Here is a 71,294-nt window from a genome sequence, read left to right as displayed (position 1 = left end):
CTTTTCCAACTTTACTTTCCTCTTTAACAGGTACCTTTTCAAATTCATGAGCTGGATCTAAAACATCTCTAGTCATATTCCACAGAGGAAAGGTGTAAGTAGGGATTTTTTCAAACCTTGCTGAGCACAATAAGCTCTTAGCTGTTTTCCTAGTTTTTTCAAGATATCTAGGTTAACAGTGCCTTGTTGTAGAAACCAAGGGCAGTGGTCTTGTACAAATGTAAAAAATGATTGAATGGAAGATTTTTCAACCTTGATTCTTCTTTTACTTAATAACTGTAAAATTACTCCTATAAAGAGCTGTCTTTCATTTGATTCAGTGTTGCCCATGTCAGAAACTTAAGGATAGTAAAAGATTTTGCTTTTAGCTATCTAAAGATTAGACCTTTTTTGTCAGCCTTTTTAGAAACCGTTTTTTCTCTCTAACTCTTCAACACTTCCCACTCCTCTCGCCCTGTCTATTCTACAGGGGGATCTGCAGCCCCCTAAGTGGGATCCTATCTGTCCCCAAAACTGAACACTGGGGGAATGGGGTTGGGGATTTACCTTCAAAATGCCTGTCTCGGGCGCCACCTGCAGAGGTCCAGCCCCAGCTGATCCAGGGTATTCGAAGGGAAGATGGAGTAGGCGACCTATTTATATATTTATTTATTCATCAAAGATATAAAGAGTAATAGAATGAGGATAGCTCAGTAGGAAAATTCAGTGGAGAAAAGCAGCTGAGTAGCTTGGTTTACGCGGAAAATCAATATAACCCGTGACACCAGGTTAGCTCTGACCACGGAGGCTGCAAGCGCCCTCTAGAATAGAGGAAGGTGCCCCACCTTAGACACCTTATCGAGTGGGTCTTTGAAGCCCAGGCAAATAAATGGTCGCAGAGGATATCCGCGCTCCAGATGGACACTCATCTGAAAATTGAGGGGAATAATGACATGGGGAGACCAAGCGTTGGCGAGCAAGGCCCGTAGCTTTATTTTCAACACAGGTTTTAATACCCTAAGTTACACATAGAGGATAATAGGGGATGCAAAGTCAGCAGTCTTTAATCCTTATCAAAAACCAGGGTTTCTTTTCTGCAGATTTATCGTATAAAAATGGTTTAGATGATTTACATCATCTTCTGGCCAGAAGACCTATTAACATTTTATGACTCTTGACAAAGACTTATCAACCATAAGAGTTATTTTCTCTAAGAGTAATTGTTTAAGGTTTGGCGCCATCTTGCGAAGATAAAATTGCATTCCTATAGGGAGGATGTGTAATGGGTTTACAACAAAGAAAAGAATTTATTACCTTAAGGGTCTAAAGTTACCAACATCAAGGCCACTACTTATTTTTTCTACATACCAACTATATTAATTAGCACACATTCAAGGATACAATTCAGGGGATGTGGAAACTTGGCAAAAAGCATTGGTTCATCAATGAAATCTTTTACTAGTTTTATTCTGACAGTTTCTAACTCTCTGAGAGGCTCTAAGCTATTTGAATATCTTAAACTTCCCGTGCGTCTCGAGGCTGGGAGACTATACACAATCGTATGCATAGCTGTAGGAGACCGGGTAAACTTGTCAGGCGAGTTAGAAAACCATCTGAGGGGTTTGGATTTAAACACTACTAATTGCCCAGGAACATTATTAGTTGGAGCTGTAAGTTAGCTCTTTGACAGAGAGAGTGAGATGGTGGTGGGGAACATCCCCAGTAATGTCAGAGGTGAGAGAACAAAGCAATAAAGAAGGCAGACTTTGGTTTTTGGGGGTAGATGCTGAAGAATATACGGGGGAACTCCCGGAGGCTCGATCCTGCCTGTGCGTATGCCGAGACTCTTTCCTCATGACATTTGTCACGAGTGGAATGTCTCTCGCTGGCTCCCGGCAATCTTCCATTGCACCAAACGCAGTGGAGTCCCGAGAGGCCCCTCCCAACACCACAGTATCAGTGTCTTCTCAGAGGCTCCCTGAGAAGCTACCTGAGGTCACTGGCACAAGTCGAGGGAACCCAGAGTTTCCTGAAGTAACCCGAGAAAGACTTCGAGAGTCCTTTTTCAACGTCTCTTGATACCCGATTCCCCTACCATGACTCCAGAGCAAGGACGCGCTCCCCTCGCCACAAGCAGGAAAACTGACTTCCCTAGTACCACACAAGAGGCTCCCTGAGTACCCCATCGTACCTCGTGAGAAAACCCACACTGGCGCCGCAGTTCGAGAAAAACCACAAGATGCCCCCGTCAAGGAGAGATGGGGGCCTTCTTTTCCTGCCTGACCTGGAGAGCAATTCCTGGTCTTCTCTCCAAACTTCACAGGAGGATTGACTCCCTTTAGGCCACTCAGTTGGGTCCAAGAAATACCCGGTGCAACTCGAGAGGAGAGCGGAGTCCTTTGCTTCCCTGGAGACGAGGCCTGACTCCCCGGGTGAGTTTGGAATTCAACCCCGAGATCCCTGTCGCCCCTGGAGTGGAACATTATGTCCTAGACACAAGCCTAGATGAGGTCTATTTTGCCCTACAGTGATCGAGAGCAACCTCCATCTCTCCCTCACAATTTGAATGGAAGATTGGGCTTCCCACGGTCAACACATGAGGAAGTCTGAATTTCCCATCGTAATTCGAGAATTCAGCCTCAAGTCTTAAAAACCATGTGGTTCCCCCTTCATCGCAATATGAGGGCCTTGCCAGCTAGAGTCTCAAGAGAAGTCCCACGTTCCATCTTAAAGTTCGAAATGCTACTTGGCACCCTTGATGCGACCCCAAAGTTCCCCAACATACCGGTCTCACTCCAGGGGAAGACCGAAATTCCCGGCGTCTCCAGGGAAGTCCCATGTTCTGTCCTTAAGTGCGAAACGGTACTTGACACCCTTGATGCGACCGCAAAAGTTCCCCGACACGCTGGGTTCCCTCGAGGGGAACACCAAGGGTCCCGGCACCACTTCATCTGAGCCCCTTCTCCCCTCCTGATCGCGACAGGAGAGTCGATTCCCCTGCTTTCTCTGGAAGGGGTTCCTGGCCTTCCTGGTGCACCTCAGGATGAGGCCGGTCTCAGGAGGAAATTCGAGACTAGCCATGTGTGAGGTGCCACGTGCCGAACGACACCGATTTTCCGGTCCGCTCTTGATAAGAACCCGATGGCCGGACACCTCTTCGAAGGCAACCCTGTGAGTGAAGGCACAACACGAAGGGGCACTGACACCCCCGTGCATCATCTGGAAAAACCCGCAGGGTCTACAAACAGCTCGACAAGGGGTCTGAGACTCCCGGAACAACTCGAGAGGCAACCAGAATTCCATTCCTCAGACAAGACGAGGCATAACTCTCCTGTCCCAACACTGCAGGGACCGTGCAGTCGGAGTCAGAATCGGAGAGGAAGCCTGAGGTTCCTGCCTCCCCTCGAGATGAGGCCCTCTGCCATTGCGCCGAACCCAGCAGAGTCCCGAGAGGCCCTGCCAACTCCACAGCATTCCTCACCTCTCAGAGGCACCCTGCTAAGTTCCCTATAGTCCCCTGCAGAAGTCGAGGGAAATGAGGGTTTCCCGCCGCCATCCGAGAAAGACCTCGAGAGTCCTTCTTCAACGCGTCTTGAGGCCCTAGTCACTTCCCATGACTCGAGAGTGATGACCAGCTCCTCCTCGCCATGCACATGGAGACATGAGTTCCCTGGCGCCGCACGAGAGGCTCCCTGAGGTCCTCGTTGTGCCTCGTGAGAAAACCCCCACGGGCGCCGCAGCCTGAGGAAACCCATGAGATGCCCCCGTCATCGCGAGATGAGGGCCTTCTTTTCCTGCCTGGCCTGGAGAGCAATCCCGAGTCCTCTCTCCAAACTGAAGAGGAGGCTCGACACCCTTGAGTCCACTCATTGGGCTCCAAGAGATCCGTGTCGCGACTTGAGAGGAAAATGGAGTCCTCTGCTTCCCCTCGAGGCGACGCCTGACTCCCCGGGGGAGTCTGGAATGGAAACCCGAGATCTCTGTCTTCCCTTGAGAGGAATATTAGGTCCTGGACACACGCCTCGATGAGGTCTCTTTGGCCCTGTAGTGACTCGAGCAGAACACCCAGCTTTCCCTCGCAACTCCAGGGGAAGATTGGGCTTCCCAGGGCCAACCCAAGAGGAAGCCTGAAATCCCCGTCGTTTTCGAGAATCCAGACGCAACTCGAGAAAAACGAAGTGGTTCCAACGTCTTCACAGGATGAGGCCCTTGCCTGCTACAGCGTCTCCAGGGAAGTCCCATGTTCCGTCCTGAAGTGGGAAACGGTACTTGGCTCCCTTGATGCGACCCCTAAAGTTCCCTGAAACGCCGGGTTCCCTCGAGTGGAACACCTAGAGTCCCGGCCCCACTTCATCTGAGCCCCATCTCCCCTCCTGATCGCGACAGGAGAGTCGATTCCCCTTCTTTGTGTGGAAGGGGTTCCCGGCCTTCCCGGCGCACCTCAGGATGATGCTGGTCTCACGAGGAAATTCGAGATGAGCCACGTGGGTGGTGCCACATGCCGAATGACCCCGATTTCCCGGTCCGCTCTTGAAATGAACCTGATGCCCGGACACCTCTTTGAAGGCAACCCTGTGGGGGAAGGCACCAAATGAAGGGGCAATGACACCCCCGAGCATCTTCTGGAAACACCTGCAGGTTCCAAACACAGCTCGACAAGGGGCCTGAGACCCACTGAACGACTCGAGAGGCAAGCAGAGTTCCATTACTCAGACAAGACGAGGCCTGACTCTCCTGTCCCAATCCTGCAGGGACCCTGCGGTCGGAGTCAGAAATGGAGAGGAAGCCTGAGGTTCCTGCCTCCAATCGAGATGAGGCCCTCTTTCATTTCGTCAAACCTAGTGGAGACCCGAGAGGCCCCTCTAACTCCTCAGTATCCCTCACCTCTCAGAGGCACCTGGGAAGTTCCCTAAGGTCCCCGGTAGAGGTCGAGGGAAACGAGTGTTTCCCGCCCCAACCCAAGAAAGACCTCGAGAGTCCTTCTTAAATGCGTCTTGAGGCCCTAGTCCCTCCCATGACTCCAGAGCAATGACGGGATCTGCCTGGCCACACGCATGGAGGCCTGACTTCTCTGGCGCCGCACGAGAGGCTCCCTGAGCTCCCCATCATATCTCGTGAGAAACCCCACACTGGCGCCGCAGCTCGAGAAAACCCATGAGACGCTCCCGTCATCACGAGAGGAGGGCCATCTTTAACTGAATGGTATGCAGATCAAGCGTGAACCTTCTGTCCAAGCTACACAGGACGCTTGACTCCCTTTAGGCCACTCATTGGGCTCCAAGAGTTACACGTCGCGACTCGAGAGGATAGTGGAGTCCTTTGCTTCCACTCAAGACGAGGCGTGACCCACCGGGTGAGACTGGAATGCGACCCCGATATCCCTGTTGCCCCTGGAGAGGAACACTACGTCCTGGACCCAAGCCTAGATGAGGACTCTTTGCCCTGAAGTGACTCGAGAGCAACCCCCAGCTCTCTCTGACAAGTTGAATGGAAGATTGGACTTCCTGGGCCAACACATGAGTAAGACTGTATTCCCCGTCGAAACTCGAGAATCCCGCCACAACTCGAGAAACGCTACGTGGTTCCCCCGTCATCGCAAGATGAGGCCCTTGCCCCCTACAGCGTCTCAAGAGAAGTCCCACGTTCCGTCTTGAAGTGCAAAACGGTATTGGCACCCTTGATGCGACCTCAAAAGTTCCTCGACACACCAGTCTGACTCGAGGAGAACACCGAGGTTCCCGGCACCACTACATCTGGGCCCCTTCTCCCCTCCTGATCGCGACAGGAGGGTCGATTCCCCTGTTTTGTCTTGAAGGGGTTCCCGCCTTTCCCGGTGCATCTCAGGATGAGGCCGGTCTCACGAGGATATTCGAGACATAGCCTCGTGGATGGTGACACATGCCGAAAGACCCCGATTTCCCGGTTCACTCTTGATAAGATCCCGATGCCCGGACACCTCTTTGAAGATAACCCTTTTGATGAAGGCACAACACGAAGGGGCACTGACACCCCCGGGTATCCGGAGAAACCCGCAGGTACCACACACAGCTCGAGAAGTGACCTGTCACCCCGTGAACAACTGGAGAGGCAAGCAGAGTTCCATTCCTCCACACAAGACGAGGCCTGACTCTCCTGTTCGAACTCTGCAGCGAAACTGCGATCCGAGTCAGATCTGGCCCAGGGGAAGTCAGGAGAGGAAACATGAGTTTCCTGCCTCCACTCGAGATGAGGCCCTCTTCCATTGCACCGAACCCAGTGGAGTCCCGAGAGACCCCTCCCAACTGCACAGTATCCCTGACTTCTCAGAGGCACCCTTAGACCTTCCTGAGATCACCGGCACAAGTCGAGGGAACCAAGGGTTTCCTGCCCCAACCCGTAAAAGACCTCGAGAGTCCTTTTTCAACGCGTCTTGAGGTGCGATTCCCCTACCATGACTCGAGAGCAATGACGCGCTCCCCCTAGCCACGCGCATAGAAACCTGACTTCCCTGGCGCCACAGGAGAGGCTCCCTGAGCTCCCCATTATAACTCGTGAGCAACACCACACTGGAGCCGCAGCTCGAGAATACCCACAAGACGCCCCAGTCCTCACGAGATGAGGGCCTTCTTTTGCTGTATGGCCTGGAGAGCAATCCTGAGTCCTCTCTCCAAACTCCACAGGAGGCTTGACTCATTTTAGGCCACACAGTGAGCTCCAAGATATACCCGTCGCGACTTGACAGGAGAGCGGTGTCCTTGGCTTCCCCTCGAGACGAGGCCTGATTCCCCGGGTGAGTCGAGAATGCAATTCCGAGATCGCTGTCGCCCCAGCAGAGGAACATTAGGTCCTGGACACAAGCCTAGATGAGGTCTATTTGGCCCTGCAGTGTCTCGAGAGCAATCCCCAGTTCTAACTCCCAATTCGAATGAAAACTGGACTTCCCTGGGCCAGTTGAACAGGAAGCCTGAATTCCCGGTTGTAACTCGAGAATCCCGCCCCAACTCAAGAAAAACCACGTGGTTCCCCCGTCATCGAAAGATGAGGCCCTTGCCCGCTACAGCGTCTCAAGAGAAGTCCCACGTTCCGTATTGAAGAGCGAAAAGTTACTTGGAACCCTTGATGCGACCACAAAAGTTCCCCGACATACCAGTCTCACTTGAGGAGAACACCGAGGTTCCCGGCACCACTTCATCTGAGACTCTTCTCCCCTCTTGATCGCGACAGGAGGTTCGATTCCCCTGCTTTGTCTGGAAGGCGTTCCCGACCTTCCTGGTGCACATCAAGATGAGGCCAGTCTCACGAGGAAATTTGAGACATAGCCTCGTGGGTGGTGCGGCATGCCAAAAGACCCCGATTCCCTGGTCTGCTCTTGATAAGAACCCGATGGCAGAACCCAATTCGAAGGCAATCCTGTGGATCAAGGCACAACACGAAGGGGCAGTGACACCCCGGTGCATCGTCCAGAAAAACCCGCAAGTTCCACATACAAATCGACAAGTGGCCTTTCACCCCATGAACAACGCGAGAGTCAAGCGGAGTTCCATTCCTCCACACAAGACGAGGCCTGACTCTCCTGTCCCAACTCTGCAGGGACTCTGGGATCTGAGTCAGATCCGGCGCATTCGAAGCCAGGAGAGGAACCCTGAGGTTCCTGCCTCAACTTGTCATGAGGCCCTCTTCCATTGCACCAAACCCAGTGGAGTTCCGAGAGGCCCCTCCCAACTCCACAGTGACCCTGACTTCTCAGAGGCACGCTGAGAAGCTTCCTGAGGTCACTGGCACAAGTCGATGGAACCCAGGGTTTCCTGTTGCAACCCAGGAAAGACCTCGAGAGTCCTTCTTTAACACGTCTTCAGGCCCAATTCCCCTACCATGACTCGAGAACAATGACGGGCTCCCTCTCACCACGTGCATAGAGACCTGACTGCCCTGGCACCACATGAGAGGCTCACTGAGCTCCCAGTCTTACTTCGTGAGAAACCCCACACTAGCGCCACAGCTCGAGAAAACCTACGAGACGCCCCAGTCATTGGGAGATGAGGGCCTTCATTTCATGCATTCCCTGGAGAGCAATCCCGTGTCCTCCCTCCAAACATCAGAGGAGGTTTGACTCCCTTTAAGCCACTCAGTGGGCTCCAAGACATACCCGTCCGACTCGAGAGGAGAGCAGAGTCCTTTGCTTCCCCTCGAGACGAGGCCTGACTCCAGGGTGAGTCTGGAATGCAACCCCGAGATTTCTGTCGAGCCTTGACATGAACATTAGGTCCTGCACACAAGCCTTGGTGGGGTCTCTTTTGCCTTCAGTGACTAGAGCACACCTCCAGCTCTTCCTCGAATCTCGAATGGAAGATAAGACTTTTGTGGGCCAACACAAGAGGAAGCATGAATTCCCTGTGGTAACTCAAATATCCCACCGCAACTCGAGAAAAACCAAGTGGTTCCGCAGTCATTCCAAGATGAGGCCCATGCCCGCTGGAGCACCCCAAGAGAAGTCCAACGTTCCATTTTGAAGTGCGAAACGGTACTTGGAACGCTTTATGCGACCCCAAAAGTTACCCGACATACCTGTCTCACTTGAGGGAAACACCGAGGTTCCCAGCAGCACTTCATCTGAGCCACTTCTCCCCTCCTGATCGCCACAGGAGGGTCGATTCCTCTGCTTTGTCTGGAAGAGTTTCATGACCTTCGCGGCACACTTCAGGATGAGGCCGGTTTCATGAGGAAATTCGAGACAACCCACGTGGGTGGTGCCAAATGCTGAAGGACCCCGATATCCCGGTCCGCTCTTCATAAGAACCCGATGCCCGGACACCTCTTCGAAGGCAACCCTGTGGATGAAGACACAAAACGAAGGGTCACTGACACCCCCGTGCATCGTCTGGAAAAACCTGCAGATTCCACACACAGTTTGACAAGGGGCCTGAAACCCCATGAACAACTCGAGAGGCAAGCGGAGTTCCATTCCTCAGAAAAGATGTAGCCTGACTCTCCTGTCCCAACTCTGCAGGGACCCTGATGTCGGAGTCCGAAACAGAGAGGAAGTCTGAGGTTCCTGCCTCCCCTCGAGATGAGCCCCTCTTCCATTGCGACAAACCCAGCGGAGTCCCGAGAGGCACCGCCAACTCCACAGTATCCCTCAACTCTCAGAGACACCCTGGGAAGTTCCCTAAGGTCCCCAGCAGAAGTCGAGGGAAACGACTTTTTCCCACCACAACCCGAGAAAGACCTCGAGAGTCCCTCTTCAACGCGTCTTGAGGCCCTAGTCCCCTCCCATTACTCGAGAGCCACAACGCGCTCCTCCTCGCTACGCGCAGGGAGACCTGACTTCCCTGGCGCCGCACGAGAGGCTCCCTGAGATCCTCGCCGTGCCTCGCGAGAAAACCCCCACGGGCGCCGCAGCTCGAGGAAACCCCTGAGACGCCCCCGTCCTCGCGAGGTGAAGGGCCTTCTTTTCCTGCATGGCCTGGAGAACAATCCCGAGCCCTCTCTCCAAAATGAAGAGGAGGCTTGACTCCATTGACGCCACTAGGGGGCTCCAAGAGATCCGCGTCGCGACTCGGGAGGACAGCGGAGTCCTTTTCTTCCCCTCGAGACGAGGCCTGACACCCAGGGGGATCCTGGAATGCAACCCCGAGATCCCTGCCTTCCCTGGAGAGGAATATTAGTTCCTGGACACAAGCCTAGATGAGGTCTCTTTGGCCCTGCAGTGACTCTAGCGCAACCCCCAGCTTTCCCTCGCCAATCGAATGGAAGACTGGGCTTCCCAGGGCCAACAGAGGAGGAAGCCTGTAATCCCCATCGTCACACGAGAATCCCGCTGCAACTCGAGAAAAAACACGTGGTTCCAACGTCTTCGCAAGATGAGGCCCTTGCCCATTACAGCGTCTCAGGGGAAGTCCCATGTTCCGCCCTGAAGTACGAAACATTACCTGACACCCTTCGTGCGACCTCCAAAATTTCCCAGACACGCCGGGTTCCCTCGAGGGGAACACCGAGGGTCCTGGCACCCCTTCATCTGAGCCCCTTCTCCCCTCCTCATCACGACAGGAGAGTCGATTCCCCTGCGTATTCTGGAAGGGGTTCCCGGCTTTCCCGGCACACCTCAGGATGAGGCCGGCCTCCCGAGGAAATTCGAGACGAGCCCCGTGGGTTGTGCCACATGCCGAACGACCCCGATTTCCCAGTCCGCTCTGGATAAGAACCCGATGCCCGGACACCTCTTCGAAGGCAACCCTGTGGGTGAAGTTACCATTCGAAGGGGCACTGACACCCCCGTGCGTCGTCCGGAAAAACCCGCGGTTTCCACACACAGCTCGACGAGGTGCGTGAGACACCCTGAGCAATTCGAGAGGCAAGCGGAGTTCCCTTCCTCAGACAAGATGAGGCCTGACTCTCCTGTCCCAACTCTGCAGGGACCCTGTGGTTGGAGTCCAAAAAGGAGAGTAAGCCTAAGTTTCCTGTCTCCCCTCGAGATGAGGCCCTCTTCCATTGTGCCAAGCCCAGCGGAGTCCCGAGAGGCCCCGCCAACTCCACAGCATCCCTCACCTATCAGAGGCACCATGGGAAGTTCCCTCAGGTCCCCGGCAGAAGGCGAGGGAAACGAGGCTTTCCCGCCGCAACCCCAGAGAGACCTCGAGTGTCCTTCTTCAACGCGTCTGGAGGCCCTAGTCCTCTCCCATGACTGGAGAGCCATGACGCGCTCCCCCTCGCCACGCACACAGAGACCTGACTTCCCTGGCACCGCACAAGAGGCTCCCTGAGATCCTCGTCTTGCCTCGTGAGAAAACCCCCACGGGCGCCGCAGCTTGAGGAAACCCCTGAGAAGCCCCCATCCTCGCGAGGTGAGGGCCTTCTTTTCCTGCCTGACCCAGAGCACAATCCCGAGTCCTCTCTCCAAACTGAAGAGAAGGCCTGACTCCCTTGAGGCCACTCAGTGGGCTCCAAGAGATCTGCGTCGCGACTTGAGAGGAGAGCGGCATCCTTGGCTTGCCCTCGAGGCGAGGCCTGACTCCCCGGGGGAGTCTGGAACGCCACCCTGAGACCCCTGTCTTCCCTTGAGAGGAACGTTAAGTCCCGGACACAGGCCTAGATGAGGTCTCTTTGGCCCTGCAGTGACTCGACTGCAAGCCTCAGCTTTCCCTCGCAACTCGAATGGAAGATTAGGCTTCCCGGGGCCAACACAAGAGGAAGCCTGAAATCCCCGTCGTAACTCTAGAATCCCGCCGCAACTCGAGAAAATCCACATGGTCCCAACGTCTTCGCAAGATGAGGCCCTTGCCCGCTACAGCGTCTCAAGGGAAGTCCCAGGTTCTGTCCTGAAGTGCGAAACGGTACCTGACTCCTTTCATGCAACCCCCAAAAGTCCCGCACACGCCGGTTTCCCTCGAGGGTAACACCGAGGGTTCCGTCCCCACTTCATCTGAGCCCCTTCTCCCCTCCTGATGGCGACAGGAGAGTCGATCCCCCTGCGTTGTCTGGAAGGGTCCCCGGCCTTCCCAGCACACCTCAGGATGAAGCCGGCCTCACTAGGAAATTTGAGACTAGCCCCGTGGGTGGTCCCACATGCCGAAAGACCCCGATTTCCCTGTCCGCTCTTGAAAAGAACCCGAGGCCCGGACACCTCTTCGAAGGCAACCCAGTGGGTGAAGGCACAACACGAAGGGGCACTGTCACCGTCGTGCATCATCCGGAAACACCCGCAGGATCCACACACAGCTCAAAAAGGGGCCTGAGACCCCCTGAGCACCTCGAGAGGCAAGCGGAGTTCCCTTCCTCAGACAAGACGATTCCTGACTCTCCTGTCCCAACTCTGCAGGGACCCTGTGGTCGGAGTCCGAAACGGAGAGGAAGCCTGAGGTTCCTGCCTTCCCTGGAGATGAGGCCCTCTTCTATTGCGCCAAACCCAGCGGAGTCCTGAGAGGCCCCGCCAACTCCACAACATCCCTCATCTGTCAGAAGCACATTGGAAAGTTCCCTAAAGTCACCGGTAAACTTTTATTGCACAAGGTCCCCATGAAAAGGCCCAAGCAGCAGGACAGCCACAGATTCTGTCTGCCATTAAAGGGCAGTAAGGTGCCCTCCCCCCTTCTTTGCTGCCTCGGCGGCCACCAGGGTGCAATTCGCGTACCCTTCCCTTTCCCATCCTAGCAGGTGCTCCAGGGCCCACTGGCCTACAAAGTGCCAGAAGCAGGGCTGGGCCAGCAGGCCAGAATTCAGGGTTCTGTCCCTTGGACTTCCAGCGGACACTAGGCTGCTTGGGAAAACCGCACAGACTCTGAGGTTTTTCAGCAGAGGGGTGGAGCGGTAAAGGCCTTGACCCCAAAGACGAGGCCTTTCTGCGACAGCCAGGTTGGGGAGCTCTGAGACTGTGCCAACACAGGGCGGAATACATGGTTCCCTGCTCCAGGCAGTCCCCGTTCCCTTACCTGTGTTCCGCACCCCTCCGCTGTGGCCAATGGATGCCGATCCTTGGGGATCCAGGAGTTCACGTAATGGGCATTCCCAGCCACAATGGCGACCCCCAACAGCACATCTGGAAAGCCCTCCCCCACCCCCCCCAGGAGCCGACCCCCACTGCGAACGGAACCCCACCCCGCCCCGCAACGCCAGGTTTCGCCCCGGCCCTGCCGGGCTCCCGGCAGGTTCCCAGCCACATTGGCGACCCCCGGGAGCACAACAGGGACCGACCCCCCACCCACAGCGAGCGGAATCTCGACCTGTGCAGCCCAGGTTTACCCCACCCTGGCTGCGCTCCCGGCGCGTTTCCAGCTGCAGTGGCCATCTCCGAGAGCACAACTGGGAAGCCCTCCCCTACCCCCGCCAGGAGCCGACACCCGCACTGCGCCGCCCGGGTTCGCCCCGCCCCTGCCGCGCTCCAGGGGCGCTGCCCACCTTCATCAGTGGCTCTCGGTGAGCCCCGTCCCCACACCCGGTTCCAGGAGAGGGTCTCGGACCTCGCTGCTGCCGCCAGGTCAAACATGAGGACAATACATACACCCCACAGAGACAATCCAAGCTGTCTATGATTTAGGGATAAAACGAGGACTACAGAAAGGCAAGATGACCTGACCTAGGAGGGCCATGATATTCTATAGAACCAGACAAAGTTGGTTACCAAGGAAACTTTTTTCCTTGGAACCCGGAAAGCTGGTTCTTTGCATATTCAATGACCAACAATTAGCTTGTTACCCAAGCCTGCCTTACTGCCACCCCTATCCCCCCACTCCCCAGAAGACTGGCTCAAAGAAATATTTTAAATCTCAGGCGGAAACCTGGAAGATGTCTTGTCTGTCTGTTTGGATTAAGGTATGTGTCAGTGTGAGCCCTGTGTTTTTTGATAATATTGCTCAAGTTCTGTGTTCTGATTTCAATGGTCTCAAGACAAGGCAGCCCTTCCAAATCAAACTGCTGGAAATACAAGAAAACATTGACCTAAATGAATGTCAGAGTCCCGTGAACTGGGAACTAGTCTATATTAAATATCTAGTATTTTTGGTTTTGCTCCTCCATTATAGACATGTCTAAGAGTCAACAACATTAAGCACAACATGTTCATAGTGCCTAGGTTTCTTTTGAGGTAAAAATTGCTCTATTGTTATATCTGTCACAAGCTTGTCAGCAAGAAACTACCTGGAAACGACAACAACAAAAGTAAAAAATGTAAATGTGATATGAGCTTTTAGACAAACTCTTTACAATAATTATACTCTAAAATATCTGCCTCTCATAGTCTTGATTGAAGGCAGAGGAGAAGGGGATGACAGAGGATAAGATGGTTGGATGGCATCACTGACTCGATGGACATGAATTTGAGCAAGCCCCTGGAGCTGGTGACGGACACGGAAGCCTGGCGTCCTTCAGGCCACGGGGTCCCAAAGAGTCAGACACGACTGAGCAACTGAACTGAACTGAACTAACAAACGTTTCTCCAGGAGTTTTGGTTACCCGAGTTTCTATCCTTGTGACGACAGTGTATTGAATAGCTAGGTCATTTCCAAATAAATGAAAGTTCTGAAACATTCACGACTTGAAAGGACCTCCCTTTTACACAGAAACAAAAGAGATTTTTGACTCTCCATGAATAGTGTCTGGCACCATCCTGACATGTTAAATGTAAGAAAGCAATTGTTTTGTTTTGTTTTGTTCTGTTCTTGGGGGTGGGGGGAGGGGGGCGGGCTATAGCGAATGCCAATATAAAAGTCAATTCTTGGTTGCTGAAGGGAAATGTATGACTTGTTATTACAAGAAAGTATGTGGAATGCAATGGCACTTGAGGAAGGAAAACAAAGTAGTTCTGTCTTACAGGTGGCCGTTTCAGGATGGGAGAAGCAAAGAAATGGGAACAGAATGGGATAAGGAGGTTGTAGGGAAAGTGGACCCCCAGAAAAGAGTTCTGTGCCTAGCACAAGTTTTCTTGAGATGTCGAACTGCCTTTGCTAATGGAGTTTAAGTTTCTTTACCTCTTAAGTGATCTCTTCTAGGTTGACCTAGAACAGAAATCTTTTGTTAGCTTTGGCTAAGTGGAGAAGTAGTGTTTCACGGTGACATATGTGATCCTTCCTGACTGTTTGCAGCCCTTTTGATATCGATGCACTGCTTCTGCTGCTGCTGCCGCCGCTGCTGCTGCTAAGTCGTTTCAGTCGTGTCCGACTCTGTGCGACCCCATAGACAGCAGCCCACGAGGCCCCGCAGTCCCTGGGGTTCTCTAGGCAAGAACACTGGAGTGGGTTGCCATTTCCTCCTCCCATGCATGAAAGTGAAAAGTGAACGTGAAGTCGCTCAGTGGTGTCCGACTCTTAGCGACCCCATGGACTGCAGCCTACCAGGCTCCTCCATCCATGGGATTTTCCACGCAAGAGTACTGGAGTGGGGTGCCATTGCCTTCTCCCATATCTATGCACAAGCCTGCCTAAATCATTGACTTCTAGCTAGCTTTGGGATGCCAATGACCATCCACCCTTACAAGGCAACAGAGAAGAGAAAAACACTTACCACAGGAGGTCCTGGTAAGGAACGAGGAACTAACAAGCTCCCGCCAACCAGGATTCTGCAGAGGTCAACAAGAGGTCAGTAAGAGATGGAAGACTGCAGTCCAGAGGTCCTAGCAACTTCCAGCTTGCAGCAGAGACCCAGCATAGTCAAAACGAATTCAATGTTGCAAAAAATAAGTAAACAAATAAAGGACAGAAGTTCTTTGAACACATGACTGAGATTAGGGGTGAGGCAGTACATGTACGGTGCCCGGAAAATCTTAAAGTATGAGAAAGGAAAGAAATTAAAGACAACTATCAAGCTGTCCAAACTGATAAAAACGAAAGATTACACAGTTTTTTCTGTATATATTACCAGATAATAATCTGAAAAGGAATTAAAAAAAATTCCCTTTCAATAATGTCAACATGAATACAACACTTTGCCATGGATGTAACGAGGATGACAAGACTGGCACACTGGAACTTATACACCCTGGCTGAAAACTATCCTGAATACATGGACAGGTATTCCATAACAATGGAAAGACTTAAGATGGCAATACCATGGAATGCATCTTCAATCTGAAATGAAGATTTGATATGATTTGATCGCTCAGAGCTTTTGTGTCATCAATTGTTATTAAAGTATAAATGAGATAGAGAAAGCTGCTGACTTAGACTTGAGGCGGGGTGTACGCCCTGCTGGTCTCTAGCCAGATATTCTACAGGCACTAGCAGTCAGCTCAGGAAAGAAAGGCACTGTTTCAGGGAATGGCACCAGGCCCCTCCCCCACGACATGCCTTGAGGTCACATTGGCAGCAGGTGAGTCATCCGGGGCCAAAAACTGATTGACATGAATCTTGAAGAAAGGCAGTATTCCAGGCAAATATATCATTTCCTTAACATAGATTAGGAGAACAAGGTACGAGGAAAACATACTGTTTTGTTCAAGTCGCTTCTGAGCCTATTGGGGGAACCGACCTGAAGCCAGAGTCCAGCAGATATACATAGGATATTTACATCGCTTAAGACAAACATTTCCTCAGGAACAAATGCATTGCTTAGCTCAAGGTTTGTCTGCGAAATTCTTACACATCAGGAGATGGCTCCGAGCTGGGTTTCTACACACAAGAACATGAATGCAAAGGACAAGCCTGCACAGCCCATCTGCCCCCCTCCCCCACAGCCAGCAGCATTTCCAAGTGACCTCCTAAGGCCTTCCCCAAAATACAGGGGCACCTCTGGGTTTCCTGTTTCCCTCACTTCGAACACTTTTCTTAAAAAAAAAAAAATCCTGCACACTTCTTGATAGAATGCCACAGTGCAAGGAAAACAGGCCTTCAATACTTAAACCTCCCTGTGCCAAACACTTGGGGCTTGGTTTTGTTTTGTTTTGTTTTTTAATTACACCACCACATAATTTAAACTTTTTACAGTTTCTAATTATTCAGTACCAAAACACCAAACTTTTATTGCACAAGGTCCCCATGAAAAGGCCCACGCATCAGGACAGCCACAGATTCTGCCATGAAAGGGCAGCAAGGTGCCCTCCCCACTTCTTTGCTGCCTGGGCGGCCACCAGGGTTTGAAATCCATGCACCCTACTAAGTTTCTAGGGTGCAATCCGTGGACCCTTCCCTTTCCCATCCCAGCAGGTGCTCCAGGGCCCGCTGGCTTACAAAGTGCCAGAAGCAGGGCTGGGCCAGCCGGCCAGAGTTCAGTGTTCTGTCCCTTGGACTTCCAGGGGACACTAGGCTGCTTGGGAAAACCGTGCAGACTGAGATTTTTCAGCAAAGGGGTGGAGCGGTAAAGGCCTTGACACCAAGGGCGAGGCCTTTCTGCAACCGCCAGGTTGGGGAGCTCCGAGAATGTGCCAACAGAGGGTGGAATACTTGGTTCCCTGCTCCAAGCAGTCCCAGTTCCCTGACCTGTGGCCCGCAGCCCTCCGCTGCACCCACTAGATGTGGATCCTTGGGGACACAGGAGCGTAGGAAATGGGCGTTCCTAGCCGCAGTGGCGACCCCCGAGAGCACAACTGGGACCGAACCCCCACCCACAGCCATCTAAATCTCGACCCGCGCAGCCCAGGTTTACCCCGCCCCGGGTGCGCTCCCGGCGCATTTCCAGCCGCAGTGGCCACCACCGAGAGCACAACTGGGAAGCCCTCCCCCACCCCCGCCAGGAGCCGAACCCCGCCCCGTGCCACCCGGGTTCACCCCGCCCCTGCCGCACTCCCAGCGCGTTTCCAGCTGCAGTGGGGACCCCCGAGAGCACAACTGTTACCGCCCCCCACCCCCTCCCGACCAGAACCCCGACCCGCGCCGCCCGGGATCGCCCCGCCCCTGGCGCGCTCCCGGGGCGTTGCCCACTTCCACCAGGGGCTCCTGGTGAGCCCCGTCCCCACGCCCGGTTCCAGGAGAGGCTCTCGGACCTCGCTACTGCCGCCAGGTCAAACACGAGGACAATACATCCACCCCACAGAGACAATCCAAGCTGTCTATGATTTAGGGATAAAACGAGGACTACAGAAAGGAAAGATGTCCTGACCTAGGAGGGCCATGAGAGTCTATAGATCCAAACAAAATTGGGTACCAAGGAAACTTTTTTCCTTGGAACCGGGAAAGCTGGTTCTTTGCATATGCAATGACCAACAATTAGCTTGTTACCCAAGCCTGCCTCGCTGCCACCCCCACTCCCCCCCCCCCCCCACTCCGCAGGAAAAAGGCTCAAAGAAATATTTTAAATCTCAGGCGGAAAACTGGAAGATGTCTTGTCTGTCTGTCTGGATTAAGGTATGTGTCAGTGTGAGCCTTGTGTTTTTTGATAATATTGCTCAAGTTCTGAGTTCTGATTTCAATAGTCTCAAGACAAGGCAGCCCTTCCAAATCAAACTGCTGGAAATACAAGAAAACATTGACCTAAATGAATGTCAGAGTCCCGTGAACTGGGAACTAGTCAATATTAAATATCTAGTATTTTTGGTTTTGCTCCTCCACTATAGACATGTCTAAGAGTCAACAACATTAAGCACAACATGTTCATAGTGCCTAGGTTTCTTTTGAGGTAAAAATTGCTCTATTGTTATATGTGTCACAAGCTTGTCAGCAAGAAAGTACCTGGAAACAGCAACAACCAATGTAAAAAATGTAAATGTGATATGAGCTTTTAGATAAACTCTTAACAATAATTATACTCTAAAATATCTGCCTCTCATAGTCTTGATTGAAGGCAGAGGAGAAGGGGATGACAGAGGATAAGATGGTTGGATGGCATCACTGACTCGATGGACATGAGTTTGAGCAAGCCCCTGGAGTTGGTGATGGACACGGAAGCCTGGCGTCCTGCAGGCCACGGGGTCACAAAGAGTCAGACTCGACTGAGCAACTGAACTGAACTGAACTTACAATCGTTCCTCCAGGTGTTTTGGTTACCTGAGTTTCTATCCTGGTGCTAAACTAAGTGACGACAGTGTATTGAATAGCTAGGTCACTTCCAAATAAATGAAACTTCTTAAACATTCACGACTTGAAAGGACCTCCCTTTTACACAGAAACAAAAGAGATTTTTGACTCTGCATGAATAGTGACTGGCACCATCCGAACATATTAAATGTAAGAAAGCAATTTTTTTGTTTTGTTTTGTTTTGTTCTGTTCTTGCAGGAAGCGGGGTGGGCGCTATTATCACTGATAGGTATGCTCACCAATCTATCAAATGCCAATATAAGAGTGAGTTCTTGGTTGCTGAAGGGAAATGTATGACTTGTTATTACAAGAATGTATGGAATGCAATCACACTTTAAGAAGGAAAACGAAGTAGTTCTGTCTTACAGGTGGCATTTTCAGGATGGGAGAAGCAAAGGAATGGGTACAGAATGGGATAAGGAGGTTGTAGGGAAAGTAGGCCCCCAGAAAAGAGTTTTCCGCCTAGCACAAGTTTTCTTGAGATGTTGAACTGCCTTTGCTAATGGAGTTTAAGTTTCTTTACCTCTTAAGTGATCTCTTCTAGGTTGACCTAGAACAGAAATCTTTTGTTAGCTTTGGCTAAGAGGAGAAGTATTGTTTCACGGTGACATATGTGATCCTACCTGACTGTTCTCATCCCCTTTGATATCTATGCACTGCTGCTGCTGCTGCTGCAGCTGCTAAGTGGTTCAGTTGAGGCCGACCCTGTGCCACGCCATAGATGGCAGCCCACCAGGCCCCGCAGTCCCTGGGGTTCTCTAGGCAAGAACACTGGAGTGGGTTGCCATTTCCTCCTCCTATGCATGAAAGTGAAAAGTGAAAATGAAGTCGCTCAGTGGTGTCCGACTCTTAGCCACCCCATGGACTGCAGCCTACCAGGCTCCTCCGTCCTTGGGATTTTCCAGGAGTGGGGTGCCATTGCCTTCTCCCATATCTATGCACAAGCCTGCCTAAATAATTGACTTCTAGCCAACTTTGGGATGCCCATGACCACCCACCCTTACCAGGCAACAGAGAAGAGAAAAACACTTACCACAGGAGGTTCTGATAAGGAACAAGGAACTAACAAGCTCCCACCTACCAGGAATCTGCAGAGGTCAACAAGAGGTCAGCAAGAGATGAGAGACTGCAGTCCAGAGGTCCTAGCTACTTCCATCTAGCAACAAACACCCAGCATAGTCAAAACGATTTCAATGTTAAAGAATAAATAAATAAATAAATAAAAGGACAGAAGTTCTTTGAACACATGTCTGAATTTAGGGGTGAGGCATTACATATGTGTCCCAGGATAATCTTAAAGTGTCAGAAAGTAAAGAAATTAAAGACAACTATCAAGCTGTCCAAACTGATAAAAATGAATGAGTACACAGTTTTATCTGTATACATTAGCAGATAATAATCTGAAAAGGAATTTTAAAAAATTCCCTTTCAATAATATCAACATGAATAAAACACTTTGCCATGGATGTAACGAGGATGACAAGACTGGCACACTGGAAATTATACACCCTGGCTGAAACTATCCTGAATACATGGACAGATATTCCATAACGATGGAAAGACTTAAGATGGCAATACCATGGAATGCATCTTCAATCTGAAATGAAGATTTGATATGATTTGATCGCTCAGAGCTTTTGTGTCATCAAGTGTTATTAAAGTATTAAAGAGATAGAGAAAGCTGCTGACTTAGACTTGAGGCGGGGTGGGGGGGGTAGTAAGAGTACCCCCTGCTGGTCTTTAGCCAGATATTCTACAGGCACTAGCAGTCAGCTAAGGAAAGAAAGGAACTGTTTCAGGGAATGGCACCAGGCCCTTCCCCCACGACATGCATTGAGATAATATTGGCAGCAGGTGAGTCATCCCGGGCCAAAACTTTATTGACATGAATCTTGAAGAAAGGCAGTATTGCAGGCAAATATATCATTTCCTTAACATAGATTAGGAGAACAAGGTACGAGGAAAACATACTGTTTTGTTCAAGTCGCTTCTGAGCCTATTGGGGGAACCGACCTGAAGCCAGAGTCCAGCAGATATACATAGGATATTTACATCGCTTAAGACAAACATTTCCTCAGGAACAAATGCATTGCTTAGCTCAAGGTTTGTCTGCGAAATTCTTACACATCAGGAGATGGCTCCGAGCTGGGTTTCCACACACAAGAACATCCATGCAAAGGACAAGCCTGCACAGCCCATCTGCCCTGCTCCCGCACAGCCAGCAGCATTTCCAAGTGACCTCCTAAGGCCTTCCCCAAAATACAGGGGCACCTCTGGGTTTCCTGTTTCCCTCACTTCGAACACTTTTCTTAAAAAAAAAAAAATCCTGCACACTTCTTGATAGAATGCCACAGTGCAAGGAATACAGTCCTTCAATATTTAAACCTCCATTTGCAAAACACTTGGAGCTTGGTTTTGTTTTGTTTTGTTTTTTAATTACACCACCACATAATTTAAAGCTTTTACACGTTCTAATTATTCAGTTCCAAAACACCAAACTTTTATTGCACAGGGTCCTCATGAAAAGGCCCACGCAGCTGGACAACCACAGATTCTGCCATGAAAGGGCAGCAAGGTGCCCTCCCCCCTTCTTTGCTGCCTGGGCGGCCACCAGGGTTTGAAATCCATGCACCCTACTAAGTTTCTAGGGTGCAATCCATGGACCCTTCCCTTTCCCATCCCAGCAGGTGCTCAAGGGCCCGCTGGCTTACAAAGTGCCAGAAGCAGGGCTGGGCCAGCCGGCCAGAGTTCAGTGTTCTGTCCCTTGGACTTCCAGCGGACACTAGGCTGCTTGGAAGAACCGCGCAGACTCTGAGATTTTTCAGCAGAGGGGTGGAGCGGTAAAGGCCTTGACCCCAAAGGCAAGGCCTTTCTGCGACCGCCAGGTTGGGGAGCTCCGAGAATGTGCCAACAGATGGCGGAATACTTGGTTCCCTGCTCCACGCAGTCCCAGTTCCCTTACCTGTGGTCCGCAGCCCTCCACTGCACCCACGGGATGGCGATTCTTGGGGACCCAGGAGCGGATGAAATGGGCGTTCCCAGCCGCAGTTGCAACCCCCGAGAGCGCAACTGGGAACCCCTCCCCATCCCCCCCATGAGCCGACCCCTGCCCCGTGCCGCCAGTGTTAGCCCCGCCCCTGCCGCGCTCCCTGCGCGTTCCCAGCCGCAGTGGCGACCCCCGGGAGCACAACTGGGACCGACCCCCACCTAAAGCCATCGGAATCTCGACCCGCGCAGCCCGGGTTTACCCAGTCCCGGGTGCGCTCCCGGGGCGTTTTCAGCCTCAGTGTCCACCTCCAAGAGCACAACTGGGAAGCCCGCCCCCACCCCCGCCAGAAGCCGACCCCCGCCCCACGCCGCCCGCGTTCGCCCCGCCCCTGCACGGTCCAGGTACCTTCCCAGCTTCTAGCGTTCACGCCCGGGTAGGAGCAGGATGTAGGAGTATGGGAGATGTGTCTGGAGCCTGACAGCCTCAGCTCCGCTCTGGCCTGCCCTTTGGACCTAGGAGCCAGGCCAATTTGCAGAGGGCTTAGGGCCCCATTGTATGCAAACTACCAAGGCCTACTGCAAGGAGAGCTCTGTCCGAGGGAAGGGAAGCGCCCCAGGCTGCGTTCCCAAGCTGTTGCTTGGCAATGCAGACTCAGCGGTAAACGGAGGGAATCAGGGTCCTAGTGCCCCTGTCTTGGGGAGGAAGCTCCACAGCCAGAGTGTTCCTCCCTTTGTGCCCAGAAAGCGCCTGCCAGACTGGGCTTCCCCGGAGCTCTGTTGCAGAGCAGAGACGTGTGGATGTGTTTTGGGGCCTTGACATGTGCGTTTGGGCTCCCTAGCACAGCCCCAGCGTAGGGGAACCAGCCCCTGAGCAAAGAGCTCCAGGCAGTGCTTTGTGCCCAGGCCTGGATGCCCAGTCCCAGCACGCGGGAGAGATGAGTTAGGCTGCCGGCGGGTCCTTGCAAGCCTGTATTGGAAAGGACCGAGTGAGCTTCCACACCGGCGGAGCTGCAGACCTGCGCCCAGGCGCGATAGGACAGAGCCCCTGTCGAGAGGCTGCTCTGCCTGGGCGAGCCTCGTCAAGCCCTTCCCAGCTTCTAGCGTTTGCACCTGCAAAGGAGCAGGCTGCGGGAGTGTGGGCGACATGACTGGCTCCTGACTGGCCTCAGCTCCGCTCTTGCCTTCCCTTTGGACCTAGGAGCCAGGCCTCCTTGCAGACGGCTTAGGGCACGGGGGTGTGCAAACTGCGAAAGCCTCCCGCAAGGAGACCTCTGTCTGAGGGAAGGGAAATGCCCCAGGTTGCATTCCCAAGCTGTTGCTTGGTAGCCCAGACTCAGCGCTGAACGGAGGGAATCAGGGTCCCAGTGCCCCTGTCATGGGGAGGGAGCTCCACAGCCAGAGTGTTCCTCCGTTTGTGTTCAGAAACCGCCTTACAGACTGGGCTTCCCCGGAGCTCAGCTCCAGAGCAGAGTCGTGTGCATGTGGTTTGGGGCCTTCCCCTGTGCCTTTGGGCTCCCTAGCACAGTCCCAGTGCAGGGGAACCAGCCCCTGAGCAGAGAGCTCCAGGCAGTGCTCTGTGCCCTGGATTGGAAGCCCACTCCCAGCACGCGGGAGAATAGAGTCAGGCCGCTGTCAGGTGCTTGCAAGCCTGTATTGGGAAGGACCGAATGAGCTTCCACTCCGGCGGAGCTCCAGATCTGCGCCCAGGCGCGATATCGCAGAGCCCCGGCCTAGAGGCTGCTCTGCCTGGGCGAGCCTTGCCAAGCCCTTCCCAGCTTCTAGCTTTCGCGCAGGGGAAGGAACAGACTGCGGAAGTGGGGGAGACGTGACTGGCGGGCGCCTTACTGGCCTCAATCCGCTCTTCCCTTCCCTTTGCACCTATGATCCATGCCTACTTGCAGAGGGCTTAGGGACCGAAGGAGAGCTCTGTCAGAGGGAAGGGAAGCGCCCCAGGCTGCATTCCCAAGCTGTTGTTTAGCCGCCCAGACTCAGCGCTGCACAGGGGTAATCAGGCTCTCTGTGGCCGCAGCTTCACACACAGGTGTGTCTCCGTAGGAATCAAGAAAGATCCTGACAGAGTGAGGTTCATTAGAGCTATACTAAAGAGCAAAGGCTTGTCCATGTGGTCTTGCCTTCCTCTGTGCCTTTGGGTCTCCAGGCTCGGCCCCAGCTCCGTGGAACAACCCCTGAGAAAATATCTTCAAGATACGATTTTCCCAGAGGCTGGGAACTGGGGTTCATAGGAGGAGAGAAAAGCAAGCCTCCTTCGGTCATGAAAGGCAGCCAACCTGCCTGTGTTTTGAATCCTCTATTTGGAAGGAATGGGTTAGCTTCTCCTAAAGGAGACCTCCAGATCTGCTCAGAAGTCGGTAATTCCAGAGGCAGGGTACTGGTTCCTGACTGTCCTTTGCTAGCCTTGAAAGATATTCCTAGATTCTAGAGTTATTTTCCATGAAGGAGCAGGCTTCGGGAATGTGTCAGACGGGACTGGCTCCTTATTGACCTCAGCTCAGCTATTGCCTTTCCATTCAAACTAGGACAAGGCCCTACTTTATGAAGGGTAAGGGTCTTATTCTTTGCAAACTGCCAAGGGCTACAGCAATGAGACCTCTGTCAAGGTGAGGGAAGCCTAAGAGGATGGATTCTCAAGCAGGTGCTTTGCCACAAAGCATCAGCACCCCACAGAGAGAATCAAGCTCCCTGTGCACCAATGTTGGGAGTGTAGCTTCACACACAGAGTTGTCTCTATAGGAGCCAAGAATGTTCCTGAGAGATTAGGTTCACTAAACCTCTCCTACAGAGCATAGACCTGTCCATGTGGTTTTGCCTTCCCCTGTGAGTTGGGTCCTCGAGGTCCACCACACCTCCGGGGAAACTGTCCCTGAGAAAAGATCTCCAGGAACCGCTTCGCCGAGGCTGGGAAATGCTGTTCACATGAAGTAAGGCAAGCGAATCTCCTGCAGAGTAAAAGAGGCCTTACAGTCCCTGGAGGAGCAGGCTGCCAGAGTGTGTGAAACCTGACTGTTGCCTTACTGGCCTCAGCTCCGCCATTGCCTGTTCATCCGAGCTAGCACCCAGGCCTACTTGGAAAAGCGTTTGGGTGCAGATTTCTACAAAGTGCCAAGGGCTACAGCAGTGAGAATTCTCTCAGTGGTAAGGGAGAGCATTTTATGGATTCTCAAGCTGTTTTCTGAACGACAGCGTCAAAATGAACAGAGAGAATCAGGCTCTATGTGCCCCTATGTTAGGTACGCAGCTTCACACACAGAGGTGTCTCTATAGGAGCCAAGAATGCTCCTGAGAGATGAGGTTCACTAGAGGTCTGCTACAGAGCATAGACCTGTCCATGTGGTCTTGCCTTCCCCTGTGCCTTTGGGCCCCGGGCACGGCCCCAGCTCCGTGGAAACAACCCCTGAGAAAATATCTTCAAGATACGCTTTTCCCAGAGGCTGGGAACTGGGGTTCATAGGAGGAGAGAAAAGCAAGCCTCCTTCGGGCACGAAAGGCAGCCAACCTGCCTGTGTTTTGAAGCCTCTATTTGGAAGAAATGGGTTAGCTTCTCCTAAAGGAGACCTCCAGATCTGCTCAGAAGTCGGTAATTCCAGAGGCAGGGTGCTGGTTTCTGACTGCCCTTTGCCAGCCTTGCAAAGACATTCCAAGATTCTAGAGTTATATTCCATGAAGGAGCAGGCTTCGGGAATGTGTCAGAGGGGACTGGCTCCTTATTGGCCTCAGCTCAGCTATTGCCTTTCCATCCAAACTAGGACAAGGGCCTACTTTATGAAGGGTAAGGATCTTCTTCTTTGAAACTGCCAAGGGCTACAGCAATGAGACCTCTGTCAAGGCGAGGGAAGCCTAAGAGGATGGATTCTCAAGCAGGTGCTTTACTACAAAGCATCAGCACCCCACGGAGAGAACCAAGATCCCTGTTCCCCAATGCTGGGAGTGTAGCTTCACACACAGAGTTGTCTCTATAGGAGCCAAGAATGTTCCTGAGAGATTAGGTTCACTAAACCTCTCCTACAGAGCATAGACCTGTCCATGTGGTTTTTCCTTCCCCTGTGAGTTGGGTCCCTGAGGTCCACCACACCTCCGGGGAAACTGTCCCTGAGAAAAGATCTCCAGGAACCGCTTCGCTGAGGCTGGGAAACGCTGTTCACAGGAAGTAAGGCAAGCGAATCCCCTGCAGAGAAAAAGAGGCCTTACTATCCCTGGAGGAGCAGGCTGCCAGAGTGTGTGAAACCTGACTGTTGCCTTACTGGTCTCAGTTCCACCATTGCCTGTTCCTCTGAACTAGGACCCAGGCCTATTTGGAGAAGCATTTGGCTGCGGATTTCTACAAAGTGCCAAGGGCTACAGCAGTGAGAATTCTCTCAGCGGTAAGGGAGAGCATTTTATGGATTCTCAAGCTGTTTTCTGAACGACAGGGTCAAAATGAACTGAGAGAATCAGGCTCTCTGTGCCCCTATGTTAGGTACGCAGCTTCACACACAGAAGTGTCTCTATAGGAGCCAAGAATGTTCCTGAGAGATGAGGTTCACTAGAAGTCTGCTACAGAGCATAGACCTGTCCATATGGTTTTGCCTTGCCCTGTGAGTTGGGTCCCTGAGGTCCGCCCCAGCTCAGGGGAAGGAGCCCCTGAGAAAAGATCTCCAGGGACCGCTATTCCCCCAGGCTGGCAAACGCAGTTCACAGGAGGTAACACAAGCGAGCCTCCTGCAAGGCACAACAGGCCTTAGTCTCCCTGGACGATCAGGCTGCCAGAGTGTGTGAGACCTGACTGGTGCCTTACTGGCCTCAGCTCCGCCATTGCGTGTTTCTCCGAACTAGGACCCAGGCCTACTAGGAGAAGTGTTTGGGTATGGATTTCTAAATACTGCCAAGGGGTATAGCAATGAGAACTGTGTCACGGGTAAGGAAGAGCATTGTATGGATTTTCAAGCTGTTGTTTGAACGACAGCTTCAAAGCTGCACAGAGAGAATCAGACTCTGTGTCTCCATGTTCGGTACACAGCTTCACAGATAGGGGTGTCTCCATAGGAAACAAGAACGTTCCTGACAGAGTGAGGTTCACTAGAGCTCTCCTAGAGAGCAAAGACTTGTCCATGTGGTTTTTCTTCCCCTGTGCGTTTGGGGCTCCAGGCTCGGCCCCAGCTCCGTGGAAACAACCCCTGAGAAAAGATCTTCAAGATCCGCTTTTCCCAGAGGCTGGGATGTGGGGTTCATAGGAGGCGGGAAAAGCAGGCCTCCTTCAGAGAGCAAGAGGCAGCCAAGCGGCCTGCGTTTGGAAGCCTCTATTTGGAAGAATGGGTTAGCTTCCCCTAAGGGAGACCTCCAGATCTGTTCAGAAGTCGGTAATTCCAGAGGCAGGGTGCAGGATCCTGACTGCCCTTTGCCAGCCTTGCAGAGACATTCCTAGATTACAGCGTTATTTTCCATGAAGGAGCAGGCTTCGGGAATATGTCAGACTTGACTGGCGCCTTATTAGCCTCAGCTCAGCTCTTGCCTTTCCTTTCAAACTAGGACAAGGGCCCACTTTATGAAAGGTAAGGGTCCTCTTCTTTCCAAACTGCCAAGGGCTACAGCAATGAGACCTCTGTCAAGGCGAGGGAAGCGTAAGCTGATGGATGCTCAAGCAGGTGCTTTGCCACAAAGCATCAGCACCCCACGGAAAGAATCTGGCTCCCTTTGCCCCTACGTTGCATGTGTAGCTACACGCACAGAGGTGTCTCGATAGGAGCCAAGAATGTTCCTGAGAGAGGAGGTTCACTGTTGGGGGCCAGAGTGAGGCACTCCGCCCATGGCAAAGGTCATGAGGAAGGAGGCTCGACATACGCAAAGGCGGGTGGAGCCTCAGGAGTCCCCCTGGAAATCCTCGAGCATCTACCCCCATAACCAGAGCCTGCCTACCTTACTACTTTGTGCTCTCACCTACACCTCTGACTTTACGGGGGGCTGTCCCCCACCACCTCTTTCGGAGAAGGAGTTAACCTAGAGCTCCAGTTGATAAAAACCCCTGGGTGTGACAAGAGTGTTTTAACCTACAAACTCCTCTGAAGGTTCTCTAGCCTGCCTGACAGGCTTGTCCGGCCACATGTGATTGCTCACAGCCTCCCAACCATGAGAGGCACGAGATGCTTTAAACCTTCTAAAAACAGGTTCCTTAGAAAAGTTAGAAAATTATTAGTATAAGTATAATGGGCTGATTAGAAATCATATTGGTGAAGGGTTTTTCATTTGTTGAGCTGATGTTTACTGCTAAGTCTCCACATCCCCTGCCCTTATACACATTAATGAATATATAGAAGAAATAAGTATTAACCTTTGCTATAAATCACGTTAGACCTTAGGCTAAGTAAATTATTTCCTTAACTAAAACCCACTACACCCTCACCCTATAGGAATGTAACTTTATTTGGGTGGCGTCTGTTTTAAGAATAATCACCCCTGGAGAAATAAGTGTCCTGGTTGACTGACCGCTGTCACAAGGAGAGGGTCGTAAATTGTCAGCAGGCCCCCCGGCCAGAAGATGATGTAACACCCCTAAGACCTCTGTATACTTTGGTATGAAGCACCTGACTTTGATAAAAGTCAGGACTGCTGACCCCACGTGACTTTTGCATAAAATCTCAGTGTATAAAAGTAGACCATGGAAAATAAAGAATTGGGATCAGTTTCTCGAAATACTGGTCTCCCCATGTCTCTCTCTCTCTCTCTCACTCTGGTTGAGTCTCCATCTGGAGCGCGGAACCCACCAAGCTTACTAATTTTGCCTGGGCTTCTAAGATCCGACCGGGGAGGCCTCAGTGTCTCCTCTCCTTCGGGAGAACGGAAGGACGCCTGCGGCCTACGTAAGTGGTGCAAGCTTCTTGTCTTGAAGTTTTATTAGTCCCCCGCATAAACCAAGCTACTCAGCCTCTTTTCTCCACTGAATTTTCCTACTGAGCTATCCTCATTTTATTACTCTTTATATCCTTAATTAACGTTTAATTAAGCAGTTGTTCCCTGACCCTCGCCTACGCCGTCTCTGCTTCGAATACCCTGGATCAGCTGGGGCTGGACCCCGGCAGTTCACTAGAGATCTCCTACAGAGCATAGACCTGTCCATTTGGTTTTGCCTTCCCCTGTGAGTTGGGTCCCCGAGGTCCGCCCCAACTCCGGGGAAACAGCCCCTGAGAAAAGATCTCCAGGAACTGCTTTCCGCCCAGGCTGGGAAACGCTGTTCACAGGAAGTAAGGCAAGCGAGCCTCATGAAGGGAAATAGAGGCCTTACTGTCCCTGGAGGAGCAGGCTGCCAGAGTGTGTGACACCTGACTGGTGCCTTACTGGCCTCAGCTCCGCTATTGCATGTTCATCTGAACTTGAACCCAGGCCTACTTGGAGAAGTGTTTGTGTGCCGATTTCCAGAAACTGCGAAGGGCTACAGCAATGATAACTCTCTCAGTGGTAAGGGAGAGCATTGTGTGGATTCTCAATTTGTTGTTTGAACGACAGCGTCAAAGCTGCACAGAGAGAATCAGGTCTCTGTGTCTCTATGTTGGCAATGCAGCTTCCCACACAGAGATGTCCCCGTTGGAGCCAAGAACATTCCCCATAGACTGAGGTTCACTAGAGCACTCCTAGAGAGCAAAGACTTATCCATGCGGTTTTCCCTTCCCCTGTGCGTGTGGGTCTCTGAGATCAGCCCCTGCTCCTTGGAAACAGCCTCTGAGAAAAGATCTCCAAGAACCTCTTATCACCCAGGCTGGGAAGTGGAGTGCACAGGAGGTGGGATAAGCAAGCTTCCTTCGGCAAGAAGAGACAGCCAACCGGCCTGTGTTTGGAAGCCTATATTTGCAAGGAATGGGTTAGTTTCTCCTGACCGAGACCGCCAGATGTGCTGAGAAGATAGAAATTCCAGAGGCAGGGTCGAGGTTCCTGACTGCCCTTTGCCAGCCTTGCAAAGACATTCCCAGATTCTAACGTTATTTTCCATGAAGGAGCAGGCATCGGGAATATGTCAGACTTGACTGGCGCCTTACTGGCCTCAGCTCAGCTACTGCCTTTCCATTCAAACAAGGACAAGGGCCTACTTGGTGAAGGGTAAGGGTCTGCTTCTTTCCAAACTGCCAAGGACTACAGCAATGAGACCTCTGTCAAGGTGAGGGAAGCCTATGCGGATGGATTCTTAGCAGGTGCTTTGCCACAAAGCATCAGCACCCACGGAGAGAATCAGACTCCCTTTGCCACTATGTTGGGTGTGTAGCTTCATGCACAGAGGTGTCTCTGTAGAAGCCAAGAATGTTCCTGAGAGATGAGGTTCACTAGAGCTCTCCTACAGAGCATAGACCTGTCCATGTGGTTTTGTCTTCCCCTGTGAGTTGGGCCCCCGAGGTCCGACCCAGCTCCAGGGAAACAGCCCCTGAGAAAAAATCTCCAGGAACAGCTTTGTGCCCAGGCTGGGAAATGCAGTTCACAGGAGGCAAGGCAAGCGAGCCTCCTGCAGGGAAAAAGAGGCCTTACTGCTCCTGGACGATCAGGCTGCAAGAGTGTGTGAGACCTCACTTGTGCCTTACTGGCCTCAGCTCCGCCGTTGCCTGTTATTCCGAGCTAGGACCCAGGCCTACTTGGAGAAGGGTTAGGGTGCGCATTTCTACAAACTGTCAAGGACGACAGCAATGAGAATTCTCTTAGCAGAAAGGGAGAGCATTGTATGGATTCTCAAGCTGTTGTTTGAATGACAGCTTCAAAGCTACACAGAGAGAATCAGGCTCTCTGTTCCCCTATTTTGGCTGTGCAGCTTCACACACAGAATTTGACTCTGTTGGAGCCAGAAATATTCCTGAAAGACTTAGGCTCACCAAAGCTGTCCTCCAGAGCAAAGACATTGGATGTGGTTTTGCCTTCCCTTGTCAGTATGGGTCCCCTAGCTTGGCCCCAGCTCCGGGGATACAGCCTCTGAAAAAAATCTTCCAAGAAGCGATTTTCCTCCAGGCTGTTAAGCGGAATTCGCAGTTTGCAAGTTAAGGAAGCCTGCATCGTGGAAGAGCAAGCAGCCAACTGGCCCTGTGTTAGGAAGCCTGTATTTGAAAGGAATGAGTTAGCTTCTACAGCGGGAGAACCTCAGATCTGCTCAGGGGACTGAAATACTAGAGTCAGGGTCGAGGTTCTCCCTTGTCCTTTGCGCACCTTGCAAAGACATTCCTAGCTTCTAGCGTTAGTGTTCCTGTAGTAGCAGGCTGCAGGAGCGTGTGATAAATGACTGCCGCGTTCCTGTCCTCAGCTCCGCTATTGACTTTCTATTCGAACTAGAACCCAGGCCTACTTTGAGAGGGGTTAGGGTCCAGTGTTTTCAAACTGCCAAGGGCTACGGCAATGCGAGCTCTGTCAGAGGTAAGAAAAGAGCAATTGGTTGGATTCTTCAGCTGCTGCGTGGCTGCACAGCTTCCGCGCCGCATGGAGAGCATGAGGCTCCTTGTGGCCCTATTTTGGGTATGCAGCAACATGCACACAGAATGTCTGTGTTCACTTATATACAGGCTTATGAACACTAGAGATCTCCTACAGAGCAAAGACCACTCAGTGGGCTCCAAGAGATACCTGTCGCGACTCGAGAAGAGAGTGGAGTCCTTTGCTTCCCCTCGAGATGAGGCCTGACTCCCCGGGTGAGTATGGAATGCAACCCCAAATCCCTGTCGCCTATGGAGAGGAACATTAAGTCCTGGATACAAGCCTAGATGAGGTCTAGTTTGCCCTTCAGTGAATGGAGCCCAATCCACAGCTATCCCTGGCAACTCGAATGGAAGATTAGACTTCCTGGGCCAACACAAGAGGAAGCCTGAATTCCCCGTCGTAACTCGAGAATCCCACCGCAACTCGAGGAAAACCACGTGCTTCCCTCGTCATCGCAAGATGAGGCCCTTTGTCCGCAACAGCATCTCAAGAGAAGTCCCACGTTCCATCCTGAAGTGCGAAACGGTACTTGGCACCCTTGATGCGACCCCAAAAGTTCCGCGACATACCAGACTCACTCAAGGGGAACACCGAGGTTCCCGGCACCACTTCATCTGAGCCCCTTCTCCTCTCCTGATTGCGACAGGAGGGTCGACTCCCCTTCTCTGTCTGCAAGGGGTTCCCGACCTTCCGGGCGCACCTCAGGATGAGGCCGGTCTCATGAGGAAGTTCGAGACGTAGCCTCGTGGGTGGTGCCACATGTCAAAAGACCCCAATTTCACGGTCCACTCTTGAAAAGAACCCGATGCCAGCACACCTCTTTGAAGGAAAACCTGTGGATGAAGGCACAACACGAAGGGGCACTGACACCCGCGTGCATCGTCCAGAAAAACCCGCAGGTCCCACAGACATTTCGACAAGTGGCCTGTCACCCTGTAAACAACTCGAAAGGCAAACGAAGGTCCATTCCTCAACAGCAGACTAGGTGTGACTCTCTTGTCCCTACTCTGCAGGGACCATGGGATCCGAGTCAGAAACGGAGAGGAAGCCTGAGGTTCCTGCGTCCACTCGAGATGAAGCCCTCTTCCATTGCACCACAACCAGTGGAGTCCCGAGAGGCACCTACCAACTCCACAGTATCCCTGAGTTCTCAGAGGCACAATGAGAAGCTCCCTGAGGTCACAGGCACAAGTCGAGGGAACCCTGGGTTTTCTACCGTGACTCGAGAAAGACCTCGAGAGTGCTTCAAAATGTGTTGAGTCGCGATTCCCCTACCATGACTCGAGAGCCATGACACGCTCCCCCTCGCCACGCGCATGGAGACCTGACTAACCTGGCACTGCACGAGAGGCTCCATGAGCTCCTCATCGTACCTTGTGAGGAAACCCACACTGGCGCGGCAGCTCGAGGAAACACATGAGACACCCCGGTCATCGCGAGATGAGGGCATGATTTTCCTGCATGGTCTGGAGACCAATCACGAGTCCTCTCTCCAAACTGAAGAGGAGGCTGGACTCCCTTGAAGCCGCTCAGGGGGCTCCAAGAGATCCGCGTCGCGACTCGAGAGGAGAGCGGAGTCCTTGGCTTCCCCTCGAGACGAGGCCTGACTCCCCGGGGGAGTCTGGAATGGAACCCCGATATCTCCGCCTTCCCTGGAGAGGAATATTAGGTCCTGGACACACGCCTAGGTGAGGTCTCTTGGCCCCTGCAGTGACTCGAGCGCAAACCCCAGCTTTCCCTCGCAACTCGAGGGGAAGATTGGGCTTCCCAGGGCCAACCCAAGAGGAAGGCTGAGATCCCCGTCGAAATTCGAGAATCCCGCCGCAACTCGAGAAAAACCACGTGGTTCCCACCTCTTGGCAAGATGAGGCCCTTGCCCGCGACAGCGTCTCAAGGGAAGTCCCCTGTTCCGCCCTTAAGGGCGAAACGGTCCCTGACAGCCTTCCTGCGACCCCCAAGAGTTCCCCGACACGCCGGGTTCCCCCGAGGGGAACACCGAGGGTCCCGGCACCGCTTCCTTTGAGCCCCTTCTCTCCTCCTGATCGCGACAGGAGAGGATATTCCCCTGCGTGGTCTGGAAGGGGTTCTCGGCCTTCCCGGCGCACCTCAGGATGAGGCCGGTCTCACGAGGAAATTCGAGGCGAGCCACGTGGGTGGGGCCACATGCCGAACGCCCCCGATTCACCGGTCCGCTCTTGAGAAGGACTCGAGGCCCGGACCCCTCTTCGAAGGCAACCCTGAGGGTGAAGGCACAACACGAAGGTGCACTGCCACCCCCGTGCATCGTCCGCAAAGACCCGCAGGTTCCACACACAGCTCGACGAGGGGCCTGAGACCCCCTGAGCAACTCGAGAGGCCAGCGGGGTTCCCTTCCTCAGACAAGACGAGGCCTGACTCTCCTGTCCCAACTCTGCAGGGACCCTGCGGTCGGAGTCCGAAACGGAGAGGAAGCCTGAGGTTCCTGCCTCCCCTCGAGGTGAGGCCCTCTTCCGTTGCGCCAGACCCAGCGGAGTCCCGAGGGGCCCCGCCACCTCCACAGGATCCCTCGCCTCTCAGAGGCACCCTGGGAAGTTCCCTAAGGTCCCCGGCAGAAGGCGAGGGACAAGAGGGTTTCCCGCCGCCCCCCGAGAAAGACCTCGAGAGTCCTTCTTCAACGCGTCTCGAGGCCCTAGTCCCCTCCCGTGACTCGAGAGCCAGGACGCGCTCCCCCTCGCCACGCGCATGGAGACCTGACTTCCCTGGCGCCGCACGAGAGGCTCCCTGAGATCCTCGTCGTGCCTTGGGAGAAAACCCCCACGGGCGCCGCAGCTCGAGGAAACCCCGGAGACGCCCCCGTCCTCGCGAGCTGAGGGCCTTCTTTTCCTGCATGGCCTGGAGAGCAATCCCGGTTACTCTCTCCAAACGGAAGAGGAGGCTGGACTCCCTTGAGGCCGCTCAGGGGGCTCCAAGAGACCCGCGTCGCGACTCGAGAGGAGAGCGGAGTCCTTGGCTTCCCCTCGAGACGAGGCCTGACTCCCCGGGGGAGCCTGGAGTGCAACCCCGCGATCGCCGCCTTCCCTGGAGAGGAATATTAGGTCCCGGACACACGCCTAGGTGAGGTCTCTTCGGCCCTGCAGTGACTCGAGCGCAACCCCCAGCTTTCCCTCGCAACCCGAGGGGAAGATTGGGCTTCCCAGGGCCAACCCAAGGGGAAGGCTCAGATCCCCGTCGTAACTCGAGAATCCCGCCGCAACTCGAGAAAAGCCACGTGGTTCCCACCTCTTGGCAAGATGAGGCCCTTGCCCGACACGGCGTCTCAAGGGAAGTCCCCTGTTCCGCCCTGAAGGGCGAAACGGTCCCTGACAGCCTTCCTGCGACCCCCAAAAGTCCCCCGACACGCCGGGTTCCCCCGAGGGGAACACCGAGGGATCCGGCACCGCTTCCTCTGAGCCCCTTCTCCCCTCCTGATCGCGACAGGAGAGGCGATTCCCCTGCGTGGTCTGGAAGGGGTTCCCGGCCTTCCCGGCGCACCTCAGGATGAGGCCAGTCTCACGAGGAAATTCGAGACGAGCCACGTGGGTGGGGCCACATGCCGAGCGCCCCCGGTTCCCCGGTCCGCCCTTGAGAAGGACCCGAGGCCCGGACCCCTCTTCGAAGGCAACCCTGTGGGTGAAGGCACAACACGAAGGGGCACTGCCACCCCCGTGCATCGTCCGCAAAGACCCGCGGGTTCCACACACAGCTCGACGAGGGGCCTGAGACCCCCTGAGCAACTCGAGAGGCCAGCGGGATTCCCTTCCTCAGACAAGACGAGGCCTGACTCTCCTGTCCCAACTCTGCAGGGACCCTGCGGTCGGAGTCCGAAACGGAGAGGAAGCCTGAGGTTCCTGCCTCCCCTCGAGGTGAGGCCCTCTTCCGTTGTGCCAGACCCAGCGGAGTCCCGAGGGGCCCCGCCACCTCCACAGGATCCCTCGCCTCTCAGAGGCACCCTGGGAAGTTCCCTAAGGTCCCCGGTAGAAGGCGAGGGACACGAGGGTTTCCCGCCGCCCCCCGAGAAAGACCTCGAGAGTCCTTCTTCAACGCGTCTCGAGGCCCTAGTCCCCTCCCGTGACTCGAGAGCCAGGACGCGCTCCCCCTCGCCACGCGCATGGAGACCTGACTTCCCTGGCGTCGCACGCGAGGCTCCATGAGATCCTCGTCGTGCCTCGGGAGAAAACCCCCACGGGCGCCGCAGCTCGAGGAAACCACGGAGACGCCCCCGTCCTCGCGAGCTGAGGGCCTTCTTTTCCTGCATGGCCTGGGGAGAAATCCCGTGTCCTCTTTCCAAACGGAGGAGGAGGCTGGACTTCCTTGAGGCCGCTCAGGGGGCTCCAAGAGACCCGCGTCGCGACTCGAGAGGAGAGTGGAGTCCTTGGCTTCCCCTCGAGACGAGGCGTGACTCCCCGGGGGAACCTGGAATGCAACCCCGAGATCCCCGCCTTCCCTGGAGAGGAATATTAGGTCCCGGACACACGCCTAGTTGAGGTCTCTTCGGCCCTGCAGTGACTCGAGCGCAACCCCCAGCTTTCCCTCGCAACCCGAGGGGAAGTTTGGGCTTCCCAGGGCCAACCCAAGGGGAAGGCTGAGATCCCCGTCGTCACTCGAGAATCCCGCCGCAACTCGAGAAAAACCACGTGGTTCCCACCTCTTGGCAAGATGAGGCCCTTGCCCGCCACAGCGTCTCAAGGGAAGTACCCTGTTCCGCCCTGAAGGGCGAAACGGTCCCTGACAGCTTTCCTGCGACCCCCAAAAGACCCCCGACACGCCGGGGTCCCCCGAGGGGAACATCGAGGGTCCCGGCACCGCTTCCTCTGAGACCCTTCTCCCCTCCTGATCGCGACAGGAGAGGCGATTCCCCTGCGTGGTCTGGAAGGGGTTCCCGGCCTTCCCGGCGCACCTCAGGATGAGGCCGGTCTCACGAGGAAATTCGAGACGAGCCACGTGGGTGGGGCCACATGCCGAACGCCCCCGGTTCCCCGGTCCGCCCTTGAGAAGGACCCGAGGCCCGGACCCCTCTTCGAAGGCAACCCTGTGGGTGAAGGCACAAAACGAAGGGGCACTGCCACCCCCGTGCATCGTCCGCAAAGACCCGCGGGTTCCACACACAGCTCGACGAGGGGCCTGAGACCCCCTGAGCAACTCGAGAGGCCAGCGGTGTTCCCTTCCTCAGACAAGGCGAGGCCTGACTCTCCTGTCCCAACTCTGCAGGGACCCTGCGGTCGGAGTCCGAAACGGAGAGGAAGCCTGAGGTGCCTGCCTCCCATCGAGGTGAGGCCCTCTTCCGTTGCGCCAGACCCAGCGGAGTCACGAGGGGCCCCGCCACCTCCACAGGATCCCTCGCCTCTCAGAGGCACCCTGGGAAGTTCCCTAAGGTCCCCGGCAGAAGGCGAGGGAAACGAGGGTTCCCCGCCGCCCCCGGAGAAAGACCTCAAGAGTCCTTCTTCAACGCGTCTCGAGGCCCAATCCCCTCCCATGACTCGAGAGCCAGGACGCGCTCCCCCTCGCCACGCGCATGGAGACCTGACTTCCCTGGCGCCGCACGAGAGGCTCCCTGAGATCCTCGTCGTTCCTCGGGAGAAAACCCCCACGGGCGCCGCAGCTCGAGGAAACCCCAGAGACGCCACCGTCCTCGCGAGCTGAGGGCCTTCTTTTCCTGCATGGCCTGGAGAGCAATCCCGGGTCCTCTCTCCAAACGGAAGAGGAGGCTGGACTCCCTTGAGGCCGCTCAGGGGGCTCCAAGAGACCCGCGTCGCGACTCGAGAGGAGAGCGGAGTCCTTGGCTTCCCCTCGAGATGAGACCTGACTCCCTGCGGGAGACTGGAATGCAACCCCGAGATCCCTGCCTTCCCTAGAGAGGAATATTAGGTCCCGGACACACGCCTAGGTGAGGTCTCTTCGGCCCTGCAGTGACTCGAGCGCAACCCCCAGCTTTCCCTCGCAACCGGAGGGGAAGATTGGGCTTCCCAGGGCCATCCCAAGGGGAAGGCTGAGATCCCCGTCGTAACTCGAGAATGCCGCCGCAAATCGAGAAAAACCACGTGATTCCCACCTCTTGGCAAGATGAGGCCCTTGCCCGCGACGGCGTCTCAAGGGAAGTCCCCTGTTCCGCCCTGAAGGGCGGAACGGTCCTTGACAGCCGTCCTGCGACCCCCAAAAGTCCCCCGACACGCCGGGGTCCCCCGAGGGGAACACCGAGGGTCCCGGCACCGCTTCCTCTGAGACCCTTCTCCCCTCCTGATCGCGACAGGAGAGGCGATTCCCCTGCGTGGTCTGGAAGGGGTTCCCGGCCTTCCCGGCGCACCTCAGGATGAGGCCGGTCTCACGAGGAAATTCGAGACGAGCCACGTGGGTGGGGCCACATGCCGAACGCCCCCGATTCCCCGGTCCGCTCTTGAGAAGGACCCGAGGCCCGGACCCCTCTTCGAAGGCAACCCTGTGGGTGAAGGCACAACACGAAGGGGCACTGCCACCCCCGTGCATCGTCCGCAAAGACCCGCGGGTTCCACTCACAGCTCGACGAGGGGCCTGAGACCCCCTGAGCAACTCGAGAGGCCAGCGGGGTTCCCTTCCTCAGACAAGACGATGCCTGACTCTCCTGTCCCAACTCTGCAGGGACCCTGCGGTCGGAGTCCGAAACGGAGAGGAAGCCTGAGGTTCCTGCCTCCCCTCGAGGTGAGGCCCTCTTCCGTTGCGCCAGACCCAGCGGAGTCCCGAGGGGCCCCGCCACCTCCACAGGATCCCTCGCCTCTCAGAGGCACCCTGGGAAGTTCCCTAAGGTCGCCGGCAGAAGGCGAGGGAAACGAGGATTTCCCGCCGCCCCCCGAGAAAGACCTCGAGAGTCCTTCTTCAACGCGTCTTGAGGCCCTAGTCCCCTCCCGTGACTCGAGAGCCTTGACGCGCTCCCCCTCGCCACGCGCATGGAGACCTGTCTTCCCTGGTGCCACACGAGACGCTCCCTGAGCTCCCCGTCGTACCTCGTGTGAAACCCCACAGTGGCGCCGCAGCTCGAGAAAACCCACAAGACCCCTCCGTCATAGCGAGATGAGGGCCATCTTTTCCTGCATGGCCTGGAGAGCAGTCCCAAGTCCTCTCTCCAAACTTCACAGGAGGCTTGACTCCCTTTAGGCCACAAAGTGGGCTCCAAGAGGTGCCCGTCGCGACTCTAAAGGAGAGCGGAGTCCTTTGCTTCCCTTCGACATGAGGCCTGACTCCCTGGGTGAGTCTGGAATGCAAACCTGAGATCCCTGTGACCCTTGGAGAGGAACATTAGGTCCTGGACACAAGCCTAGATGAGGTCTCCTTTGCCCTGCCGTGACTCGAGCGCAACCCCCAGTCTCCCTCGCAACTCGAATGGATGATTGGACTTCCCTGGCCCAACAAAAGAGGAAGTCTGAAATCCCCGTCGTAACTCGAGAATCCCGCCGCAACTCGAGAAAAACCACGTGGCTCCCCCGTCATCGCAAGATGAGGCCCTTGGCCGCTACAGCGTATCAAGAGAAGTCCCACGTTCCTTCCTGAAGTACAAAACGGTACTTGGCACCCTTGATGCGACCCCCAAAGTTCCCTGACATACCGGTCTCACTCGAGGGAAACACCAAATTTCACGGCACCACTTCCTGTGAGCCCCTTCACCCCTCCTGATCGCGACAGAAGGGTCGATTCCCATGTTTTGTCTGCAAGGGTTTCCCGACGTTCCCCGCGAACCTCCGGATGAGGCTGGTCTCATGAGGAAATTCGAAAAGTAGCCTCATGGTTGGTGCCATATGCTGAAAGATCCCGAATTCCCGGTCCACTCTAGATAAGAACCTGACGCCCGGACATCTCTTCGAAGGCAACCCTGTGGATGAAGGCACAACACGAAGGGACACTGACATCCCCATGCATCGTCTGGAAAAACCCGCAGATTCCACTCACAGCTCCAAATGTGGACTGTCACCTCGTGAACAACTCGAGAGGCAAGTGAAGTTGCATTCCTTCACACAAGACGAGGCCTTACTCTCCTGTCCCAACTCTTCAGGGACCCTGCAATTGGAGTCAGAAATGGAGAGGAACCCTGAGGTTCCTGCCTCAACTAGAGAAGAGGCCCTCTTCCATTGAACCAAACTCAGTGGTGTCCCGAGAGGCCCCTCCCAACACCACAGTATCCCTGAATTCTCAGAGGCTCCCTGAGAAGCTACCTGATGTCACTGGCACAAGTCGAGGGAACCCAGAGTTTCCTGAAGTAACCTGAGAAAGACTTGGAGAGTCCTTTTTCAACGTCTCTTGATGCCCGATTCCCCTACCATGACTCCAGAGCAAGGACGCGCTCCCCTCGCCACAAGCAGGAAAACTGACTTCCCTAGTACCACACAAGAGGCTCCCTGAGTACTCCATCGTACCTCGTGAGAAAACCCACACTGGCGCCGCAGTTCGAGAAAAACCACAAGATGCCCCCGTCAAGGAGAGATGGGGGCCTTCTTTTCCTGCCTGACCTGGAGAGCAATTCCTGGTCCTCTCTCCAAACTTCACAGGAGTATTGACTCCCTTTAGGCCACTCAGTTGGGTCCAAGAAATACCCGGTGCGACTCGAGAGGAGAGCGGAGTGCTTTGCTTCCCTGGAGACGAGGCCTGACTCCCCGGGTGAGTTTGGAATGCAACCCCGAGATCCATGTCACCCCTGGAGTGGAACATTATGTCCTAGACACAAGCCTAGATGAGGTCTATTTTGCCCTACAGTGACTCGAGAGCAACCTCCATCTCTCCCTCACAATTTGAATGGAAGATTGGTCTTCCCACGGTCAACACAAGAGGAAGTCTGAATTTCCCATCGTAATTCGAGAATTCAGCCTCAAGTCTTAAAAACCATGTGGTTCCCCCTTCATCGCAATATGAGGCCCTTGCCAGCTAGAGTCTCAAGAGAAGTCCCACGTTCCATCTTAAAGTTCGAAATGCTACTTGGCACCCTTGATGCGACCCCAAATTTCCCCAACATACCGGTCTCATTCCAGGGGAACACCGAAGTTCCCGGTGTCTCCGGGGAAGTCCCATGTTCCGCCCTGAAGGGTGAAACGGTACTTGACACCCTTGATGCGACCGCAAAAGTTCCCCGACACGCTGGGTTCCCTCGAGGGGAACACCGAGGGTCCCAGCACCACTTCATCTGAGCCCCTTCTCCCCTCCTGATCGCGACAGGAGAGTCGATTCCCCTGCTTTGTCTGGAAGGGGTTCCCGGCCTTCCTGGCGCACCTCAGGATGAGGCCGGTCTCAGGAGGAAATTCGAGACTAGCCACGTGTGAGGTGCCACGTGCCGAACGACTCCGATTTTCCGGTCTGCTCTTGATAAGAACCCGATGCCCAGACACGTCTTCGAAGGCAAACCTGTGGGTGAAGGCACAACACGAAGGGGCACTGACACCTCCGTGCATCATCCGGAAAAACCCGCAGGGTCTACACACAGCTCGACAAGGGGCCTGAGACTCCCGGAACAACTCGAGAGGCAACCAGAATTCCATTCCTCAGACAAGACGAGGCATGACTCTCCTGTCCCAACCCTGCAGGGACCGTGCATTCGGAGTCCGAAACCGAGAGGAAGCCTGAGGTTCCTGCCTCCCCTCGAGATGAGGCCCTCTTCCATTGCACCGAACCCAGCAGAGTCCCGAGAGGCCCTGCCAACTACACAGCATCCCTCACCTCTCAGAGGCACCGTGGGAAGTTCACTAAGGTCCCCTGCAGAAGTCGAGGGAAACGAGGGTTTCCCGCCGCAACCCGAGAAAGACCTCGAGAGACCTTCTTCAATGCCTCTTGAGGACCTAGCCGTTTCCCATGACTCGAGAGTGATGACCAGCTCCCCCTCGCCATGCGCATGGGGACCTGACTTCCCTGGCGCCGCACGAGAGGCTCCCTGAGGTCCTCGTCGTGCCTCGTGAGAAAACCCCCATGGGCGCAGCAGCCTGAGGAAGCCCATGAGACGCCCCCGTCATCGCGAGATGAGGGCCTTCTTTTCCTGCCTGGCCTGGAGAGCAATCCCGGGTCCTCTCTCCAAACTGAAGAGGAGGCTCGACACCCTTGAGTCCACTCAGTGCGCTCCAAGAGAACCGTGTCGCGACTTGAGAGGAAAGCGGAGTCCTTTGCTTCCCCTCCAGGCGAGTCCTGACCCCCCGGGGGAGTCTGGAATGGAAACCCGTGATCCCTGTCTTCCCTTGAGAGGAATATTAGGTCCTGGACACACGCCTCGATGAGGTCTCTTTGGCCCTGTAGTGACTCGAGCAGAACCCCCAGCTTTCCATCGCAACTCGAATTGAAGATTGGGCTTCCCAGGGCCAACCCAAGAGGAAGCCTGAAATTCCTGTCGTTTTCGAGAATCCCGATGCAACTCGGGAAAAACGACGTGGTTCCAACGTCTTCACAGGATGAGGCCCTTGCCCGCTATAGCGTCTCCAGGGAAGTCCCATGTTCCGTCCTGAAGTGGGAAACGGTACTTGGCTCCCTTGATGCGACCCCTAAAGTTCCCTGAAACGCCGGGTTCCCTCGAGTGGAACACTGAGGGTCCCGGCACCACTTCATCTGAGCCCCATCTCCCCTCCTGATCGCGACAGGAGAATCGATTCCCCTACTTTGTGTGGAAGGTGTTCCCGGCCTTCCCGGCGCACCTCAGGATGATGCTGGTCTCACGAGGAAATTCGAGATGAGCCACGTGGGTGGTGCCACATGCCGAATGACCCCAATTTCCCGGTCCGCTCTTGAAATGAATCCGATGCCCGGACACCTCTTTGAAGGAAACCCTGTGGGGGAAGGCGCAAAACGAAGGGGCACTGACACCCCCATGCATCTTCTGGAAACACCCGCAGGTTCCACACGCAGCTTGTCAAGGGCCCTGAGACGCCCTGAACGACTCGAGAGGCAAGCAGAGTTCCTTTACTCAGACAAGACGAGGCCTGACTCTCCTGTCCCAACTCTGCAGGGACCCTGCGGTCGGAGTCAGAAATGGAGTGGAAGCCTGAGGTTCCTGCCTCCAATCGAGATGAGGCCCTCTTTCATTTCGTCAAACCTAGTGGAGTCCCGAGAGGCCCCTCTAACTCCTCAGTATCCCTCACCTCTCAGAGGCACCTGGGAAGTTCCCTAAGGTCCCCTTAGAGGTCGATGGAAACGAGTGTTTCCCGCCCCAACCCAAGAAAGACCTTGAGAGTCCTTCTTAAATGCCTCTTGAGGCCCTAGTCCCTCCCATGACTCGAGAGCAATGACGCGATCTGCCTGGCCACACGCATGGAGTCAGGCTTCTCTGGCGCCGCACGAGAGGCTCCCTGAACTCCCCATCATATCTCGTGAGAAACCCCACACTGGCGCCGCAGCTCGAGAAAACCCATGAGACGCCCCCATCATCACGAGAGGAGGGCCATCTTTAACTGCATGGTATGCAGATCAAGCGTGAACCTTCTGTCCAAGCTACACAGGATGCTTGACTCCCTTTAGGCCACTCATTGGGCTCCAAGAGTTACGCGTCCCGACTCGAGAGGATAGTGGAGTCCTTTGCTTCCACTCGAGACGAGGCCTGACTCCCCGGGGGAGCCTGGAATGCAACCCCGAGATCCCTGCCTTCCCTGGAGAGGAATATTAGGTCCCGGACACACGCCTAGGTGATGTCTCTTCGGCCCTGCAGTGACTCGAGCGCAACCCCCAGCTTTCCCTCGCAACCCGAGGGGAAGATTGGGCTTCCCAGGGCCAACCCAAGGGGAAGGCTGAGATCCCCGTCGTAACTCGAGAATCCCGCCGCAACTCGAGAAAAACCACGTGGTTCCCACCTCTTGGCAAGATGAGGCCCTTGCCCGCCACGGCGTCTCAAGGGAAGTCCCCTGTTCCGCCCTGAAGGGCGAAACGGTCCCTGACAGCCTTCCTGCGACCCCCAAAAGTCCCCCGACACGCCGGGTTCCGCCGAGGGGAACACCGAGGGTCCCGGCACCGCTTCCTCTGAGCCCCTTCTCCCCTCCTGATCGCGACAGGAGAGGCGATTCCCCTGCGTGGTCTGGAAGGGGTTCCCGGCCTTCCCGGCGCACCTCAGGATGAGGCCGGTCTCACGAGGAAATACGAGACGAGCCACGTGGGTGGGGCCACATGCCGAACGCCCCCGGTTCCCCGGTCCGCACTTGAGAAGGACCCGAGGCCCGGACCCCTCTTCGAAGACAACCCTGTGGGTGAAGGCACAACACGAAGGGGCACTGCCACCCCCGTGCATCGTCCGCAAAGAACCGCGGGTTCCACACACAGCTCGTCGAGGGGCCTGAGACCCCCTGAGCAACTCGAGAGGCCAGCGGGGTTCCCTTCCTCAGACAAGACGAGGCCTGACTCTCCTGTCCCAACTCTGCAGGGACCCTGCGGTCGGAGTCCGAAATGGAGAGGAAGCCTGAGGTGCCTGCCTCCCCTCGAGGTGAGGCCCTCTTCCGTTGCGCCAGACCCAGCGGAGTCCCGAGGGGCCCCGCCACCTCCACAGGATCCCTCGCCTCTCAGAGGCACCCTGGGAAGTTCCCTAAGGTCCCCGGCAGAAGGCGAGGGACACGAGGGTTTCCCGCCGCCCCCCGAAAAAGACCTCGAGAGTCCTTCTTCAACGCGTCTCGAGGTCCTAGTCCCCTCCCGTGACTCGAGAGCCAGGACGCGCTCCCCCTCGCCACGCGCATGGAGACCTGACTTCCCTGGCGCCGCACGCGAGGCTCCCTGAGATCCTTGTCGTGCCTCGGGAGAAAACCCCCACGGGCGCCGCAGCTCGAGGAAACCCCGGAGACGCCCCCGTCCTCGCGAGCTGAGGGCCTTCTTTTCCTGCATGGCCTGGGGAGAAATCCCGTGTCCTCTTTCCAAACGGAGGAGGAGGCTGGACTCCCTTGAGGCCGCTCAGGGGGCTCCAAGAGACCCGCGTCGCGACTCGAGAGGAGAGTGGAGTCCTTGGCTTCCCCTCGAGACGAGGCCTGACTCCCCGGGGGAGCCTGGAATGCAACCCCGAGATCCCTGCCTTCCCTGGAGAGGAATATTAGGTCCCGGACACACGTCTAGGTGAGGTCTCTTCGGCCCTGCAGTGACTCGAGCGCAACCCCCAGCTTTCCCTCGCAACCCGAGGGGAAGATTGGGCTTCCCAGGGCCAACCAAAGGGGAAGGCTGAAATCCCCGTCGTCACTCGAGAATCCCGCCGCAACTCGAGAAAAACCACGTGGTTCCCACCTCTTGGCAAGATGAGGCCCTTTCCCGCCACGGCGTCTCAAGGGAAGTCCCCTGTTCCGCCCTGAAGGTCGAAACGGTCCCTGACAGCTTTCCTGCGACCCCCAAAAGACCCCCGACACGCCGTGTTCCCCCGAGGGGAACACCGAGGGTCCCGGCACCGCTTCCTCTGAGCCCCTTCTCCCCTCCAGATCGCGACAGGAGAGGCGATTCCCCTGCGTGGTCTGGAAGGGGTTCCCGGCCTTCCCGGCGCACCTCAGGATGAGGCCGGTCTCACGAGGAAATTCGAGACGAGCCACGTGGGTGGGGCCACATGCCGAACGCCCCCGGTTCCCCGGTCCGCCCTTGAGAAGGACCCGAGTCCCGGACCCCTCTTCGAAGGCAACCCTGTGGGTGAAGACTCAACACGAAGGGGCACTGCCACCCCCGGGCATCGTCCGCAAAGACCCGCGTGTTCCACACACAGCTCGACGAGAGGCCTGAGACCCCCTGAGCAACTCGAGAGGCCAGCGGTGTTCCCTTCCTCAGACAAGACGAGGCCTGACTCTCCTGTCCCAACTCTGCAGGGACCCTGCGGTCGGAGTCCGAAACGGAGAGGAAGCCTGAGGTGCCTGCCTCCCATCGAGGTGAGGCCCTCTTCCGTTGCGCCAGACCCAGCGGAGTCACGAGGGGCCCCGCCACCTCCACAGGATCCCTCGCCTCTCAGAGGCACCCTGGGAAGTTCCCTAAGGTCCCCGGCAGAAGGCGAGGGAAACGAGGGTTCCCCGCCGCCCCCGGAGAAAGACCTCAAGAGTCCTTCTTCAACGCGTCTCGAGGCCCAATCCCCTCCCATGACTCGAGAGCCAGGACGCGCTCCCCCTCGCCACGCGCATGGAGACCTGACTTCCCTGGCGCCGCACGATAGGCTCCCTGAGATCCTCGTCGTTCCTCGGGAGAAAACCCCCACGGGCGCCGCAGCTCGAGGAAACCCCAGAGACGCCACCGTCCTCGCGAGCTGAGGGCCTTCTTTTCCTGCATGGCCTGGAGAGCAATCCCGGGTCCTCTCTCCAAACGGAAGAGGAGGCTGGACTCCCTTGAGGCCGCTCAGGGGGCTCCAAGAGACCCGCGTCGCGACTCGAGAGGAGAGCGGAGTCCTTGGCTTCCCCTCGAGACGAGACCTGACTCCCTGCGGGAGACTGGAATGCAACCCCGAGATCCCTGCCTTCCCTAGAGAGGAATATTAGGTCCCGGACACACGCCTAGGTGAGGTCTCTTCGGCCCTGCAGTGACTCGAGCGCAACCCCCAGCTTTCCCTCGCAACCGGAGGGGAAGATTGGGCTTCCCAGGGCCATCCCAAGGGGAAGGCTGAGATCCCCGTCGTAACTCGAGAATGCCGCCGCAACTCGAGAAAAACCACGTGATTCCCACCTCTTGGCAAGATGAGGCCCTTGCCCGCGACGGCGTCTCAAGGGAAGTCCCCTGTTCCGCCCTGAAGGGCGAAACGGTCCTTGACAGCCGTCCTGCGACCCCCAAAATCCCCCGACACGCCGGGGTCCCCCGAGGGGAACACCGAGGGTCCCGGCACTGCTTCCTCTGAGCCCCTTCTCCCCTCCTGATCGCGACAGGAGAGGCGATTCCCCTGCGTGGTCTGGAAGGGGTTCCCGGCCTTCTCGGCGCACCTCAGGATGAGGCCGGTCTCACGAGGAAATTCGAGACGAGCCACGTGGGTGTGGCCACATGCCGAACGCCCCCGATTCCCCGGTCCGCTCTTGAGAAGGACCCGAGGCCCGGACCCCTCTTCGAAGGCAACCCTGTGGGTGAAGACTCAACACGAAGGGGCACTGCCACACCCGTGCATCGTCCGCAAAGACCCGCGGGTTCCACTCACAGCTCGACGAGGGGCCTGAGACCCCCTGAGCAACTCGAGAGGCCAGCGGGGTTCCCTTCCTCAGACAAGACGAGGCCTGACTCTCCTGTCCCAACTCTGCAGGGACCCTGCGGTCGGAGTCCGAAACGGAGAGGAAGCCTGAGGTTCCTGCCTCCCCTCGAGGTGAGGCCCTCTTCCGTTGCGCCAGACCCAGCGGAGTCCCGAGGGGCCCCGCCACCTCCACAGGATCCCTCGCCTCTCAGAGGCACCCTGGGAAGTTCCCTAAGTTCGCCGGCAGAAGGCGAGGGAAACGAGGATTTCCCGCCGCCCCCCGAGAAAGACCTCGAGAGTCCTTCTTCAACGCGTCTTGAGGCCCTAGTCCCCTCCCGTGACTCGAGAGCCTTGACGCGCTCCCCCTCGCCACGCGCATGGAGACCTGTCTTCCCTGGTGCCACACGAGACGCTCCCTGAGCTCCCCGTCGTACCTCGTGTGAAACCCCACAGTGGCGCCGCCGCTCGAGAAAACCCACAAGACCCCTCCGTCATAGCGAGATGAGGGCCATCTTTTCCTGCATGGCCTGGAGAGCAGTCCCAAGTCCTCTCTCCAAACTTCACAGGAGGCTTGACTCCCTTTAGGCCACAAAGTGGGCTCCAAGAGGTGCCCGTCGCGACTCTAAAGGAGAACGGAGTCCTTTGCTTCCCTTCGACATGAGGCCTGACTCCCTGGGTGAGTCTGGAATGCAAACCTGAGATCCCTGTGACCCTTGGAGAGGAACATTAGGTCCTGGACACAAGCCTAGATGAGGTCTCCTTTGCCCTGCCGTGACTCGAGCGCAACCCCCAGCTCTCCCTCGCAACTCGAATGGATGATTGGACTTCCCTGGCCCAACAAAAGAGGAAGTCTGAAATCCCCGTCGTAACTCGAGAATCCCGCCGCAACTCGAGAAAAACCACGTGGCTCCCCCGTCATCGCAAGATGAGGCCCTTGGCCGCTACAGCGTATCAAGAGAAGTCCCACGTTCCTTCCTGAAGTACAAAACGGTACTTGGCACCCTTGATGCGACCCCCAAAGTTCCCTGACATACCGGTCTCACTCGAGGGAAACACCAAATTTCACGGCACCACTTCCTGTGAGCCCCTTCACCCCTCCTGATCGCGACAGAAGGGTCGATTCCCATGTTTTGTCTGCAAGGGTTTCCCGACGTTCCCCGCGAACCTCCGGATGAGGCCGGTCTCATGAGGAAATTCGAAAAGTAGCCTCATGGTTGGTGCCATATGCTGAAAGATCCCGAATTCCCGGTCCACTCTAGATAAGAACCTGACGCCCGGACATCTCTTCGAAGGCAACCCTGTGGATGAAGGCACAACACGAAGGGACACTGACATCCCCATGCATCGTCTGGAAAAACCCGCAGATTCCACTCACAGCTCCAAATGTGGACTGTCACCTCGTAAACAACTCGAGAGGCAAGTGAAGTTGCATTCCTTCACACAAGACGAGGCCTTACTCTCCTGTCCCAACTCTTCAGGGACCCTGCAATTGGAGTCAGAAATGGAGAGGAACCCTGAGGTTCCTGCCTCAACTAGAGAAGAGGCCCTCTTCCATTGAACCAAACTCAGTGGTGTCCCGAGAGGCCCCTCCCAACACCACAGTATCCCTGAATTCTCAGAGGCTCCCTGAGAAGCTACCTGATGTCACTGGCACAAGTCGAGGGAACCCAGAGTTTCCTGAAGTAACCTGAGAAAGACTTGGAGAGTCCTTTTTCAACGTCTCTTGATGCCCGATTCCCCTACCATGACTCCAGAGCAAGGACGCGCTCCCCTCGCCACAAGCAGGAAAACTGACTTCCCTAGTACCACACAAGAGGCTCCCTGAGTACCCCATCGTACCTCGTGAGAAAACCCACACTGGCGCCGCAGTTCGAGAAAAACCACAAGATGCCCCCGTCAAGGAGAGATGGGGGCCTTCTTTTCCTGCCTGACCTGGAGAGCAATTCCTGGTCCTCTCTCCAAACTTCACAGGAGTATTGACTCCCTTTAGGCCACTCAGTTGGGTCCAAGAAATACCCGGTGCGACTCGAGAGGAGAGCGGAGTGCTTTGCTTCCCTGGAGACGAGGCCTGACTCCCCGGGTGAGTTTGGAATGCAACCCCGAGATCCATGTCACCCCTGGAGTGGAACATTATGTCCTAGACACAAGCCTAGATGAGGTCTATTTTGCCCTACAGTGACTCGAGAGCAACCTCCATCTCTCCCTCACAATTTGAATGGAAGATTGGTCTTCCCACGGTCAACACAAGAGGAAGTCTGAATTTCCCATCGTAATTCGAGAATTCAGCCTCAAGTCTTAAAAACCATGTGGTTCCCCCTTCATCGCAATATGAGGCCCTTGCCAGCTAGAGTCTCAAGAGAAGTCCCACGTTCCATCTTAAAGTTCGAAATGCTACTTGGCACCCTTGATGCGACCCCAAAGTTCCCCAACATACCGGTCTCATTCCAGGGGAACACCGAAGTTCCCGGTGTCTCCAGGGAAGTCCCATGTTCCGCCCTGAAGGGTGAAACGGTACTTGACACCCTTGATGCGACCGCAAAAGTTCCCCGACACGCTGGGTTCCCTCGAGGGGAACACCGAGGGTCCCGGCACCACTTCATCTGAGCCCCTTCTCCCCTCCTGATCGCGACAGGAGAGTCGATTCCCCTGCTTTGTCTGGAAGGGGTTCCCGGCCTTCCTGGCGCACCTCAGGATGAGGCCGGTCTCAGGAGGAAATTCGAGACTAGCCACGTGTGAGGTGCCACGTGCCGAACGACTCCGATTTTCCGGTCTGCTCTTGATAAGAACCCGATGCCCAGACACGTCTTCGAAGGCAAACCTGTGGGTGAAGGCACAACACGAAGGGGCACTGACACCCCCGTGCATCATCCGGAAAAACCCGCAGGGTCTACAAACAGCTCGACAAGGGGCCTGAGACTCCCGGAACAACTCGAGAGGCAACCAGAATTCCATTCCTCAGACAAGACGAGGCATGACTCTCCTGTCCCAACCCTGCAGGGACCGTGCAGTCGGAGTCCGAAACCGAGAGGAAGCCTGAGGTTCCTGACTCCCCTCGAGATGAGGCCCTCTTTCATTGCACCGAACCCAGCAGAGTCCCGAGAGGCCCTGCCAACTACACAGCATCCCTCACCTCTCAGAGGCACCGTGGGAAGTTCACTAAGGTCCCCTGCAGAAGTCGAGGGAAACGAGGGTTTCCCGCCGCAACCCGAGAAAGACCTCGAGAGACCTTCTTCAACGCCTCTTGAGGACCTAGCCGTTTCCCATGACTCGAGAGTGATGACCAGCTCCCCCTCGCCATGCGCATGGGGACCTGACTTCCCTGGCGCCGCACGAGAGGCTCCCTGAGGTCCTCGTCGTGCCTCGTGAGAAAACCCCCATGGGCGCAGCAGCCTGAGGAAGCCCATGAGACGCCCCCGTCATCGCGAGATGAGGGCCTTCTTTTCCTGCCTGGCCTGGAGAGCAATCCCGGGTCCTCTCTCCAAACTGAAGAGGAGGCTCGACACCCTTGAGTCCACTCAGTGCGCTCCAAGAGAACCGTGTCGCGACTTGAGAGGAAAGCGGAGTCCTTTGCTTCCCCTCCAGGCGAGTCCTGACCCCCCGGGGGAGTCTGGAATGGAAACCCGTGATCCCTGTCTTCCCTTGAGAGGAATATTAGGTCCTGGACACACGCCTCGATGAGGTCTCTTTGGCCCTGTAGTGACTCGAGCAGAACCCCCAGCTTTCCATCGCAACTCGAATTGAAGATTGGGCTTCCCAGGGCCAACCCAAGAGGAAGCCTGAAATTCCTGTCGTTTTCGAGAATCCCGATGCAACTCGAGAAAAACGACGTGGTTCCAACGTCTTCACAGGATGAGGCCCTTGCCCGCTATAGCGTCTCCAGGGAAGTCCCATGTTCCGTCCTGAAGTGGGAAACGGTACTTGGCTCCCTTGATGCGACCCCTAAAGTTCCCTGAAACGCCGGGTTCCCTCGAGTGGAACACTGAGGGTCCCGGCACCACTTCATCTGAGCCCCATCTCCCCTCCTGATCGCGACAGGAGAATCGATTCCCCTACTTTGTGTGGAAGGTGTTCCCGGCCTTCCCGGCGCACCTCAGGATGATGCTGGTCTCACGAGGAAATTCGAGATGAGCCACGTGGGTGGTGCCACATGCCGAAAGACCCCAATTTCCCAGTCCGCTCTTGAAATGAATCCGATGCCCGGACACCTCTTTGAAGGAAACCCTGTGGGGGAAGGCACAAAACGAAGGGGCACTGACACCCCCATGCATCTTCTGGAAACACCCGCAGGTTCCACACACAGCTTGTCAAGGTCCCTGAGACCCCCTGAACGACTCGAGAGGCAAGCAGAGTTCCGTTACTCAGACAAGACGAGGCCTGACTCTCCTGTCCCAACTCTGCAGGGACCCTGCGGTCGGAGTCAGAAATGGAGTGGAAGCCTGAGGTTCCTGCCTCCAATCGAGATGAGGCCCTCTTTCATTTCGTCAAACCTAGTGGAGTCCCGAGAGGCCCCTCTAACTCCTCAGTATCCCTCACCTCTCAGAGGCACCTGGGAAGTTCCCTAAGGTCCCCTTAGAGGTCGATGGAAACGAGTGTTTCCCGCCCCAACCCAAGAAAGACCTTGAGAGTCCTTCTTAAATGCCTCTTGAGGCCCTAGTCCCTCCCATGACTCGAGAGCAATGACGCGATCTGCCTGGCCACACGCATGGAGTCAGGCTTCTCTGGCGCCGCACGAGAGGCTCCCTGAACTCCCCATCATATCTCGTGAGAAACCCCACACTGGCGCCGCAGCTCGAGAAAACCCATGAGACGCCCCCATCATCACGAGAGGAGGGCCATCTTTAACTGCATGGTATGCAGATCAAGCGTGAACCTTCTGTCCAAGCTACACAGGATGCTTGACTCCCTTTAGGCCACTCATTGGGCTCCAAGAGTTACGCGTCCCGACTCGAGAGGATAGTGGAGTCCTTTGCTTCCACTCGAGACGAGGCGTGACCCACCGGGTGAGACTGGAATGCGACCCCGATATCCCTGTCGCCCCTGGAGTGGAACATTACGCCCTGGACCCAAGCCTAGATGAGGACTCTTTACCCTGAAGTGACTCGAGAGCAACCCCCAGCTCTCTCAGACAAGTTGAATGGAAGATTGGACTTCCTGGGCAACCACAAGAGGAAGCCTGAATTCCCCATTGTAACTCGAGAATCTCGCCTCAACTCGAGAAAAACCACGTGTTTCCCTCGTCATCGCAATATGAGGCCCTTGCCCGCTACAGCATCTCCAGAGAATTCCCACGTTCCGTCTTGAAGTGCGAAACTGTACTTGGCACCCTTGATGCGACTTCAAAAGTGCCGTGACATACCGGTCTCACTCGAGGGGACCACCGAGGTTCCCGGCACCACTTCATCTGAGCCCCTTCTCCCCTTCTGATTGCGACCGGTGGGTCGGTTCCCCTGCTTTGTCTGCAAGGGGTTCCCGAGCTTCCCGGCGCACCTCAGGATGAGGCCGGTCTCCCGAGGAAATTCGAGACGTAGCCTCGTGGGTGGTACCACATGCTGAAAGACCCCAATTTTCCGGTACGCTCTTGAAAAGAACCCGATGCCCGGAAACCTCTTTGAAGGCAACCCTGTGGATGAAGGCACAACACGAAGGGGCACTGACACCCCCGTGCGTCGTCTGGAAAAACCCGCAGGTTCCACACTCAGCTCAACAAGTGGCCTGTCACTCCGTGAACAACTCGAAAGGCAAGGGGAAATCCATTCCTCCACAGAAGACGAGGCGTGACTCTCTTGTCCATACTCTGCAGGTACCCTGCGACCCGAGTCAGAAATGGAGAGGACCCCTGACGTTCCTGCCTCCATTCGAGATGAGGCCCTCTTCGATTGCACCAAACCCAGTTGAGTAACGAAGGGCCCCTCCCAAATCCACAGTGTCCCTGACTTCTCAGAGGCACCCTTAGAAGTTTCCTGAGGTCACCGACACAAATCAAGGGAACCCAGGGTTCCCTGCCGCAACCCGAGAAAGACCTCAAGAGTCCTTCTTCAATGCGTCTTGAGGCCCGATTCGCCTACTATGACTCGAGAGCAATCACGCACTCCCCTTCACCACACGCACGGAGACCTGACGTCCCTAGCACCACACGAGAGGCTCTCTGAGCTCCCCGTTGTACCTCGTGAGAAATCTGATACTGGCGCCGCAGCTGGAGAAAACCCACGAGATGCCCCCGTCATCGCGAGATGAGGGCCTTTATTCCTGCATGGCCAGGAAAACAATCCCGAGTCATCTCTCCAAACTCCATAGGAGGCTTCACTCCCTTTATGCCACGCAGTGGGCTCCAAGAGATACCCGTCGCGACTCGACAGGAGAGCGGAGTCCTTTTTTTCCCCACAAGACGAGGCCTGACTCTCCGGGTGAATCGATAATGCAACCCTGAGATCCCTGTTGGCCCAGTAGTGGAACACTAGGTCCTGGACACAAGCGTAGATGAGGTCTATTTTGCCCTGCAGTGACTGGAGAGCAATCCCCAGTTCTAACTTGCAACTCGAATGGAATACTGGATTTTCCTGGCGCCACACAAGAGCCTCCCTGAAATCCCCGTGGTACTTCATGAGACACCCCACACTGGCGCCGCAGCTCGAGAAAACCCACGAGACGCCACCGTCATCTCGAGATGAGGGCCTTCTTTTCCTGCATGGCCTGGAGTCCAATCCCGAGTCCTCTCTCCAAACTCCACAGGAGGCTTGACTCCCTTTAGTACACACATTCGGCTCCAAGAGATACCCATCGCGACTCGAGACGAGAGCGGAATTCTTTGCTTACCCTCGAGGTGAGAACTGACTTCCCGGATGAGTCTGGAATGCAAACCCGAGATCCCTGTCGCCCCTGGAGAGCAACGTTAGATCCTGGACACAAGCCTAGATTAGGTCTCTTTTGCCCTGCAGTGACTCTAGCGCAATCCCCAGCTCCCCCTCGCAACCCGAATGGAAGATTGGATTTCAAGGCCAAAAGAGGAAGCCTAAATTCCCGGTCATAACTCGAGAATCCCGCTGCAACTCGAGCAAAACCACGTGGTTCTCCCGTCATCGCAAGATGAGGCCCTTGCCCACTACAGCGTTTCAAAAGATGTCCCAGGTTCCGTCTTGAAATGAGAAACGGTACTTGGCACCCTTGATGCGACCCCAAAAGTCCCCCAACACGCTGGTCTCACTCAAGGGGAACACCGAGGTTCCCGGCACCACTTCATTTAAGCTCCTTCTCCCCTCCTGATCATGACCGGTGGGTCGATTCCCCTGCTTTGTCTGCAAGGGGGCCCGACCTTCCCTGCACAACTCAGGATGAGGCCGGTCTCATGGGGAAATTCGATACGTAGCTTTGTGGGTGGTGCCACTTGCTGAAAGACTCCAATTTCCCGGTCCGCTCTTGATAAGAATCCGATGCTCGGACACCTCTTGGAAGGCAGCCTTGAGTATGAAGGTACAACACGAAGGGGCACTAACACACCTGTGCATCATCCGGAAAAACGGGCAGGTTACACACACAGCTCGACAAGTGGCCTGTCACCTCGAGAACAACTCGAGAGGCAAGAGGAGACCCATCCTCCAGAAAAGACGAGGCCTGACTCTCCTGTACTAACATGCAGGGACCTTGCGATCTGAGTCAGAAATGGAGAGGAACACTGAGGTCCTGCTTCAACTCGAGATGAGTCCCTCTTACATTCCACCAAATGCAGAGGAGTCTCGAGAGGCCCGTCCAAACTGCACAGTATCCCTGACTTCTCAGAGGCACTCTGAGAAGCTCCCTGAGGTCGCAGGCACAAGTCAAGGGAACCCTGGGTTTTATGCAGTGACCCGAGAAAGACCTCGAGAGTCCTTCTTCAACCCGTCTTGAGGCCCGATTACCCTACCATGACTCGAGAGCAATGACGAGCTCCCCCTAGCCATCTCATGGGGACCTGACTTCCCTGCCGCCACATGAGAGGCTCCCTGAGCTCCCTCTCGTACCTCGTCAGAAACCCGGCACTAGCGCAGCAGTCTAGAAAACCCACGAGACTCCGCCATCATCGCGAGATGAGGGCCTTCTTTTCCTGCATGGCCTGGAGAGGAATCCCGAGTCCTCTATCCAAACACCACAGGAGGCTTGACTCCCTTTAGGGCACACAGTGGGCTCCAAGAGATACCCATCGCGACTCAAAAGGACAGCGGAGTTCTTTGCTTCCCCTCGAGACGAGGCCTGATTCCCCGGGTGAGTCTGGTATGCAACCCCGAGATCCCTGTCGCCCCTAGGGACGAGCATTAAGTCCTGGACACAAGCCTAGATGAGGTCTATTTTGCCCTGCAGTGACTCGAGGGCAATCCCCAGCTCTCCCTTTAAACTCGAATGGAAGATAGGACTTCCCTGGCCCAACACATGAGGAAGACTGTATTCCCCGTTGAAACTCGAGAATCCCGCCACAACTCGAGAAACGCCACGTGGTTCCCCCGTCATCCCAAGATGAGGCCCTTGCCCCCTACAGCGTCTCAAGAGAAGTCCCATGTTCCGTCTTGAAGTGCGAAACGGTATTGGCACCCTTGATGCGCCCTCAAAAGTTCCTCGACACACCAGTCTGAATCGAGGAGAACACCGAGGTTCCCGGCACCACTACATCTGGGCCCCTTCTCCCCTCCTGATCGCTACAGGAGGGTCGATTCCCCTGTTTTGTCTTGAAGGGGTTCCCGCCTTTCCCGGTGCATCTCAGGATGAGGCCGGTCTCACGAGGATATTCGAGACATAGCCACGTGGATTGTGACACATGCCGAAAGACCCCGATTTCCCGGTCCGCTCTTGATAAGATCCTGATGCCCGGACACCTCTTTGAAGATAACCCTTTTGATGAAGGCACAACACTTAGGGGCACTGACACCCCTGGGTATCGACCAGAGAAACCCGCAGGTACCACACACAGCTCAAGAAGTGACCTGTCACCCCGTGAACAACTGGAGAGGCAAGCAGAGTTCCATTCCTCCACACAAGACGAGGCCTGACTCTCCTGTTCGAACTCTGCAGCGAAACTGCGATCCGAGTCAGATCTGGCCCAGGGGAAGTCAGGAGAGGAAACATGAGTTTCCTGCCTCCTCTCGAGATGAGGCCCTCTTCCATTGCACCGAACCCAGTGGAGTCCCGAGAGACCCCTCCCAACTGCACAGTATCCCTGACTTCTCAGAGGCACCCTTAGACCTTCCTGAGATCACCGGCACAAGTCGAGGGAACCAAGGGTTTCCTGCCCCAACCCGTAAAAGACCTCGAGAGTCCTTCTTCAACGCGTCTTGAGGTGCGATTCCCCTACCATGACTCGAGAGTAATGACGCGCTCCCCCTAGCCACGTGCATAGAAACCTGACTTCCCTGGCGCCACAGGAGAGGCTCCCTGAACTCCCCATTATACCTCGTGAGCAACACCACACTGGAGCCGCAGCTCGAGAATACCCACGAGACGCCCCAGTCCTCACGAGATGAGGGCCTTCTTTTGCTGTATGGCCTGGAGAGCAATCCTGAGTCCTCTCTCCAAACTCCACAGGAGGCTTGACTCATTTTAGGCCACACAGTGAGCTCCAAGATATACCCGTCGCGACTTGACAGGAGAGCGGTGTCCTTGGCTTCCCCTCGAGACGAGGCCTGACTCCCCGGGTGAGTCGAGAATGCAATGCTGAGATCGCTTTCGCCCCAGCAGAGGAACATTAGGTCCTGGACACAAGCCTAGATGAGGTCTATTTGGCCCTGCAGTGTCTCGAGAGCAATCCCCAGTTCTAACTCACAATTCGAATGAAAACTGGACTTCCCTGGGCCAGTTGAAGAGGAAGCCTGAATTCCCGGTTGTAACTCGAGAATCCCGCCCCAACTCAAGAAAAACCACGTGGTTCCCCCGTCATCGAAAGATGAGGCCCTTGCCCGCTACAGCGTCTCAAGAGAAGTCCCACGTTCCGTATTGAAGAGCGAAAAGTTACTTGGAACCCTTGATGCGACCCCAAAAGTTCCCCGACATACCAGTCTCACTTGAGGAGAACACCGAGGTTCCCGGCACCACTTCATCTGAGACTCTTCTCCCCTCTTGATCGCGACAGGAGGTTCGATTCCCCTGCTTTGTCTGGAAGGCATTCCCGACCTTCCTGGCGCACATCAAGATGAGGCCAGTCTCACGAGGAAATTCGAGACATAGCCTCGTGGGTGGTGCGGCATGCCAAAAGACCCCGATACCCTGGTCCGCTCTTGATAAGAACCCGATGGCAGAACCCAACTCGAAGGCAATCCTGTGGAACAAGGCACAACACGAAGGGGCAGTGACACCCCAGTGCATCGTCCAGAAAAACCCGCAAGTTCCACATACAAATCGACAAGTGGCCTGTCACCCCATGAACAACGCGAGAGTCAAGCGGAGTTCCATTCCTCCACACAAGACGAGGCCTGACTCTCCTGTCCCAACTCTGCAGGGACTCTGCGATCCGAGTCAGATCCGGCGCATTCGAAGCCAGGAGAGGAACCCTGTGGTTCCTGCCTCAACTTGTCATGAGGCCCTCTTCCATTGCACCAAACCCAGTGGAGTTCCGAGAGGCCCCTCCCAACTCCACAGTGACCCTGACTTCTCAGAGGCACGCTGAGAAGCTTCCTGAGGTCACTGGCACAAGTCGATGGAACCCAGGGTTTCCTGCTGCAACCCAAGAAAGACCTCGAGAGTCCTTCTTTAACACCTCTTCAGGCCCAATTCCCCTACCATGACTCGAGAACAATGACGGGCTCCCTCTCACCACGTGCATAGAGACCTGACTGCCCTGGCACCACATGAGAGGCTCACTGAGTTCCCAGTCTTACTTCGTGAGAAACCCCACACTAGCGCCACAGCTCGAGAAAACCTACGAGACGCCCCAGTCATCGGGAGATGAGGGCCTTCATTTCCTGCATTGCCTGGAGAGCAATCCCGTGTCCTCCCTCCAAACACCAGAGGAGGTTTGACTCCCTTTAAGCCACTCAGTGGGCTCCAAGACATACCCGTCCGACTCGAGAGGAGAGCAGAGTCCTTTTCTTCCCCTCGAGACGAGGCCTGACTCCAGGGTGAGTCTGGAATGCAACCCCGAGATTCCTGTCGCCCCTTGACATGAACATTAGGTCCTGCACACAAGCCTTGGTGGGGTCTCTTTTGCCTTCAGTGACTAGAGCGCTCCTCCAGCTCTTCCTCGAATCTCGAATGGAAGATAAGACTTTTGTGGGCCAACACAAGAGGAAGCATGAATTCCCTGTGGTAACTCAAATATCCCACCGCAACTAGAGAAAAACCAAGTGGTTCCCCAGTCATTCCAAGATGAGGCCCATGCCCGCTGGAGCACCCCAAGAGAAGTCCCACGTTCCAATTTGAAGAGCGAAACGGTACTTGGAACGCGTTATGCGACCCCAAAAGTTACCCGACATACCTGTCTCACTTGAGGGAAACACCGAGGTTCCCAGCAGCACTTCATCTGAGCCACTTCTCCCCTCCTGATCACCACAGGAGGGTCGAATCCTCTGCTTTGTCTGGAAGGGTTTCATGACCTTCGCGGAACACCTCAGGATGAGGCCAGTTTCATGAGGAAATTCGAGACTAGCCACGTGGGTGGTGCCAAATGCTGAACGACCCCGATTTCCCAGTCCGCTCTTCATAAGAACACGATGCCCGGACACCTCTTCAAAGGCAACCCTGTGGATGAGGACACAAAACGAAGGGTCACTGACACCCCCATGCATCGTCTGGAAAAACCTGCAGATTCCACACACAGTTTGACAAGGGGCCTGAAACCCCATGAACAACTCGAGAGGCAAGAGGAGTTCCATTCCTCAGAAAAGACACAGCCTGACTCTCCTGTCCCAACTCTGCAGGGACACTACGATCACAGTCAGAATTGGAGAGGAAGCCTGAGGTTCCTGCCTCCACTCGAGATGAGGACCTCTTCCATTGCGACCATCCCAGTGGAGTCCCGAGAGACCCCACCAACTCCACAGCGTCCCTCACCTCTCAGAGGCACCCTGGGAAATTCCCGAAGGTCCCCGGCAGAAGGCGAGGGAAACGAGGGTTTCCCGCTGCAACCCGAGAAAGACATCGAGAGTCCTTCTTCAACGCGTCTTGAGGCCCTACTCCCCTCCCATGACTCGAGAACAATGACGCGCTCCTTCTCGCGACGTGCATGGAGACATGACTTCCCTGGCGCCGCACGAGAGGCTCCCTGAGATCCTCGTCGTGCCTCGGGAGAAAACCCCCACGGGTGCCGCAGCTCGAGGAAACCCCTGAGATGCCCTCGTCCTCGCGAGGTGAGGGCCTTCTTTTCCTGCCTGGTCTGGAGAGCAATCACGAGTCCTCTCTCAAAAGTGAAGAGGAGGCTGGACTCCCTTGAGGCCACTCAGGGGGCACCAAGATATCAGCGTCGCGACTCGGGAGGAGAGCGGAGTCCTTTGATTCCCCTCGAGGCGAGGCCTGACTCCCCGGGGGAGCATGGGAGGCAACCCCGAGATCCTTGTCTTCACTGGAGAGGAGCATTAGGTCCTGGACACACGCCTAGATGAGGTCTCTTTGGCCCTGCAGTGACTCGAGCGCAACCCCCAGCTTTCCCTCGCACTAGAATAGAAGATTGGGCTACCCAGGGCTGACAAAAGAGGAAGCCTGTAATCCCCTGTCGTAACACAAGAATCCCGCTGCAACTCGAGAAAAACCACGTGGTTCCCACCTCTTTGAAAGATGAGGCCCTTGCCCGTGACGGCGTCTCAAGGGAAGTCCCCTGTTCCGCCCAGAAGTGCGCAACGGGACCTGAGAGCCTTCATGCGACTCCCAAAAGTTCTCTGATACGCCGGGTTCCCTCGAGTGGAACACAGAGGGTCCCGGCACCACTTCATCTGAGCCCCTTCTCCCCTCCTGATCGCGACAGGAGAGGCGATTCCCCTGCGTGGTCTGGAAGGGGTTCCTGGCCTTCCCGGCGCACCTCAGGATGAGGCCGGTCTCACGAGGAAATTCGAGACGAGCCACGTGGGTGGTGCCACATGCCGAACGCCCCCGATTCCCCGGCCCGCCCTTGAGAAGGACCCGAGGCCCGGACCCCTCTTTGAAGGCAACCCTGTGGGTGAAGGCACAACACGAAGGGGCACTGCCACCCCCGTGCATCGTCCGCAAAGACCCGCGGGTTCCACACACGGCTCGACGAGGGGCCTGAGACCCCCTGAGCAACTCGAGAGGCCAGCGGGGTTCCCTTCCTCAGACAAGACGAGGCCTGACTCTCCTGTCCCAACTCTGCAGGGACCCTGCGGTCGGAGTCCGAAACGGAGAGGAAGCCTGAGGTTCCTGCCTCCCCTCGAGGTGAGGCCCTCTTCCGTTGCGCCAGACCCAGCGGAGTCCCGAGGGGCCCCGCCACCTCCACAGGATCCCTCGCCTCTCAGAGGCACCCTGGGAAGTTCCCTAAGGTCCACGGCAGAAGGCGAGGGAAACGAGGGTTTCCCGCCGCCCCCAGACAAAGACCTCGAGAGTCCATCTTCAACGCGTATCGAGGCCCTAGTGCCCTCCCGTGACTCGAGAGCCATGACACGCTCCGCCTCACCACGCGCATGGAGACCTGACTTTCCTGGCGCCACACGAGAGGCTCCCTGAGATCCTTGTCGTGCCTTGGGAGAAAACCCCCACGGGCGCCGCAGCTCGAGGAAACCCCTGAGACGCCCCCGTCCTCGCGAGCTGAGGGCCTTCTTTTCCTGCATGGCCTGGAGAGCAATCCCGGGTCCTCTCTCCAAACGGAAGAGGAGGCTGGACTCCCTTGAGGCCGCTCAGGGGGCTCCAAGAGACCTGCGTCGCGACTCGAGAGGAGAGCGGAGTCCTTGGCTTCCCCTCGAGACGAGGCCTGACTACCTGGGGGAGTCTGGAATGCAACCCCGAGATCCCTGCCTTCCCTGGAGAGGAATATTAGGTCCTGGACACACGCCTAGGTGAGGTCTCTTCGGCCCTGCACTGACCCAAGCGCAACCCCCAGCTTTCCCTCACAACTCGAGGGGAAGATTGGGCTTCCCAGAGCCAACCCAAGAGGAAGCCTGAGATCCCCGTTGTAACTCGAGAATGCCGCCGCAACTCGAGAAACACCACGTGGTTCCCACCTCTTGGCAAGATGAGGCCCTTGCCCGCGACGGCGTCTCAAGGGAAGTCCCCTGTTCTGCCCTGAAGGGCGAAACGGTCCCTGACAGCCTTCCTGCGACCCCCAAAATTCCCCGACAAGCCGGGTTCCCTCAAGGGGAACACCGAGGGTCCCGGCACCGCGTCCTCTGTGCCCCTTCTCCCCTCCTGCTTGCGACAGGAGAGTCGATTCCCCTGCGTGGTCTGGAAAGGGTTCCTGGCCTTCCCGGCACACGTCAGGATGAGGCCGGTCTCACGAGGAAATTCGAGACGAGCCACGTGGGTGGTGCCACATGCCAAACGAACCCGTTTCCCTGGTCCGCTCTTGAGAAGGACCCCAGGCCCGGACCCCTCTTCGAAGTCAACCCTGTGGGTGAAGGCACAACACGAAGGGGAACTGCCACCCCCGTGCATCGTCCGCAAAGACCCGCGGGTTCCACACACAGCTCGACGAGGGGCCTGAGACACCCTGAGCAACTCGAGATGCAAGCGGGTTCCCTTCCTAAGACAAGACGAGGCCTGACTCTCCTGTCCCAACTCTGCAGGGACCCTGCGGTCGGAGTCCGAAACGGAGAGGAAGCCTGAGGTTCCTGCCTCCCCTCGAGGTGAGGCCCTCTTCCGTTGTGCCAGACCCAGCGGTGTCCCGAGGGGCCCCGCCACCTCCACAGCATCCCTCACCTCTCAGAGGCACCCTGGGAAGTTCCCTCAGGTCTCCGGCAGAAGTCGAGAGAAACGAGGGTTTCCTGCCGCCATCTGAGAAAGACCTCGAGAGTCCTTCTTCAAAGTGTCTTGAGGCCCTAGTCCCCTCCCTGGACTAGAGAGCAAAGACGCGCTCCCCCTCGCCTCGCCCATGGAGACCTGGCTTCCCTGGTGCCGCACGAGAGGCTCCTGAGATCCTCGTCGTGCCTGTGAGAAAACCCCCACGGGCGCCGCAGCTCGACGAAACCCTTGAGATGCCCCTGTCCTCTCGAGGTGAGCGCCTTCTTTTCCTGCCTGGCCTGGAGAGCAATCCCGAGTCCTCTCTCCAAACTGAAGAGGAAGCTTGACTCCCTTGAGGCCAATCAGTGGGCTCCAAGAGATCTGCGTCGCAACTCGAGAGGATAGCCGAGTCCTTTGCTTCCCCTCGAGACGAGGCCTAACTCCCCGGGTGAGTCTGTAATGCAAATCCGAGATCCCTGTCGCCCTAGGAGAGGATCACTGGGTCCTGAACACAAGGCTAGATGAGGTCGCTTTTGCCCTGCAGTAACTCGAGAGCACTCCCCAGCTTTCCCTCGCAACCCGAATGGAAGATTGGACCTCCCTGGGCCAACACAAGAGGAAGCCTGAATTCCCAGTAGTAATTCGAGAATTCCGCCTCAACTTGAGAAAAACCACGTGGTTCCCCCGTCATTGCAAGATGAGGCCCTTGCCCGCTCCAGCGTCTCAAGAGTAGTCCCACGTTCTGTCTTCAAGTGCGAAATGATATTTGGCACCCTTAATGCTACCCCAAAAGTTCCCCGACATACGGGTCGCACTAGAGGGGAACACCGAGGTTCCTGGCACCACTTCATCTGAGCCCCTTCTCCCCTCCTGATCGCGAAAGGAGGGTCAATTCCCCTGCTTTGTCTGCAAGGGGTTCCCGACCTTCTCCACGCACCTCAGATGAGGCTGTCTCACGAGGAAATTCGAGACGTAGCCTCGATGGTGGTGCCACATGCCGAAAGACCGCGATTTCCCGATCCGCTCTTGATAAGAACGCGATGCCCAGACACCTATTCGAAGAGAGTGTGGATGAAGGCACAACACGAAGGGGCACTGACACCCCCGTGCATCGTCCGGAAAAGACCGCAGGTTACTCATACAGCTCAACAAGTGCCTGTCACCCAGTGAACAACTCGAGAGGCAAGCGGAGGTCCATTCCTGCACACAAGACAAGGCCTGACTCACCTCTCCCAACTATGCAGGGGGCTGCGATCGGAATCAGAAATGGAGAGGAACCCTGAGGTTCCTGCCTCCCCTCGAGATGAGGCCCCCTTCCATTTCACCAAACCCAGTGGAGTCCCGAGAGGTCTTTCCCAACTCCACAGTATCCCTGACTTCTCAGAGGCACCCGGAGAATCTCCCTGAGGTCACCGGCACAAGTCGAGGGAACCCAGGTATTCTTGCCAAGACCCGAGAGAGATCTTGAGAGTCCTTCAACGCGTCTAGAGGCCTGATTCCCCTACCATGACTCGAGAGCAATGACGCGCTCCCCCTCGCCACACGCATCGAGACCTAACTTCCCTGGCGCCACACAAGAGGCTCCCTGAGCTCCCCGTCGTACCTCCTGAGAAACCAACACAGGCGCTGCAGCTCAGTAAAACCACCGAGACCCCCCCCCCCCGTCATCGTGAGATGAGGGCCTTCTTTTCCTGCGTGTCCTGGAGTGCAATCCCGAGTCCTCTCTCCAAACTCCAGAGGAGGCTTGACTCCCTTTAGTCCACTCAGTGGGCTCCAAGAAATACCCGTCGCGACTCGAGAAGAGAGAGAAGTCCTTTGTTTCCCCTCGAGAGGACGCCTGACTCCTGGGTGAGTCTAGAATGCAACCCCAAGATCCCAGTCATCCCTTGAGAGGAACATTAGGTCCTAGACACAAGCCTGGATGAGGTTTCTTTTGCCCTGCAGTGACTCGAGCGCAACCCCCAGCTCTCCCTCGCAACTCGAATGGAAGATTGGGCTTCCCTGGGCCAACACAAGAGGAAGCCAGAAATCCCCTTCGTAACTCGAGAATCCCGCCGCAACTCGAGAAAAACCACGTGTTTCCAACGTCATCCCAAGATGAGGCCCTTGCTGCTATGGCGTCTCAAGAAAAGAACCACGTTCCGTCTTGAAGTGCGAAACGGTACTTTGCACCCTTGATGCGACACCAAATGTTCCCGGACACGCCGGTCTCACTCAACAGGAACACCGAGGTTCCCGCACCACTTCATCTGAGCACCTTCTCCCCTCCTGTTCGAGACAGGAGGGTCTATTCCCCTGCTTTGTTTGGAAGGGGTTTCCCACATTCCCGGCGCATCTAAGGATGAGGCCGGTCTCACGAGTAAATTCGAGACATAGCGTCGTGGGTGGTGTCACATGCCGAAATACCCCGATTTCCCGGCCCACTCTTGAGAAGAACCCGATGCCCGGACACCTCTTTGAAGGCAACCCTGTGGACGAAGGCACAAAACGAAGGGTCACTGACACTCCCGTGCATCATTCGGTAAAAGCCGCAGGTTCCACACACAGCTCGACAAGAGGCCTGTCATTCCATGAACAACTCGAGAGGCAAGCAGAGTTCCATTCCTCCACTCAAGACGAGGCCTGACTCTCCGGTCCCAACTCGGAAGGGACCCTGCGATCGGAGTCCGAAATGGAGAGGAACCCTGAGGTTCCTGACTCCACTCGAGATGAGGCCCTCTTCCATTACACCAAAAACAGTGGAGGCCCGAGAGGCCCCTCCCAAATCCACAGTATCGCGACTTCTCAGAGGCACCCTTAGAAGCTCCCTGAGGTCACCGGCACAAGTCGAGGGAACACAGGGTTTTCTGACGCAACCCGAGAAAGACCTCGAAAATCCTCCTTCAACGCATCTTGAATCCCGATTCCCCTACCATGACTCGAGAGCAATGACGCATTCCCCCTCGCCACTCGCATGGAGACTTGACTTCCCTGGCGCCACACGAGAGGCTCCCTGAGCTCCCCGTCATACCTCGTGAGAAATCCCACAATGGCTCCCCAGCTCGAGAAAACCCACGAGACGCCTCCGTCATCGCGAGATGAAGGCCTTCTTTTCCTGCATGGCCTGGAGAGCAATCTCGAGGCCTCTCTTCAAACTCCACAGGAGGCCTGACTCCCTTTAGGCCACTCTGTGGGCTCCAAGAGATACCCGTTGGGACTCGAGAGGAGAGCGGAATTCTTTGCTTCCCCTATATACCAGGCCTGACTCCTCAGGTGAGTCTGGAATGCAACCCCGAGATCCCTGTCGCCCCTGGAGAGGAACATTAGGTCCTAGACACAAGCATAGATGAGGTCTCATTTGCCCTGAAGTGACTCGAGAGCAATCCCCTGCTCTCCCTCGCACCTCGAATGGAAGAATGGACTTCCCTGGGACAACACAAGAGGAAACCTGAATTCCCCGTCGTAATTCGAAAATCCCGCTGCAACTCGAGGAGAACCACGTGGTTCCCCCGTCATCGCAAGATGAAGCCCTTGCCAGCTACAGCGTCTCAGTAGAAGCCTTACGTTCCATCTTGAAGTTTAAAACGATAATTGGCAACCTTGATGTTAGCACAAAAGTTCCCCGACACCCTGGTCTCACTTGAGGGGAACACCAAGGTTCGGCGCACCGCTTGTTCTGAGCCCCTTATCCCCTCCTGATCGCGACGGGAGGGTCGATTACCCTGCTTTGTCTGGAAGGGGTTCCGGACCTTCCCGGCGCACCTCAGGATGAGGCCGGGCTCACGAGGAAATTCGAGACGTAGCCTTGTGGTTGGTGCCACACGCCGAAAGACCCCGATTTCCCTGTCTGCTCTTGATAAGAACCCAATGCTAGGACACCTCTTCGAAGGCAATCCTGTGGACGAAGGCACAAAACGAAGGGGTCTGACCCCCTCCTGCATCGTTGGAAAAGCCCGCAATTTCCACATACAGATCGACAAGTGGCCTGTCACCCCGTGAACAACTCGAGAGGCAAGAGGAGTTAAATTCCTCCACACAAGACGAGGCCTGACTCTCCTGTCCCAACTCTGCATGGACACTGAGATCCGATTCAGAAATGGAGAGGAACCATGAGGTTCCTGCCTCAACTCGAGATAAGGCCCTCTTCTACTGCACCAAACCCAGTGGAGTTCGGAGCGGCCCCTCCCAACTGCACAGTATCCCTGACTTCTCAGAGGCACCCTGAAAAGCTCCCTGAGGTCACGGGCATAAGTCGACGGAACCCAGGGTTTCCTGCCGTAACCTGAGAAAAACCTCGCGAGTCCTTCTTCACGCGTCTTGAGGCCCGATTCCCCTACCATGACTGGAGAAAAATGACGCGCTCCCCCTCGCCACGCGCATGAAGATCTGACTTCCCCGGCACCACATGAGAGGCTCCCTGAGCTCCCCATCGTACCTCGTGAGAAACCCCACACTGGCGCCGCAGCTCGAGAAAACCCACGAGACGCCCCTGTCATGGTGAAATGAGGGCCTTCTTTCCTGCATGACCTGAAGAGCAATCCCGAATCCTCTCTCCAAACTCCAAAGGAGGCTTGACTCCCTTTAGGTCACTCAGTGGGCTCCAAGAGATACCCGTCGATACTCAGGAGGAGAGCGGTGTCCTTTGCTTCCCCTCGAGATGAGGCCTGACTACGAGGGTGAGTCTGGAATGCAACCCTGGATCCCTGTCGCCCCTGGAGAGGAACCTTAGGTCCTGGACAAAAGCCTAGATGAGGTCTCTTTGGCCCTGCAGTGACTCAAGCGCAACCCCTAGCTTTCCCTTGCAACTCGAATGGAAGATTGGCCTTTCTGAGCCAACACAAGAGGAAGCCTGAATTTCCAGTTGTAATTTGAGAAACCCGCCGCAACTCGAGAAAAATCACGTGGTTCCCCGTATTGCAAGATGAGGCCCTTGCCCCCTACAGCGTCTCAAGAGAAGTCTCACATTCCGTCTTGAAGTGCAAAACAGTACTTGGCACCCTTGATGCGACCCCAAAAGTTCCCCTATATACCGATCTCACTAGAGGGGACACTGAAGTTTCCGGCACCACTTCATCTGAGGCCTTTCTCCTCTCCTGATCGCGATAGGAGGGTCGATTCCACTGCTTTGTCTCGAAGGGATTCCCGACCTTCCCGGCACACCTCAGGATGACGCCGGTCTCACGAGGAAATTCCAGAGGTAGCCTCGAGGGCCATACTACATGCCGAAAGACCCCGATTCCATGGTCCACTTTTGATCAAAACCAGACTCCTGGACACCTCTTCGAAGGCAAGCCTGTGGATGAAGGCACAACACGTAGGGGCACTGACACCCCGTGCATCTTCTGGAAAAACCCGCAGGTTCCTCACACAGCTCCACAAGTGGTCTGTCACCTCGTGAACAACTCGAGAAGCAAGCGGAGTTCCATTCCTCCACACAAGACGATGCCTGACTCTCCTGTCACAACTCTAGGGACCTTGCGCACCGAGTCAGAAATGGAGAGGAAGCCTGAGGATCCTGCCTCCACTCAAGATGAGGCCCTTTTCCATTGCCACAAAACCAGTGGAGTCCCGAGAGGCCCGTCCCAAATCCACAGTATGCCTGACTTCTCAGAGGCACCCTGAGAAGCTCCCTAAGGTCACCGGCAGAAGTCGACGGAACCCAGGGTTTCCTGCCGCAACCCGAGAAAGACCTTGAGAGTCCTGCTTTAACGTGTCTTGAGGCCCGATTCCCGTATCATATCTCGAGAGCAATGACGTGCTCCCCCTTGCCATGCGCATGGAGACCTGAATTCCCTGGTGCCACACGAAAGGCTCCCTGAGCTTCCCGTCGCACCTCGTCAGAAACCGCACACTGGCACCGCAGCTCGAGAAAACCAACAAGACGCCCCTGTCATCGCGAGATGAGGGTCTTCTTTTCCTGCATGGCCTGGAGAGCAATCCTGAGTCCTCTCTCCAAACTCCACAGGGGGCTTGACTCCCTTTAGGCCACTCAGTGGGCTCCAAGAGACACCTGTGGTGACTCAAGAGGAGAGCGGGGTCCTTTGCTTCCCCTCGAGTCGAGCTCTGACTCCCAGGATGCGTCTGGAATGCAACCCCGAGATCGCTGTCGGCCCTGGAGAGGAATATTAGGTCCTGGACACAAGCCTAGATGAGGTCTCTTTTGCCCTGCAGTGACTCAAGAGCAAACCCCAGCTCTTCCTCGAAACTCGAATGGAAGATTGGACTTCCCTGGGCCAACACAAGAGGAAGCCTGAATTCCCCGTCGTAACTCGAGAATCCCGCCGCACCTTGAGAAAAACCACGTGATTCCCCCGTCATCCCAAGATGAGGCCCTTGCCCTCTACAGCGTGTCAAGAGAAGCCCCAAGTCTGTATTGAAGTGCAAAACGGTACTTGGCACCCTTGAAGTGACCCCAAAAGTTTCCCGACACACCGGTCCCACTCGAGGGGAACACCGAGGTTCCCGGCACGACTTCAACTGAGCCCTTTCACTCCTCCTGATCGTGACAAGATGGTAGATTCCCCTGCTTTGTCTGGAAGGGGTTCCCGATCTTCATGGCGCACCTCAGGATGACACCAGTCTAATGAAGAAATTCGAGACGTAGCCTCATGGATGGTGCCACGTTCTGAAAGACCCCGATTTCCTGCTCTGCTATTGATAAGAACCCGATGTCCGGACTCCTCTTTGAAGGCAACCCTGTGGATGAAGGCACAACACGAAGGGGCACTGACCCCCTCATGCATATTACGGAAAAAACCGAAGGTTCCACTCACAGCTCGACAAATGGTCTGTTATCCTGTGAACAACTCGAGAGGCAAGTGGAGTTCCATTCCTCCACACAAGACGAGGTCTGACTCTCCTGTCCCAACTCTTCAGGGACCCTGTGGTCGGAGTTTTAAATGGAGAGGAACCCTTAGGTTCCTGCCTCAACTCGAGATGAGAACCTTTGCCATTGCACCAAACCCAGTGGAGTTCCGAGAGCGCCTCCCAAGTCCACAGTATGCCTGACTTCTCAGAGGCACCCTGAGAAGCTCCCTGAGGTCACCGGTACAAGTCGAGGGAACCCAGGGTTTCCTGCCGCAACCTGAGAAAGACCTCGAGACTCCTTCTTCAACGCGTCTTGAGTCCCGATTTCCCTACCATGACTCGAGAGCATTTATGGGCTCCTCCTCATCACATGCATAGACACCTGACTTTCCTGGCACCACACGAGAGGCTCCCTGAGCTCCCCGTCATACCTCGTGAGAAAACTCATACTTGCGCTCCAACTCGAGAAAACCCACAAGACGCCCCCGTCATTACGAGCTGAGGGCCTTCTTTCCTGTATGGCCTGGAGAGCAATCCCGAGTCCTCTCTCCAACTCCACAGGAGGCTTGACTCCCTGGAGGCCACTCAGTGGGCTCCAAGAGATACCTATCGCGACCCAGGAGGATATCAGAATCCTTTGCTTCCCCTCGAGCCGAGGCCTGACTCACTGGGCGAGTCTGGAATGCGTCCCCGTGATCCCTATCACCCCTGGAGAGGAACATTAGGTCCTGGACACAAGCATAGATGAGGTCTATTTTGACCTGCCGTGACTTGAGAGCAATTCCCACCCAGCTCTCCCTGGCAACTCGAATGTAAGAATGGACTTCCCTGGGCCAACAGAAGAGGAAACCTGAATTCCCCGTCGTAAGTCAACAATCCCATCGCAACTCGAAAAAAACCACGTGGTTTCCCCTTCATCACAAGATGAGGCCCTTGCCCGCCACAGCGTCTCAAGAGAAGTCCCACGTTTCATCTTGAAGTTTGAAACAGTATTTGGCAAGCTTCATGAGACCCCAAAAGTTCCCTGACATACCGGTCTCACTCAAGGGGAACACCGAGGTTCCCGGCACCACTTCATCTGAGCCCCTTCTCCCCTCCTGATCGCGACAGTAGGGTCGATTAACCTGCTTTGTCTGGAAGGCTTTCCCGACCTTCCAGGGGCACCTCAGCATGAGGCCCGTTTCACGAGGAAATTCGAGATGTAGCCTCGTGTGTGGTGCCGCATTCCAAAAGACCCCGATTTCCTGGTCCGCTCTTAATAAGAACCTGATGCCCGCACACCACTTCGAAGGCAACCCTGTGGATGAAAGCACATCACGAAGGGGCACTGACACCCCCGTGCATTGTCTGGAAAAAACCGCAGGTTCCACACACAGCTCGACAAGTGGCCTGTCACTCCTTGAACAACTCGAGAGGCAAGCGGAGTTCCATTCCTCCACACAAGACGAGGCCTGACTCTCCTGTCCCAACTCTGCAGGGACCCTGCAATCTGAGTCAGAAATGGAGAGGAACCCTGAGGTTCCTTCCTGATCTCGAGATTAGGCCCTCTTCCATTGCAGCAAACCCAGTGGAGTCCTGAGAGGCCTCTCCCAGCTCCATAGTATCCCTGACTTCTCAGAGGCACCCTGAGAAGCTACCTGAGGTCACAGGCACAAGTCGAGGGAACCCAGGGTTTCCTGCCGCAACCCGAGAAAGACCTCGAGCGTCCTTTTTCATTGCGTTGAGCCCTGATTCCACTACCATGACTCGAGAGCAATGACGTGCGCCCCCTCGCCACTCGTATGGAGACTTGACTTCCCTGACACCACACGAGAGGCTCCCTGAGCTCCCGGTCGTACCTTGTGAGAAACCCCACACTGGCACCGCAGCTCCAGAAAAACCACGAGACTCCCCCGACATCGCGAGATGAGGGCCTTCTTTTCCTGCATGGCCTGGAGAGCAATCCCGCGTGCTCTCTCCAAACTCCACAAGAGAGGAGCCAAGATTGCTGAGGAGTAGGACGGGGAGAACTCTTTCCCCCCCAAACAATTTCATCAAAAGAGCATTTAAACGTCGAGTAAATTCCACAATACAACTTATGAATGCTGCCAGAGGACATCAGGCACCCAGAAAAGAACCCAACTCTTGGAAAGTAGGTAGGAAAAAGTATAAAAGACAAAAAAAGAGACAAAAGAGGGAGGGAGGGATTTCCGTCCCGGGAAGATAGTCTTAAAAAGAGAAAAGTTTCCAAACACCAGGAAAGCTTTTCACTGCCAAATCTTTGCCAAGCTTTGGAAGCACAAAGGGCAACATAAGGGGGATAAAAATAAATAAACAATTAAAACTCGCAGATTGCAAGCCCTACGGTAACTCCCCCAGCCGCAAAGCAGAGCAGACGCCTGCTCACACCATTAGCAAGCAGGGGCTGGGCAGGGAGGCGCGGCGCGGGCTGCATCGCTTAGAGTAAGAATCTGGCCTGAATACCCTGAGCGCTATCTGAATGAAATAACTTGGGCTAGCAAACCAGACTCTGGGATATCTACCACGCAAAAAGCCAGCCCTAACCTAAGACACCGCCAGGCCCGCGCACGGAACAAAGGACTGAACAGAGATAGCCGGCTGCAGACCTTCCCCCTCCGGTGACAGGCAGCCAGAGCCGGAAGGGGGCAATCGCAGCCCCAGAGAGACATTATCTATAAAACTGTAAGAAGGCTTCTTTGCTAAATAAAACTTCTTGGGGATCTGGACGGTCAACATCTGCCTGAGAAGGTGCGCCTGTTTTACACCCAGATAACCGAGTGGCGGGGAGGCGATAAGTCACAACCTTGGCGCTTGCCAAACACCTCATCACCTGAGCTGCTCGGACCTGGGAAGAGCACAAAACGCAGGCCCAACCGAGTCTGTGCCTCTGAGGACTACCCGAGTGCCTGAACCTGAGCGGCTTGGACCTGGGAGGTGCATGAAGCCCAGGGCCAGCCTCGGATTGTTCCCGGTGGAACAACCTAGAGCCCGAGCAGTGTGGGCAGGGAGGCTACACGTGCCGTGAGCGGGGGCAGACCCAGTGTGGCTGAGGCACTGCGAGCGCACGCCAGTGTTATTTGTTTGCAGCATCACTCCCTCCCTCCCTCCCCACAGCGCAACTGAACAAGTGAGCCTAAAAAAAAAAAAGTGTCCTCCACCGTCCCCTTTGTGTCAGGGCGTAAACCAGACACTGAAGAGACCAGCAAACAAAAGAAGCTATAACAGAGGGAAATGCCTTGGAAGCTACAGGCAATAGATTAAAACCCTGTGGTTACTAGGACTACATAGGAAGGCGCCTATAGATCTTGAGAAATATAAGTTGGACCAAGGAACTAGCCAAAAATGAACCAAACCCACGATACTCACAACAAAACCAGAGAAAGTCCTAGATATATTTTTATGATCATTCTTACTTTTTTTAAATTTTTTTAATTTTAAGTTCTCTATTGTTCATTTAATTTTCACTTTTATAACCTATTACTTTGCAAAAAAAAAGACCCTATTTTTTTCTTCTTCAGCAAACTTCATATATATATATATATATATATATATATATATATATATATATATATAAAATAATTTTTTGACCTTGTTTTTTTGTTTTGTTTTTTTTTTCTTCTTTTCTTTAACATTGTATTTTTGAAATTCCAAACTGTACTCTAGATTTTTAATTTATGCTTTTTGATATTTGATATCAATTTTGTACCTGTAGTTTCTTTATAATTTTTGCGACATTGCTTGTTTTTGTTTGTTTGTTTTCTCTTTA

Source organism: Bubalus kerabau, unplaced genomic scaffold (genome assembly GCF_029407905.1).
Source record: "Bubalus kerabau isolate K-KA32 ecotype Philippines breed swamp buffalo unplaced genomic scaffold, PCC_UOA_SB_1v2 scaffold_27, whole genome shotgun sequence".
In the NCBI taxonomy this organism is placed as follows: domain Eukaryota; kingdom Metazoa; phylum Chordata; class Mammalia; order Artiodactyla; family Bovidae; genus Bubalus; species Bubalus kerabau.
The sequence above is the reverse complement of the archived record's forward strand: the minus strand, read 5'-3'. Positions refer to the sequence as shown.